The sequence below is a fragment of the Oncorhynchus gorbuscha genome, linkage group LG06 (genome assembly GCF_021184085.1).
Source record: "Oncorhynchus gorbuscha isolate QuinsamMale2020 ecotype Even-year linkage group LG06, OgorEven_v1.0, whole genome shotgun sequence".
Taxonomy (NCBI): Eukaryota; Metazoa; Chordata; class Actinopteri; order Salmoniformes; family Salmonidae; genus Oncorhynchus; species Oncorhynchus gorbuscha.
The window spans coordinates 11107937-11179085 of NC_060178.1; the positions used below are offsets into that span (position 1 = coordinate 11107937).

Consider the following 71149-nt stretch of genomic DNA (forward strand, 5'->3'; position numbering starts at 1 on the left):
GTTAAAATGGCAAGGAAATGCTTGGTCCAATAAGAACAGCTTATTTTCGTTTTGCTACGCTGTCCTCTAAAAAAAAAAAACAACAACCCAGATTTCAGTAACAACATGCTTCTCCAATGCTTTTCAAACAATTCCACCGCCGGATTGTGTTACAATTCCAATGTTAGCCTGGTCCAATGTTAGCCTGGTCCAATGTTAGCCTGGTCCAATGTTAGCCTGGTCCAATGTTAGCCAGGTTGGCAGATCTGAGGGCAGTGCTCTGGTGACAACTTCTAATATCACAACATTTTTTATTAACAATGATTTAGGATTACAATTGTAGTAATTGTTCATATTGTGAAAGCTAGGCAGATATGCAGCAGTTCTGACATATCGTACATTGTCATAGCTAACATTACTTGTCACTTAACGTACAAACAGAAAAGAAATCAATGCAAACTCACTTTTTTTACCTTAAATCTGGGTACAGTAAAAGTAGTTAGCACAGTGCAGTGTTGTTTAGAGTATCAGTGTCATCACAACACCAAACCCTACCAAGCTGATCACAATCAAGAGCACCTGAGCGCTTGGCTACCATGGCGCTCACCTACTGTAAGTCAGTCAAAGATTTTGCTTTCACACACACACACACACACACACACACACACACACACACACACACACACACACACACACACACACACACACACACACACCAGCCTTGAACAGTTAAAAGGTTACTAAGGTCTGCAACAACAGGCATGCAACAGGTTTAAAATATTAATGACAAATGAGAAAGATATTAAATAGATGGTTTCTTTAATAAAATATGTTTGAGAATGACATTCAATGGTGGGTTGAAATGATATTGCTGCTTGATACATACAGTACTTCATCAAGCACTGAGCAGAGTAGTTTAGCATGAGTTATTAGTAGGACGTAGTGTCTTACTAATAACCCCAGCATACAGACAAACCCCTTACAAGTTATTATCAGTCCAACATGGCTGTTGTGCTACATTCAAGTTGTCAACAATCACTACATGGTTACACTGAATGTAGACTACCACAAATGGATGAATTATGTCAGGGATAATCAACACGGTGCTCTATGCGGTCTATGGAAAACAATTAACGACGTGGAAGGTGTGTTTCACGACGCGCTACAAAGAGCGGCATTGACCTTCCACGGAGTCGCATAGAGAGAGCACCGTGTTGATTATCCCTTTTGTACCATGGCTAAAATGTCAAATGTTCCGCTAGATGCGTGTTCATTTTCCAGTAGAAATGTGTTTTATTAACATCCACTGAAGTTGCTAACAAGCTTACTAGAAAGCTACAGTAGTTGTCGTAGTAACCAAACAAACAGACTTGCTAGTTTAGCTAACCAAACCCATCAGTAAGTTACTAGCTTGCCATTATGAAAATCTAAATCAGCAATGCTAATAAGTTTTCCATTCGACTTTCGCTTTCAAAAGCAGCTCAAAACATGTAAGAATTAACTATAGCCTTTGAATTCTACCGTGCTGATATACTGTGCGTTATAGAGAAATAATGCACGCTCTAGAATGCTCTTCAAGCCAATCAGAAACAAGCATTCAACAATACCATGGTATATAGCATATAGGCATCCACCCAATAATATACAGGAGAGGATAAATGGTAGTAGACACATTGAGTATAGGACATGCTGTAGTTTAGGGTTAGGAGGTTAATTTTATTTATTTAACCTATATTTAGCCAGGTTAGTCTATTTTTTAAAAGAGACCTGGTTTAGTTGTTAAGCAGGAGTCCATTACGTATAATTTTATAGGGATTAGAGCTATAGGTATGCAGAGTTCAGCCAACTTGTCAGGCATTTTGGCTCCAAACGCCCCAATGATTACCAGAATAATGATCTTGAAACGTTTGGTGCCATTTAAATTTGACATCTCAAAGAGAGTTGGATGTGTACACATTACCTATGGCTCTGATGGGGATGGGACAGAGGTTGGTAGGAAGAGGTATATCTGGGTTGGGAGGGGGTTAGTCTATTGGGAGGGGGGGTTAGTCTATTGGGAGGGGGTCTATTGGGAGGGGGAGGGGGTTAGTCTATTGGGGGGGGGGTTAGTCTATGGGGGGTTAGGGGGGGGGGTTAGTCTATTGGGGGTTAGTCTAATGGGAGGGGGTTAGTCTATTGGGAGGGGGGGGGGGTTAGTCTATTGGGGGGGGTTAGTCTGTTGGGGGTGGGGGTTAGTCTATGGGGGTTAGTCTATTGGGGGGTTAGTCTATTGGGGGTTAGTCTAATGGGAGGGGGGTTAGTCTATTGGGGGGTAGTCTATTGGGGGTTAGTCTATTGGGGGGTTAGTCTGTTGGGGGGTTAGTCTACTGGGAGGGGGGTTAGTCTATTGGGAGGAGGGGTGGTTAGTCTACTGGGAGGGGGGTTAGTCTATTGGGAGGGGGTGGTTAGTCTACTGGGAGGGGGGGGGGTTAGTCTATTTCCTGACCGGCGGAGGGATCTTGATGTCCTGACCCTTCTCCAGCTTCTTCTCACATTCGATCAGGTAGTTGACGCCGTCCACCACCGTCTGCACTAGCTGGACCTGATCACAGAGAGCGACAGTGGGCGTGTTAGCGAGCGACTGCATTGCAGAGGCATGACAGATCTCACAACATCTAGGTAAGGGGTTTAGCATATCAGCTAAAGCACATCATATGATATTGGCCTAGCAAGCTGATGCCCGTTGGCACAGTCGTGGACGTGGCACGCAACCAAAGCCTGCGCGTGTTTGAGATCGACTGCATTGCGGCCAGCCAGTGGCCAAATCACTGATCTACGAATTATCTTACATCCCAAATAACTAGTCATTATGTGATCAAGTTTAGTGATCAGAATTCTAAGCCCTGCTCAAACGAATCCCCTCAATCATGTGGACTGAGCGATTGTGGAGGGTCAAAAGTTCTCTCTCTCTTGCTCTCCACGTTTTTTTTCTCGCACACTACGGTATTCGTTTCTTCACTCTCTCAAACTTGCCCTTCCATTCCTCACTGATTGGTCCTGGAGAGCTGCAGTGTATACAGGGCTTTCATTCCCAGTGCTGTAATACCTCATTCCTGATTCAACTGATCAACCACATCTTGACTAGCTGAATCATGTGTGTATGTGTGAAAGCACAGTGTTATTAGAGGATCTACCCCCCCCCCCCCTTCTTACCATGCATTCACCCATCATACATCCCATGTTAATAATCCCATCATTACAACCCATGTTAATAATCCCATCATTACAACCCATGTTAATAATCCCATCATACAACCCAGGCATGACAATACTGATGATGAGTCCCACCGTACAGAATAGTGACGTGTACTTGACTTATGTCTCCCATCCAGACACAGGAGAGGGTTAAACACAGGCATGACGGTCTCTCTCCTCAAGACATTCCTCAAGCCTTCCAGTGCAACCCATAGCCGCATCTCAATAGTCTAAAATGGATTCCTCTCTCATATCCTTTCATTCACTTGACTGATGGGTAAAGTGAATGGATTTGCTACACTCCCCCTACCATCTGTAATGGGTAATAACTTTGACTTGACTCAAGCCTTTGGCTCCTCCTACAAGGAGCGGAGGCTACTGAGGAATGTCCTCCATCTCGATCCCTTCTGGGAAAATTTTGCCCGGTCGTACCAGTTGTAATGACCAAGTGAATTTATTTTGCATGGCCTTGTAATGTAGCGTACGCCATTTTAAACAATTGAGATGCACCCAGTAGCTGTGTGGGATGACATTTCTCCTAGGTACAGATCTAGGAACAGTTTCCCCTCCTTCTAAACCCAACTGAAACCATTAGTAGTGGGGGGAAAAAAACATGAAACCAACCCAAGATCAGTGTCCAAACCTAACACCATGTATTCCCCATTACCTCTGACTGGCCCAGTCTGTCCAGGTTGGAGATGTCGAAGGTGCTTCCCACGGCTGCAGTGTCCACTCCCCCGGTTCCTCTCTTCTGCAGTCGCAGGTTGTCCAGGATCTTAGTGAAGCGAGGGTCCTGCAGGTTTACCAGACAGGAGTCACTTTTAGTAGACGCCCAAACAGAAAAACGGTTGGAAAATGGAGAGATACCATCTCATCGCTCGTTTACCCCTTTTTATATATTTTTCTGTTACGGTGTACCCTAACAAAGAGGAACATTCAGAAGACGATGGGTGGTGGATGACTGGCTCGTGGGGATCATATTGATCCCTGGTTTAAGGGTATAAGTCTCATTCAAGTCCTACCATGGAGGTCTGGAGTACTGCTGGTTTTCGGTTCAACCTGATCATTAATTGCACCCACCTGGTGTCTGAAATCTAAATCAGTCCCTGATTACAGGGGAAGAAGGGTGAAAAAAGAAGTGGAACTGGCTTCGAGGTCCAGATTTGAATTTAAGAGGTTTGTGTATTTAAGAATCTGTATTTGGAAAATCCAAAGATAGCCTGTGGGTTGGGGAACGACATGGGTGGCAGGTAGCCTAGCGGTTAAGAGCGTTGGGCTGGTAACCGAAAGGTCACTGGTTCGAATCTCCAAGCCGACGAGGTGAAAAATCTGTTGATGTGACCTTGAGCAACGCACTTGACCCTAATTAGTTAACCCATGTCAATGTAAAATGCTTGTTGGTGCTCTTGATTAGATGTTACCTTGCTGAGCTTGGGCAGGTTGACGTGTACTCCAGCACGGAGCCCAGTGCCCAGGTTGGAGGGGCACGTAAGGATGTAGCCCAGTCTCTCATTCCACATGAACTCCCAGCCTTTCTCCTGGATCAGCCTCTCCACCTGAACAAACCTTTCACTTTAGACTAGATGGAAAAATATTCAATGACATCTTTATTTGTCTTGCATACATACACCAGCAGCCACATAATGGTGTGTGTGTGAGTGCGCACCTCTTTCAGGCCTGTGCAGAAGCGGTCAAACACTCTCTTCATGTTGCCTCCCTTCTCCATAGAGATGACTCTGGTGTGATCCTCTTCATTGATCCAGATCAGGAAGGTCTTTGTGTTGTTATGCCTGGGTTTGGTACAAAGGAGTAGCGAGGGTTGAAAACACAAAACGTATCAATACTAATTTCAAACTAAATAAAAACTACACAAAACACACTCTTAATTATCAATACTTGTGTAGTGCTTCCTAATGCAATGGGATCCCAGCGCTCCCACCAGCGAACGTAGACTATTTTAGAGGAGCTGATCACGATCATTGATAATAAAGGCCTCTGAGGAAAATAATTTATTTAATAAATAGAAGGTTCTGCTTCTCCTTTCTGTCGGTAATCAGGTTTGATCCGGGTGGTCCAAAAAGGAGCTTAGAGCATTCCTCAAATTGAGTTAAACTATTTATACATGACAGAGAGATCATTTCTCCATCCTCTATTGCACCAGCTAGAGTTAAATGTCCAGGTTCCATACGTTATAACTTCATTGAGGCGATGGTGGCGGTAGACAGTATTGCCGCATACACAATAATCAAATTGCATTGTAATGGATACAGTATTTCCATATAAGCAAAAAGGTTCATGTAATGCAATGCATTATAGACAATGGCATATTTGCCCCATTGGCCTCCTGAAAACAATTAGAGACTTGAATGAAGTAATGGATAGGTCTGAAGCCAGGAGAGCAGAGAGAAGCATGAAAGGAGGAGAGAGCTGTCCGAACATTTTTAATTTAGAGCCCAGAGGATGAATTATAGAGGAGAGGCTGGCATGCTGTAGGGGGGTAGAGAATGGCTGGAGCAGGCCCTGGCAGGGTAGCGGTTGGCATCAGGCTATTTCTGGGCACCAACTGAAACTCAATGCGGAGAGGGCATTGTCTGCATCACTAATGTACATCTATGGCTCAGTCTACAGGAGAGCCTATGGCTCAGTCTACAGGAGAGCCTATGGCTCAGTCTACAGGAGAGTCTATGGCTCAGTCTACAGGAGAGTCTATGGCTCAGTCTACAGGAGAGTCTATGGCTCAGTCTACAGGAGAGTCTATGGCTCAGTCTACAGGAGAGTCTATGGCTCAGTCTACAGGAGAGTCTATGGCTCAGTCTACAGGAGAGTCTATGGCTCAGTCTACAGGAGAGTCTATGGCTCAGTCTACAGGAGAGTCTATGGCTCAGTCTACAGGAGAATCTATGGCTCAGTCTACAGGAGAGTCTATGGCTCAGTCTACAGGAGAATCTATGGCTCAGTCTACAGGAGAATCTATGGCTCAGTCTACAGGAGAGTCTATGGCTCAGTCTACAGGAGAGTCTATGGCTCAGTCTACAGGAGAGTCTATGGCTCAGTCTACAGGAGAGTCTATGGCTCAGTCTACAGGAGAGTCTATGGCTCAGTCTACAGGAGAGTCTATGGCTCAGTCTACAGGAGAGTCTATGGCTCAGTCTACAGGAGAGTCTATGGCTCAGTCTACAGGAGAATCTATGGCTCAGTCTACAGGAGATACAAGCTAGTGGACATTGCCACTTTGCAAGAAGGAAAATCTCCATAAAGAAGAGTCCTGATGATGTGTAGCACCAACTATATGCAAATAATAACTTAGAGACAATAATCAAAATCCCCTCTTACCCTTATGACCACTAAGGTTCTGTATCTATAACCAACAGGTGCTTACCAGATACCGCGTGCATCTGGCCAATCACGGGCCATCCCCGAACAGGTCAGCAGAGGGGACACGGGTTTATCGAACAGGAAGTGGTCCTGTGTCAACACAGTAGAGACAGGAAATGCTGTCTTAATGAAAGGGGAACAACATCAATGCCTAACAAAACATATCTGCTATTGTTTCCCTCCTGTCTTTTAGGTCTTCCAATGGATTGGCATCCTGACTCACGTCAATGAGCTGCTGCTGCTCCTGGTCTGTCATGTGGGTGAGGCTGTAATATGTCCCCGCCAGGTCTCCCTTCAGGCCAGCCAGGGCGTCCACCACCACCTTCTCCACCTCCCGGCGCTCTGCCCGGGTACATGCCGGGGGCAGGCTCAGTCCCCTGATGCTACGGCCCGTCCTGACCCGCGACGACAGCACATAGCGCTCGTCGAATTTGCCCGACTTGAGCTGACAGACGGAGGGAAACAGAAAAATAACAAATGGCGTAGCTATAGTAGTAAATTGTATGACAGTTAGGCCTAATATCATGAAACCAAAAAGGACATTTGTGAATGACCTATGCTCCCCAAAAAGCTAAATGGTTTAAGTCAAGGAAGTCATGACATGATTATTAATCCTACATTAGGTTCCTTTGATATGTGATTTGTATGGCATATACAGTAATTGACATTCATTGTAGCATGACATATCATCGCTGTTTGACGAAAACCTTGTGACATTTAAAAATGTTTTTATTTAAAGCAGTAACTTCCCTCAATGTACTCTGAACATTTAATTTAAGTTTCTAGTTTCAGAATGATATGTTTGTTAAAGAGAAAATATGGTCATTTGTTTTCGAATTCCTGAAAGGTTTCTATTTTGGAGACGAGAGGTTTTCATCAGACAGAAACAACATTCCTGTAATATAACGTAATGAATGATTAACGTTCCAATCTGCACAATCGATTTACTGCCTAACGATATAATGTTAGCTGGTATCACTGATTAGTATAGCGTCCAGTGAGTGAATCTGTCCACTTTCTAATGTTAAATATAGTATTATGCACCACCTAACATGGTCTGTGTGTGGTGTGACCAGATAGAGATAGTGACGTCAGAGAAAACTCAGCTTAAGGACAGCTCCACCATTCAGCCAGTTCTAGAAATCTCACTGATGAGGGTACATTGGCACCCTATTCTCTATATAGTGCACTAATTTTGACCAGACACAGCCCATACTGTTGTTTTCAGATGTATCTCTGTACCTTGCTGGAGTCCAAGTCAGTGGGATGGGTCATAGTCTGAGGGTCGTAGCCATTGTGCCTCTCCTTGATGACCGGGTCAAGGAGGTCTGCAAACACCTGAAACCCCCCGCATCAAAAATGTCATCATTATACAGTCTCTCATTTGGTTAGGATTTATAGAAAAGGAAAGGGTGATACCTAGTCAGTTGTATAGCTGAATGCATTCAACAGAAATGTGTCTTCCGTATTTAACCCAACCCGTCTGAATCAGAGAGGTGGGGCTGCCATAAATCAACATCCACGGCATTGGCACCCTGAGAGCAGCGGGTTAACTGCCTTACTCAGGGGCAGAACGACAGATTTTTAACTTGTCAGCTCGGGGATTCGATCCAGCAACCTTTCGGTTTCTGGCCCAATGCTCCTACCCACCAGGCTACCTGCCGCCACCTTGTAGACTACATTAAGAGAATCACTGCCACTTTACAAACGATTGGACAGGCTTACAGTATAGTACTGTAGTCTAGTATGATTTATACTATACCATTATGAGTTGGTGTAGTCTCATAGCAAGCAATGAAACTGATGACCAAAAGATGTGATCCCAAATGAAGGTCTCCTCTATTCTAAAACCAACACCCCTCTGGTGCAGTGGTAGTTGGTCTCAGTCTGAAATGGGACAGGGGGACTGGGTGTGCCTGTTCTCCATTGTCAGATTGAGTGGCTGGGATTGTAATATCACACGTGATCAATAGACCACTTGCTCTTCCTCATGTCAGAAAGTATCAAAACACAGAGAGTTCTCATTCATTCTTAATGTAGCTGACATAAATGTAGCCTATAGACTAAATGGGCTTTTTATGGCTTTAAGAAATGTCAAAACAAAGGGCATCTATTTTAAAAAAAGCAAACAATGAATATATACCGTTCATTCGGAAAGTATTCAGACCTTGATTTTTTCCACATTTTGCTACATTACTACCTTCTTCTAAAAATGAATTAAATTGTTATTTCCCCCTCATCAATCTACACACAATACCCATAATGACAAAGCAAAAACAGTTTTAATTCTATATATTTTTTAAACATAAAGCTCATTTGAGGATGAGGTCCAGAGGGGACATTGGATCCTCTCCTCCAATGTGCTTTGTAAGAGCAGTGAGGAACTGAGAAAATGGACAGCCTATGGCTTCACCCTGACGAAAACTATACATCTGTCATCTGCATTCAAGACTTCTAACTGCTGCCTGCTCTGACCTCGTAGGACTCCTCATCCCCTGCCACCATGCCCACAGTCTTGATGAAGGGGTGCCCGGGGTTGTCCACGCCAGTCTGGATGGCCTGGTCAAGAGTGTAGCCGTTGGGCGTGGCCTTGTCCACCAGCTTGGCATAGATGGCAGGTGTCAGGTGGCTGGCCATGCAGTTGTTGTGCTTGCGCAGGTCCGGATAGTCCGCACTGTCGGGATACATTAAATCATGCGGACAATAATTGCTAAATCATAGTCTTTGAGAACCACAAGGATAATAAAATAAATAAATAATATATAAAATATATATATAAATATATATTTAAAAAAAGCTGTATAGGAAACACCTGATTAATGACACCATTATGATAATTACTGCATAAGACTCGCTGCAATGTAGCTTAGGCTACTCAATAGCCAACAGCTACAGTGATTTCCATCCATCACTGTGTTCTAGCCTACCTGTGCTTTTCTTTTGACATACCAGTGCATGCGCGCTATGTTTAGCCTATACCTATCATAATGCGCGGTCATCACAGACACAGCAGTGCAACCATACATGCTACAATCTGATCGCAGCAGACGTCGAGCATTCGACGACTATGCTTTGGAAACGGAATATCCTATATTTCTTAATAGGCCTATGCGTTATGCAATCGGTTTGTCCAGTTTTGCATTTCGCCTCCAGCATCTTCTCTAATCGGTTTTGCGGTAGATTCTGCCTATCATAAAACCATAAAGCAGAGTTTTAGCCCAGCCCCCATGCAAGCCAAATAAGGAGAATCTAGATTCATTCTAGACCATTCCAACATGGTTCTGGAAAAAAAAACACCTGTCTATTTCACCAAATAATTAATTAGAGCTCATCAATGTAGTCTACATATTGTTGGCAAAACATTCCATCAGTAGACCATGCATTCAGAGAATTATATTATATTTATATTTCATCATTAGACATTTAAAAAAAACATGAGGCGGACTATAGCTTTAACATTTCATGAATAAAACAGGCCTAGGTCATTTATCATTTCCACAAAAAGTAACTAAGAAAGAACCTATTCGAAATAGCACATTCATTCAATGCTGCTGCTAAAATAGTCTCCAGTTTTGACAGTCAGAGAATTCAATGCATGTCAGCGTAGACTATTACTCATATATTATTGTATCTAAAACAACAGGTCTACAGAATGACAATATTTCGCCCTTGAAATGGCTGGACTGAATGTCCATATAGCGCAATAAAGGGCGTCGTGGGTTACCTGGCAGGGTACACTCTCCGTACTTGCGCTCCGGCGGTGACATGTTCACGGTTGAGCAGAAAGGCCGCTGTCAAAGACCCGGCTCCAACTAGTGACATAATGCCCACATTTCGTTTGCCGGACAAAATTCTGGCGAAGTTGTTTGCCATTGCTTTATTTCCACAGTTTCTGAGAGGTAGGGATGGATGAATGGAAGGGGAGCCTTGGTGATGCTACGAGTCTAAAAGGAAAGGAGGAAAATCAGAGAGGATAAGATGAGTGAGACTGGAGGAGGAGACCGACGCGTGGAGTGAATGCTGATTGATCCAAGTGAATGCAGCAAGACGAAGCGGCTAGACTAGGCTGTACAGCATTTGCTTTAGTCCGTGTGTATTTCACCCCTCCTTTCAGAACGCTCTCAATTCCCATACACGCCAGCCTCCTTAATCCAATGTTGGACAGTAGTTAGTCCTACTGGAATTAGTTATATATATATATATTTTTTTCCCCATTATATTGTTATTACAGATCGACAATTTAATTGTGTACATAAAACTATTGAATTGAGAAATATTAAATTAGAAATGTCATTTTGTCAAAATCAATTAGAACAAGTAGGCTCCCACACTATGTTCCCTCTAAACTGCGCACTAGCCCCGAGACTGCCGCGCACTAGCCCCGAGACTGCCGCGCACTAGCCCCGAGACTGCCGCGCACTAGCCCCGAGACTGCCGCGCACTAGCCCCGAGACTGCCGCGCACTAGCCCCGAGACTGCCGCGCACTAGCCCCGAGACTGCCGCGCACTAGCCCCGAGACTGCCGCGCACTAGCCCCGAGACTGCCGCGCACTAGCCCCGAGACTGCCGCGCACTAGCCCCGAGACTGCCGCGCACTAGCCCAGAGACTGCCGCGCACTAGCCCCGAGACTGCCGGGCACTAGCCCCGAGACTGCCGCGCACTAGCCCCGAGAGTGGTTTCTTGCAACACAACATTTTTTGTCACCTGGTCTGAAGGACTAGTGGATAAACAGGTTAATGTCCAGTCCTGCACGTTTCCCCCCCTAAAGTCTCTTGGAATGTAGTCTCATTGAACACCACACATTGACTTCTAGTGTTGGCTGAATGATAGAACAGCTATTTCCATTTTAAAATGTTATGGGATGCATTTTCTCCATTGTTTTTGATGGTAGGTCACTCTGTTAGGCATACATTGTGATACAATAGGCACAGTATCCTATTTGGCCACTGATATAACTAATTTAAAGCGAGTACAGCCTCAGCGTTGGAAGTTTGCGCTTTAACGTTTTAGAGGTAACAATGCTCACGGACAAACGTCCCATAACTAGACGCCCAAGTAACAACGCAACGCGTTATGGGTACGTGCAGTAAAGCTAACGGGTTAATCCTTAAAACCCAAATTAGAACAACTCGATGATACTCTTGGCATTTTCTTAATTGGTTTATCACATTATTTTATCAATAGGTTGGAATATGACAAACATTATGCTTTATTAACCCAAACCAACAAAACCTATAGAATGCTATTGGCGTTTGCGCAATTACACAGTAGTCTAGTAGGACCAGTCAGCATGCATCGCAGGAACCAGGAATTTAGAAAGACGCTCTGGCTTTATGCAGGCACCAAGGGCAACTATAGTGGCTAAATATATTGCTTTTGAGATACACAACGTTTAAAGATGCACACGTCCCTATTCAGCCATATGCTTAATTCAACTGAAAGGGCAAGGCAAGATTGTTGCAATACTGTATTCTGAGGGAGACTTTCAGGTAGGACTATTTAGCAGGGGATAATTCAGTAATCAAGACATGAAATGAGGAAATAGCAAATTTATACGTTATCTGATCAAAGTTCACAGGAGGAAATTATGCAAGAGAAGTTTCTTTATACAGGCATTTACATTGCAGGAGGAATGATTGCATAACATATGCATTACAATTTAGCAATCAGCAGTCTCTTATGTGGAATAATTTTGTAAAACAGCAGTCTACTACTGAATGACAAAACTGCAATAAATCATAAATTGTTAAATATAATAACATGGTATGGTAATTGAGTTAACATTCATTGCAAACCAATAATTAAAATGTGTAAAGCATTTATACATTGTAAGTTATGTGACACATTACAGATGTGAAATATATGTAGGATAGTCTCACCTTGTTTCAGTTACTGGATGGTACTGCCCATTGATGCATTTGGCAACCCCGGCAGACCTGTGAGGCGTGGTGGCTCCTTATCTCCCTTAGAGTCGATTGTGCCTTCACACATGACTAACGCCTACCAGTTAACCTGAGACACACACACACACACACACACACACACACATGACTAATGGGGTCTATACAGTCTACGAAAACAGAGCCGACCAAGGTCCGTTTGCGTCGCTCACTAGAGTTGGAAGATAAAGGGAGATGTACTTTACAGCTCTGACCTTTGAACAGGGTGATTTCAGAGTTAGACTATCAGGTGCCTTTTATCAAATATACCTGTTGATAAGGTAAGGACAAAAAAAACACACAAAAACACACCCCGACAGGTTTACTGCCCATCCACTGGGTCCAGTGATGGAGACGGAACTAAAATTGTTAGAAATAATAGGCCTAACTTGTATCTTGTTTGAAAAATTGTTACAGGTACAGAAATTAAAACTGGGAATGACAAAAAGTGGTTCAGAACATACAGTTGAAGTCGGAAATTTACATACACTTAGGTTGGAGTCATTAAAACTCGTTTTTCAGCCACTCCACAAATTTCTTGTTAACAAACTAGTTTTGGCAAGTCGGTTAGGACATCTACTTTCTGCATGACACAAGTCATTTTTCCAACAGTTGTTTACAGACAGATTATTTCACTTTCAGCAGAACTGAAAAAGCGTGTGCAAGCAAGGAGGCCTACAAACCTGACTCAGTTACACCAGCTCTGTTAAGAGGAATGGGCCAAAATTCACCCAATTTATTGTGGGAAGCTTGTGGAAGGCTAAAGTTTCCCAAGTTAAACAATTTAAAGGCAATGCTACCAAATACTAATTGAGTGTATATAAATGCATATAAACCCACTGGGAATGTGATGAAATAAATAAAAGCTGAAAGAAATCACTCTACCATTCTGACGTTTCACATTCTTAAAATAAAGTGATCCTAACTGACCTAAAACAGGACATTTTTACTTGGATTAAATGTCAGGAATGGTGAAAAACTGAGTTTAAATCTATTTGACTAAGGTGTATGTAAACTTTCGACTTCAACCAAATCCAGTTTGCACGATGACTTGCATGAGTACCCTTGCCGGAAAACTAATGACTAATTTTATTCCCCAGAGCTAACGCCTAGGCTTTAGATTATGGCCACATTGAGATTTGTGTCCGTAAAAATCTGTATTGAGCCAATAGTTATTCAATGGAAGTCATCGGTTGCTGGATGAATGACAACTAACATGATTGTTTATGCAAATACACACAATATGTCCACCTTTGTTAAGTATGCAATTAATCTGAAAACAAAGTAGATAATGATGGTCTATCCCCATGTCATTTTGATTTCATCCAAGTTCACGAGTCTCAGTGTGGCTTAACCTTCAACCAAATAGGCACAATCTTGAATAGTGTAAACAACCCAGACTTGATACCTGGTCAGTCACATACTGAACATTCAGTGATCAATGAACATTGGAGGGAGATTCTAATGATAAAGAATTTGACTTGTATATTTTTAATAAACACTAATAATCGTGGTTTTAGATTCACATTTGATTTAATTCAAATAACTTAAATATCTTATCATATATGGTTAACTATTTTATATTGTTTCGTGAAAAGGTATTTAAAATACTTTAAAATATAAAATTGACCACAAACAATCTTGAAATATTGATATTTAAAGATTAAACGATTACAAGTAATAGTCTACAAAAGTATGTGGACACCACTTCAAATGAGTGGATTTGGCTATTTCAGCCATACCTGTTGCTGACAGGTGTATAAAATCGAGTACACAGCCATGCGAACTCCATAGACAAACATTGGCAGTAGAGTGGAACGTACTGAAGAGCTCAGTGACTTTCAATGTGGCACCGTCATAGGATGCCACCTTTCCAACAGTACTGTTCGTCAAATTTCTGTCCTGCTCGAGCTTGGTAGGCCACACAAGCTCACCGAACGGGACCGCAGAGTTCTGAAGCACTTAGTAGGTAAAAATTGCCTGTCCTCGGTTGCAAACACTCACTACCGAGATCCAAACTGCCTCTGGAAGCAACGTCAGCACAAGGACTGTTCGTCGGGAGCTTCATGAAATGGGTTTCCATGGCCAAGCAGCTGCACACAAGCCTAAGATCACCATATGCAATGCTGGAGTGGTGTAAAGCTCGCCACCATTGGACTCTGGAGTAGTGGACACCTGGGTTCTCTGGAGTGATGAATCACGCGTTGCCATCTGGGAGTCCGATGGATGACTCTGGGTTTGACGGATGCCAGAAGAATGCTACTTGGAAGCAAGTCACCGCAGCAATGTTCCAACATCTAGTGAAAATCCATCCCAGAAGAGTGGAGGCTGTTATAGCAGCAAAGGGGGGACCATATTAATATGAATCCATATTAATGCCCTTGATTTTGGAATGAGACGAGCAGGTGTCCATTTCAGCCCAGTGATGGGTAACTTTACTAATCTAGGTATACAAATAATACAGGACAAATCATGTGTTTTAAAAAGAGTCAAATTAGGAATGTTAATTGCTTTATTTAAATGAGTTTAGCTTTTATTTACAAAATAATTTTCATATATAAACATATGTACATATCTTCCCTTATGAAAAATAGTATTGGTGAAAAAAGAAAGAAAAAGAAATCGACCGACAAACTAGCCAATAAATAAACATCATAAATCTCTTAAACGTTCATGATGTGACTTGATTGTAATATAGTTCAACTAACGCTTTTGATCCAAAGAGGGGAAACATTTGACCTTATGGAGTCACAAATATCCCAAGCAGGTACTCCAGTCACACACATTCCAAACCAAAGGAACCAGCCATCAACCCAGGGTTGGAGAAACATCCAAGTGTTCAAAGATGTTCTCTTTAGGGTTGTGGCAGAACTTTTTTCTTCTTCTGAGGCTTCATATGAAATAATCAACATTTGGGCCCCCTGTTTAAAGAATACCTTACAAAATTGCTGCTGGATTGAAAGAAGTCTGACAGGGTGACTGCTGGATCAGTCCAGGTTATTCCACGTGAGTTCAGGCCAGGCTAGTCCAGGCCAGGCTTGTCCAGGTCAATCCAATCCAGTCCAGGCAAGGTCAGTCCAGGTCAATCCAGTCCAGGTCAGTCAAGCAGTCTCTTCCTACTGTCAGTGTTTCTTGTGGTTGACCGCCTAGGGTGCTGGCTGAAGGGAGAGCGCTCCAAATCAAACTCCATCTTCTTCTGACAATGGGCTTCATCTAAAAAGACAATCAGATGTACATTTCTTTACACATCACTTTGCCTTTTCTGAACTAAATGGCATATTTTAAAATTCCTAGCTGAGATATTACAAACAAAACAGTGGTTGTAGAATAATAAACAAACATACAAGCAAATTAAGTCTGAGCATAATCTCACCTATAAAATGATGAGTTCTCTTGATGGAAGAACCTGCCTTCCCCTTGAATAACATGGGCGACTGAGTGAGAGCTAGAATCCCACTGGCAGACACTGGCTTCCTCACCTCAGAGCTCGGGGGTGTTACCACTGCTGAAGATAATCAATCAAACCAACAAACAAAAAATCAACTATTGCTAAATCAATAAACAGATGGAAAGTTCACCATTAGAGGAATCATATGAATAAAAATACAATTTTTTTTTTTTTTTTTTTTAAACTCACAGTGAACAGTTCCAGTGGCCAAGATGGAATCTTCATCTTTCAGAGGCTCGGCACCTTTAGCCTGCTGAACCTGGCTCTCCATCCAGTCCATGTCCTCCAGCTGGTCCAGAGGAGAGCCTGCTCTTTTACCAGGGGAGGGCCTGGTAACCTGGCTGGACGTGGGAGTCAGTAGTAGTGCGTCAGTGTCCTCCGTCTCCTTCAGTCTGTAGATACCCTCCAGCTCTGCCTCGTCCAATATCTCCAGCCCCTCTAGCAGGAGCTCCTCCTTCAGTGCCCGCTGCTTTCCACCCACCACCCCAGGCCGAGCCCTCTTCTTGCGGGGCCAGCTGTTGAGGCTCTCTGGGGTGGACCTCCCCATGCTCTGGGGGGACGGCGTCAGGGGGATGAGCTCAGCTGTGCCCAGGGGGGACATGGTCCCTGCAGGGTAGCGCGTGGGGGTGTAGGACTGGCAGATGTACGTCTGGAAGCCCCCTTTACCCGGAGTTCCCTTGGCAGGAGTGCTGTGGGTGCATAGCGATGGCGAGACGTGACCAGGGTCTCTGTGTTTGGAGCAGAGCGCAAGAGGGCTGTCCGTGTGGGGGAGGTTCATACGGTCAGTGGGAGTCTGAGACGCTGCAGCCCCATCTCCAGCATTGAAAGAGTCCATGCGCTTTAACTTAAGCTTGGGCAGCCCCGACGCTTGCATCTCCAGCTCCACTTTGTATGTTAGGGGGTTTGGGGTGACGAGCTCCTTCTTGCGACTTGTGGGGGTTCCTGAAGTCCTCAGGGTGGAAAACCGACATGGTTCAGTGGAGTACCCCCAACGGACTGCCGCCTCCCTCTGCTGGCGGTCAGGGGTCTGGCGGAAACCGTAGCTTCTCCCAGGTTTACTGGTTTCTAAGGGTATTGGCTGTTTGGTAGAGGCTTCGGTGAACTGGAAGACTTGGTCGGTCTTTGAGGGTTTCCTGGAGAAAGATATGTTCATCTTGAGGCCGTCAGTGATTTGGGTCATGACCACTTTGGCCTCGGAGATGTCGATGCTCTCGTCCTCGGAGGTGGTGCTGAACTGGGAAGAGTCAATCTGCTGGGAGCTGGCCTCCATCTCTCCCCCCAAGGCCTGGGAAGACAGCTCCCTCTCGTCTAGCGGCACATTTAGGCTGGACACGGTGTCACTGGTTTCCTTACTCGTAAGATCCGTGCTTGCTGCTACAACAGTTAAACTCCCATTGGACAGGGATATCAGATTCTGCCTGGTTTTGGCTTGCACACCCTGGCCAGAGCTAGTCTTGGTCAAACGTTTAGCTGAAGAGGCGTTGACAACTGTCGTTTTATTCAGTTGGGTTTTGACAGGAGTCTTTGGTGACGTTACGGACCGTGACAATCCTGAGGCCCTTTTCGTCAGTGTACGCATGCCTTGGTGCAGAGGCATGGAGAGAGATTCTTCAACACGGGTCCCTCCAAGGGTCCCTCCAGAGGGTGTGAGCATGCCGTGGGCAGGGCTCAGAGATTTCCTGGGGGTTGTGGGAGTGGGTGGGTGGTGAGGAGGTGGTGTGGAACCAGAAGAGGGGTGTTTCTGAGTACCATCAGGGAAGTCCTGCTCATCCTTAACAGGTGTGTTGAACTTTCCCATAAGCCGTTTGGAAGACCTCGGGCGTCCACTGTTCTCTGGCGTCACCTCAACGCCACCTGCGGCAGAATTTTCCGGAATCCTGGACAGAGATGCTCGGGGGGAAACTCTGTGCGATCTCTGTACTACTTTTTCTGGAGTTTTAGATATCGCCTGTTTGCTGCTAGGACTCTTGAGTGGACTGCAGAACTTGTCAGGTGTGTTCAACAGCCTTGGAGAACGTCGGGTGGAAAGGTGAGGCGACTCAGGCACCTTGAAGGGTGTATTAGTCTCCGCGACTCTAAGTTTCTGTGGAGATGGGGACCAGGTGACATGCTTCCTGGGCGTTCTGGAGCAGGGTGGGCTCTGGAGCAGGCTAGGGCCGATGGGAGACAGACACTCCAGTAATGTCTTGACCGGAGTCCTCAGGATACCCTTCAGAGGGCTCTCCTTTTGGGGCGTCTCCAGCACCAAGCTCCTCCTGGCTGGGGATCTGAAGGGGCTGCCCCTCAGGGCCATGCCACCCTGCCCGTGAGAGGGCCCTGCCATCTGGCTGTCTGTGACTGAGTAACTCTGGACCCTAGAGGACCTGAAGTTCTTAGGTGTTCTGGGGGTCTGAGGGCTTCTTGGTGTCTTGCTCCCTCTAGCAGACCTACGGTGTCTACCAGGCGACTTTGTGGGAGTATTCTTTGGACTCTGAAAAGCAAAACCAATAAAGTATTTCCAATAAGTATCGCAAATTAAAACTCAGCATTGCTATTCTTTGCTTTGGGAGAAGACAAATTGTGGAATACAGTGCATTTGGCAATTATTCAGACCCCTTCACTTTTTCCACATTGTTACGTTACAGCCTTACTCTAAAATTGATTCGAAAAATAAAAATCTACACATAATACCAAAGCAAAAACTGTTTTAATGAATGTATAAAAAATATGACATTTTACATAAGTATTAAGACCCTTCTTGGGTATGACGCTACCAGCGTGTATTTGGGGAGTTTCTCCCATTCTTCTCTGCAGATCCTCTCAAGCTCTGCATCTAAACCTGACATTGCTGCACAGCTATTTTCAGGTCTCTCCAGAGATTTTCAAAATCGGGTTCAAGTCCGGGCTATGGCTGGGCCACGCAAGGACATTCAGAGACTTGTCCCAAAGCCACTCATTCGTTGTCTTGGATGTGTGCTTTGGGTTGTTGTCCTGTCGGAAGGTGAACCATCGCCCCAGTCTGAGGTCCTCAGCGCTCTGGAGCAGGTTATCACCAAGGATCTCTCTGTATTTCGTTCCGTTCACCTTTCCCCTCGATACTGACTAGTCTCCCAGTCCCTGCAGCTGAAAAACATCCCCACAGCATGATTCTGCCACCACCATGCTTCACCGTAGGTATGGTATTGGCCAGGTGATGAGCGGTGCCAGGCATTGGCATTCCGACCAAATAGTTCAATCTTGGTTTCATCAGACCAGAGAATCTTATTTCTCAGTCAGAGTCCTTTAGGTGGCTTTTGGCAAACTCCAAGCGGGCTGCCGTGTGCCTTTTACTGAGGAGTGGCTTCCGTCTAGCTACTCTACCATAAAGGCCTGATTGGTAGAGTGCTGCAGAGATGGGAAAACCTTCCAGAAAGACAACCATCTCCACAGAGGAACTCTGGAGCTCTGTCAGAGCTCTCTGACCAAGGCCCTTCTCCTACGATTGCTCAGTTTGGCTGCACGGCCAGTTCTAGGAAGAGTTCTGGTGGTTCCAAACTGATTCTATTTGATGGAGTCCACTGTGTTCTTGGGGGCCTTTAATGTTTAGGTACCCTTCCACCAGATCTGTGCCTCAACACAATCTCAGAGCTCTACGAACTCCTTCAACCTCATGGCTTGGTTTTTGGCTCTGACATGCACTGTCAACTGTGGGACCTTATATAGACAGGTGTGTGCCCTTCCAAATCATAGAAGCATCTCAAGGATGACCAATGGAAACAGGATACACCTGAGCTCAATTTTGAGTCTCCTTATGTTCTTAAAATTGTATAACTGCCTTAATTTTGCCAGATCTCAGGCACAGTAGTTGCTGCCTTAAATACATACAAAATACATAGCAAAGGGTCTGAATACTTATGTAAATAAGGTATTTATGTTTTTTTTTTAATAAAAAGGTACAAAAATGTCTAATTTATTGGGGGGTGTATTGTGTGTAGATTGATGAGGAGGATTAAAAATATGTTTATATCCATTTTAGAATAAGGCTGTAACGTAACAAAATAAGGAAAAAGTGAAGGGGTCTGAATACATTCAGAATGCACTGCATGACAACTGAAGAGGTTCAACGAGATGAAGTAGTTACCTGGAAGACATCAGAGTTAGACAACTGCCTCCAGCTGGACCTGGACTGTGTGGCTTCAAACAGAAGACGTACTGGAGACCGTACTGACCGCAGGTTTACCTCACCTACAGAAATTGAATGATCAATGATGTCAATGTGTGTCAGCTGAAAGACTACAGAATAGTGAACGGTGGTAACTATATGGATACACCTGAAATAATGGTGTTTAGTCCACCTACCTATTTTGCTGTCACTGAGCGGGAGCTGAGAGGAGAGAGCTTTGTCCAGGTTGCGGGAACGAGGCTGTGAGCTTGAATAGAAACTGGAATGTCTCCTGGCAAACTTCTCCAATCTTGGACTCCTCCTCAAGTCTGTTATAAATATAATTCCTCATGTCTTTTATATTGTCATTTTAAAACTATTAAAACCACTGATTATTTATCAACTTATACAAATTGCATTGTTGATTTGGTTGATATTGGAAATGTTTATGAGCATCTCAGAAATGTGCACAGGACATTGAGTGTTTCAAATACACTCTTAGCAGCAGTCACTGACCTTCTAGAGGCTTCACTGGCGACTCTTCAACGATGCACTCGTCTGTCGGGACAGACCTCCTGACAAATCAAACAGACAGGACATTTCACTTCTCCACTATCGTCCCCACGATGTACTCCTACCAATTCAGTTACAGTAAGACTCAAGGCTCTCCAATGATGCAAGACTCCCCTTTTTCATATATGAATCAGAGTAAATGAATAACTCGTATTAACTAATATTAATTTGTCAATCAATACTAGTTAATCAACACTAGTATACTATTTAATTCATACTAGTTCATATTAAAAGTATTTTTCCCCCCTTGTAATCTCAATATCAAATAATTTATTGGTAACAAATAATTAGTTTACTGTGATTGTTTCAAATTAAAATGGTCAACAAGAAAAAAATGGCTATTTAGCAATTTCTCAAAACATAAATTTTACTAGAAGTGGTTTGAGTGGAGAGGGGAAAACTAGTTGGCAGAGTTTTGAAAATCTTTCTTATTGGTCCATTAACTCATTTATCGCCTGGTCTATGGGCCAAAACTCCATCCCAACAAAACAGGTAGTCATTTCAGGCAGTCTTTTCCAAAAGCTCTTACACTAAAAAGGCATTCTCATTTTTACAATATCAAATAATTATTCCAACCTCATTGTGTGGAAATACAAAAATATAAAACACAACCTGCAACAATTTCAAAAAGTTTATATAAGGAAAATCAGTCAATTAAAATACATTAATTTGGCCCTAATCTATGGATTTCACATGACAGGGGTAATACAAAAATGCATCTATTGGTTTTAGATACCTTTTTTTTTATAAAAAAAGGATCAGAAACCCAAGTCAGTATCTAGTTTGACACATTTTCCTCATGCAGTGTGACATCTTTCATAGAGAGTTGATCAGGCTGTTGATTGTGGCTTAAGGAATGTTGTCCCACTCCCTTTTCAAATGGCTGTAAGAAGTTGCTGGATATTTACGGGAACCGGAAAACACGCTGTCGTACACTTTGCTCCAGAGCATCCCAAACATGCTCAATGGGTGACATGTCTGGTAAGGATACAGGCCATGGAAGAACTTGGACATGTTTAGCTTCCAGGAATTGTGTACAGATCCTTACGACATGGGGCTGTGAATTATCATGCCGAAACATGTGATGGCTGCGGATGAACAGCAAGACCATGGGCCTCAGGATCTCGTCACGGTATCTCTGTGCATTCAAATTGGCATCGATAAAATGCTATTGTGTTTGTTGTCCGTAGCTTATGCCTGCCCATACCCTAACCTCACCGCCACCACTGGGAACTCTGTTCACAACATTGACATCAGCAAACTGCTCGCCCACACGACGCCATATACTCTGTCTGCCATCTGCCTGGTACAGTTGAACCCGGGATTCATCCATGAAGAGCACACTTCTCCAGTGTGCCAATGGCCATTGAAGGTGAGCATTTTCCCTTGACCTGACTTTCCCACTGTCAGTCAGGTCAAGACCCTGGTGAGGACGACGAGCACACAGATGAGCTTCCCTTGAACCATTCCTGACAGTTTGTGCAGAAATTGGTTGTGCAAACCCACAGTTTCATCAGCTGTCCAGGTGGCTGGTCTCAGACAATGCCGCAGGTGAAGAAGCCGGGTGTGGAAGTCCTGAGCTGGCGTGGTTACACGTGGTCTGTGGTTGGACGTACGGCTTATGGTAGAGAAATTAACATTTAAGTCTCTGACATCAGCTCTGGTGGACATTCCTGCAGTCAGCATGCCAATTGCACACTCCCTCAAAACTTTAGACATCTGTGGCATTGTGTTGTGCTGTTTTGTCACACATTTTAGAGTGGCCTGTTATTGTCCCCAGCACAAGGTGCACCTGTGTAGTGATCATGCTGTTTAATCAGCTTCTTGATATGCCACACCTGTCAGGTGGATGGATTATCTTGGCAAAGGAGAAATGCTCCCTAACAGGGACGTAAATACATTTGTGCACAAAATTTAAGAGAAATAAGCTTTATGTGCATATGGAACATTTCTGGGATCTTTTATTTCAGCTCATGAAACATGGGACCAACACCTTACATGTTGCCTTCATATTTTTAGTTTATATACATCTTGTATAATCAGGATTTTAAGAAAACATGTTGGACTCACCTGCCCATCTGTTGCCTGTGCAGCAGACGGTTGGACACCTGCTTATGAAGGGGCGTCTCCGTCACCTTTTTGGTCAGGAGGGAATGTCGATCTGAAAGGGCAGATATCCTCTGTCAGTCCCAGGTGCTAACAAAACCTTTTAAGTTGTGTTACTGAGCTCTTGGAACGCTGAACTATCATGGAACTCAGTGTCGTTACCACCACCTTCTGTTGCCTGGGAGCCTTTACGCTTCAGTCCATCCACGGCTGAGACAGACCGACTCCTGGGCATCTTGGCCTTCTTGGAAGGGGACATAGTCTCCTGGTTGAACAAGTTCCTCCGGACCTTTGTGACCTCTGTAGACCAAATGAAGTGGTATTAAAATTGGACAATTACAGCACAAGATGGCTGCCTGCCCTACAGGACACCTAGGGCGGGCCCAAGAAGATCATCAGGGACTTCAGCCACCTGAGCCACACCCTGTTCTCCCCGCTTCAATCACTCAAGACGTGGGCAGTACAGGAGCATCATGACAAGAACTGTCAGACTGGCCAATAGCTTCTACCCTCAGACCTTTAGGCTGCTGAATAGACACCACTGCTACCAGTTCCACCCCACCACCCTCTCAACAGTCATTTACCTTACCTGCTGATTCCCCTATGGACATTCTAAGATTTTCACTGTAACCTGCAATCACACCTGCAACCCTGTTCATGCAACTATTAGACACACTGAATCTGAGTGTAAGAGACAAGGAGTTTGTTGATCTAACAGAGTTGGAGGAAATGACCTTGTGCAGCATGCTTTGGGGGCGGTTCAGCGGCTGGTTTCTCCACAGCAACACAGAGCTTAGGCTTGGCCTGTTCATACGACACAGAGAGAGAGAGAGAGAGAGAGAGAGAGAGAGAGATCAACATTTGGGTGATTAGTAAGTTCATACTGTACATCCATCCAGACAGGACTAACAAAATATCCATATTTCAAAGACCCAGTGATTAAGGCCCTATTTTTATTGGACTTTACAGCTGTGGTAGAAAAAAATGAAATGTATCCCGTCTTAGCTCACCGCTCTATTGGTCTTCCTGGGCACCTCGATCTGTAGACTCTGGGATGCTTCAGTCATGCTGCGATGGCGAGTCAGCCTCCCACTCCTCAAACACAACACGGGGTAGTTAAAGAGGGTTATATAAAAGTGTACTAACAACAGGGGTTAGTTAAAGAGGGTTATATGAAAGTGTACTAACGGGTTAGTTAAGGAGGGTTATATGAGAATGTACTAATGGGTTAGTTAAAGAGGGTTATATGAAAGTGTACTAACAGTGGTTAGTTAAAGGGGTTAGTTAAAGAGGGTTATATGAAAGTGTACTAACAGTGGTTAGTTAAAGAGGGTTATATGAAAGTGTACTAACAACAGGGGTTAGTTAAAGAGGGTTATATGAAAGTGTACTAACAACAGGGGTTAGTTAAAGAGGGTTATATGAAAGTGTACTAATGGGTTAGTTAAAGAGGGTTATATGAAAGTGTACTAACAACAGGGGTTAGTTAAAGAGGGTTATATGAAAGTGTACTAATGGGTTAGTTAAGGAGGGTTATATGAAAGTGTACTAACAGGGGTTAGTTAGAGGGTTATATGAAAGCGTACTAACAACAGACAACATGGAACGGTCATTGTATCACATCCACACAGCTGCACCACAGCAGATAAAGCCTCCGGACCCAGGTAACTCACCTCCTCTTGCTGGCGGAGCGGTTGCGGAGCTCCTGTAGCCGCTCCCCGCAGTCGGAGGCCATGCTGAGGGCCGTGGAGAGGGGAGGAGAGGAGACGCTGTCCCTGGTCACGGACTCGTCGCTGAAGAAGTCCGAGGGCAACACGGCTGACAGGGCGGCGGGCAGCTGGGTTCCCAGGCTGTGGTATACGTCTGCTAGGACCCTAGGGATGGCCGTCAGGAACCTGACACCCATAACACCATTTATTCAAACTTTTTATAAACTGGGTGGTTCGAGCCCAGTAGTTAGTGTGTTGGATTAGTAACCGGAAGGTTGCAAGTTCAAACCCCCAAGCTGACAAGGTAGAAATCTGTCGTTCTGCCCCTGAACAGGCAGTTAACCCACTGTTCCTAGGCCGTCATTGAAAATAAGAATTTGTTCTTAACTGACTTGCCTAGGTAAATAAAGGAAAAATAAAATTAAAATTAAATGCTGATGGGCTGACAGCCAGGGTATATGAGACCGTATACCACAGGTATGACAAAACATGTATTTTTAATGCTCTAATTACATTATTGGTAACCAGTTTATAATAGCAATAAGGCACCTTGGGGGGTTTGTGGTATATGGCCAATATACCACGGCTAAGGGCTGTATCCAGGCACTCCTCGATGTGTCATGCTTAAGAAAAGCACTTAGCCGTAATATATTGGCCGTATACCACACCCCCCCAGGCCTTATTGCTTAACTTTATATAGAGCTATTTTTATTGTAACTTTATATAGAGCTATTTTCCTCATCTCCTTAATCTGGATTCAACCCCTAAAGTTGATTCCGATTTCACAGAGAAGAAACTCACACAGGAAGGACCTCATCTTGCAGGAACTTGGCCAGGTACACCGGGTCTTTGGTTAGAGAGATGATCCTAAACATGTCAGCCACCTGGGTAGAGGGAAGGAGAAATCAAAGCCTGTCAAATGACTATTTTGAAAGGATTCAGGTAGGAGGAAGTAATATGATGGGTTGTGGAGGTGGCTACGATTAGTCATTTCCTACCTCCTCCACTGTCTGCTCCACATCCGGTGTGTCGGCCTGCTGCTCAGAGGGGAGGAGTCGGCACATCTCCAACCTGAGAACCGCCTGCAGCTGGCACCTTAGAGAGACATAGTTGGTAATTGGTTGTGTTCAGTAGGGCAAACAGTAGTAAAACATTATGAAAACAAAAACGAGCGTTTCTTATTGGACCAGCCCAGGTAGTGTGTTTCAGTTGGTTTGGCACTTGATGAAAACAATCCTCTATTTAAAATCACACTTATCGGTGAAGACCATAAGTTGCTGTTCAATATAATAATAATATTTTGAAACCAGAGAGTACTTTGTTTAACAGTCACTACTTACTCTCTGAGTTTGCTATCGGCGTCAGGCGCGTTGCTGTAAAGCTGGCGGATGGACTTGCTGGACTTGAGCAGGTTCTGTTGGACGAACAGCCAGACCTGCCGGGCAGAGAGAAAGAGTGAATTCAGACGTATTCCGACGAACATAAGGAAGTGGAACCCTTGTATTAAGGTTGGCCGATATCCGCATCTACATATCATCGAACTTGTTCAATATCGAGATAAATCAGTTTTAGTGCATGTGTAACCTTTATTCAATTAGCCAATTAAGTTAAGAACAAATTCTTATTTACGACGAAGGCCTACCCCGGCGACGCAGGGCCAACTGTGCACCGCCCTATGGGACACCAAATCACGGCTCGGATGAGATACAGCCTGGATTCGAACAAGGGACTGTAGTGACACCTCTTTCACCGAGATGCAGTGCCTTAGACCGCTACGCCACTCGGTAGCCCCATGATATCCAATTTGTAAGTTGCTCTGGATAAGAGCGTCTGCTAAATGACTTAAATGTAAATGTAAATATACAATATCCTAATATTTTCCCAAACCTACCTTGCATTCACATTAGCCGTTTATCACGTCAAGTCAGGTATTACATCACATTAGCCGTTTATCACGTCAAGTCAGGTATTACATCACATTAGCCATTTATCATGTCAAGTCAGGTATTACATCACATTAGCTGTTTATCACGTCATGTCAGGTATTACATCACATTAGCCATTTATCACGTCAAGTCAGGTATTACATCACATTAGCCGTTTATCACGTCAAGTCAGGTATTACATCACATTAGCCGCTTATCACGTTCAGGTATTACATCACATTAGCCGTTTATCACGTCAAGTCAGGTATTACATCACATTAGCCGTTTATCACGTCAAGTCAGGTATTACATCACATTAGCCGTTTATCACGTCAAGTCAGGTATTACATCACATTAGCCGTTTATCACGTCAAGTCAGGTATTACATCACATTAGCCGTTTATCACGTCAAGTCAGGTATTACATCACATTAGCTTGTTTATCACGTCAAGTCAGAATTACATCACATTAGCCGATCCTTCAGGTATTTTCAATTAGCCGAACCTGTCCAGTCAGGTATTACATCACATTAGCCGTTTATCTCTTCAGGTATTACATCAGCCGTCTTATCACGGCAAGTCAGGTATTACATCACATTAGCCGTTTATCCACAGGTCATCACATTAGGTTAATCCGTCTCAGGTATTACATCACATTAGCTTAATCCCCAAGTCAGGTCTGTACATCTTTTATCACGTCAAGTCCATCACATTAGCTTGTTTACATCAAGGGAAGAAGAGATAGTAAGTGACCCTCAGGATTTTCAAACAGAACCTGTCCACTAGGTATTTTCTTCTCTTTCTCTTTCTTACCCACAGGTCTGGGTTGGGCCCCTTCTTACCCCAGGTCTGTCTTACCCCCAGGTCTGTCTTACCCCCAGGTCTGTCTTACCCCCAGGTCTGTCTTACCCCCAGGTCTGTCTTACCCCCAGGTCTGTCTTACCCCCAGGTCACTCTTACCCCCAGGTCTGTCTTACCCCCAGGTCACTCTTACCCCCAGGTCACTCTTACCCCCAGGTCACTCTTACCCCCAGGTCACTCTTACCCCCAGGTCACTCTTACCCCCAGGTCACTCTTACCCCCAGGTCACTCTTACCCCCAGGTCACTCTTACCCCCAGGTCACTCTTACCCCCAGGTCTGGGTTGGGCCTCAGGAACATCTTGATAGCAGAGATGAGGTGCTGGGCCTCAGTGAGGAGGGAGGAGTCTCTCTCAGCCACCGTCTTCTCATAGCTGGCCTTCAGGTGGGACAGCAGCTCGGCCTCGCTCTTGAAGTCTGACAGGAGAGCAGGCATGGAAGTTTGTGACAGTTATTAACTGGTGTGATGTTCAGAACATTCATTGAAGATAAACAGAAAGTACAGAGCTGGCATGATTCCCTATGCTACATAGAACACCAAGAACCAACTCTGTTCTATAAAAGTAAAATGTTTTATTTGAATACTTTGTAATATACCCATCTTCATTCCGCTGAGAATAGGCCTCATATCAATCATTTGACCATTAAAAGCTGAATCTGAACCATGCTGAGACTACGGGTTAGCCCTTCGGGAGCAGAACACTTAAGATATATCCCTGTTGTTGTGGTGGGGGCCAGACAGACCAGACACTTGCGTTGGGCCAGACAGACCAGACACTTGCGTTGGGCCAGACAGACCAGACACTTGCGTTGGGCCAGACAGACCAGACACTTGCGTTGGGCCAGACAGACCAGACACTTGCGTTGGGCCAGACAGACCAGACACTTGCGCTGGGCCAGACAGACCAGACACTTGCGCTGGGCCAGACAGACCAGACACTTGCGCTGGACCAGACAGACCAGACACTTACGTTGGGCGTGGGGTCCAGTCTTGGCCCGGTTTCCTGAGCGTCTTTTCCCCAGCCTCTCCTGTCCCCTGCAGCCCTCGGCCCCCACCTCAGTCTCTCCCGCCTGGCTTTTCTGGGCCTTGACATTTAGACGGGCCACGTTCAGCATCTGCAGTGAGCGGCTCATCGTCTTCATCTTCTGCCTCACTGGCGTGCGCTGGGCGCCCCCTGCAGGCGGCAGGAGAATAGACATACACTCAGCAGGGGAAGAACAACATGATAACAAGTGTCTCGTCATTGTAGGTTATGAGCTGCTACACCGATGGCGCATGACAGAAGAATCGAAAGCCATCTGTTCACACGAGACACTCACTGATTAGTACAATAATAAATAATATATGCCATTTAGCAGACGCTTTTATCCAAAGCGACTTACAGTCATGTGTGCATACATTCTACGTATGGGTGGTCCCGGGGATCGAACCCACTACCCTGGCGTTACAAGCGCCATGCTCTACCAACTGAGCTACAGAAGGACCACCCAGCTACAGAAGGACCACCCAAAATAATATAGAGACATTTCTAAAATACAAACAGAAGTAACTGACAATTGAGGGAGGGGGGGTCTTGAGAGATGAGTGGGGGGGGGGATATGCAGTCAGTAGGGTCTGAGGCGTTTCCTTACGTTTCTTCCCTGTCTTGTCACTGTGGGACTGGGAGGTCATTCTCTGGTAGAGTTCTGCCAGGCTGATGACCAAGTCCTGCTGAGGGCCCGACAGCTCCTCTTCCTGACCCTCGGTTTCACCCTCCGGCACCGCATGGAGCAGCCTGGACACACACGGACATGGACATAGTCAACAATAGGTTAAAGGTCATGATAAAGCAGTTCAGCTACATATTTTATATATGTGTAAGAAAGACACTAACCACCTGGAAATTGTTATTTGGCCCTAGATCTATGTATTTAAAAACTAGGCCACAGTGTTCTAATGACATATTTAATATTAAGAAATTGTGATGTTTCAAATACACATAATTACAGACATAACGTTAAAAAGAGCAAATCATACCGCATTGACTCCATTAAGTGGGAGCTGACTCCTGATTGGTCTGCGTGCGGGAACCAGCCCTCCACCAGCCCAGCGGTCAGAGGGCTGGACCAATGGCTGAGCTCCTGCTGTGCCCAGTCAGGAACCTGGTGCTCAACTCGAGGAGCTGTGGAGGAAGGACAGTCTGTTACGATAACACTGCACCAATAAACTAATAGAGTGAATCATTTTCTGGAGATCTGTCATTTAATTGAAAACTCAATTTGATATAAAAAGGTAAGAAAAGTCAAGACAATTAAAGTGACAGCAATGCCACAGAAGCAATGTGGAGCTCTCTCTCAGACCCTGCCCTCGCGGTGGCGAGTCGTCTCATACCCTACCGTCACCGTGAGTCATCTCAGACCCTACCGTAACTACGAGTTGATAGTCATCTCAGACCCTACCGTAACTACGAGTTGATAGTCATCTCAGACCCTACCGTAACTACGAGTTGATAGTCATCTCATACCCTACCGTAACTACGAGTTAATAGTCATCTCAAACCCTACCGTCACCGCGAGTCATCTCAGACCCTACCGTAACTACGAGTTGATAGTCATCTCAAACCCTACCGTCACCGCGAGTCATCTCAGACCCTACCGTAACTACGAGTTGCTAGTCATCTCAGACCCTACCGTAACTACGAGTTGATAGTCATCTCAGACCCTACCGTAACTACGAGTTGATAGTCATCTCAGACCCTACCGTAACTACGAGATGATAGTCATCTCAAACCCTACCGTAACTACGAGTTGATAGTCATCTCAAACCCTACCGTAACTACGAGTTGATAGTCATCTCAGACCCTACCGTAACTACGAGTTGATAGTCATCTCAAACCCTACCGTAACTACGAGTTGATAGTCATCTCAGACCCTACCGTAACTACGAGTTGATAGTCATCTCAAACCCTACCGTAACTACGAGTTGATAGTCATCTCAGACCCTACCGTAACTACGAGTTGATAGTCATCTCAAACCCTACCGTAACTACGAGTTGATAGTCATCTCAAACCCTACCGTAACTACGAGTTGATAGTCATCTCAGACCCTACCGTCACCGCGAGTCATCTCAGACCCTACCGTAACTACGAGTTGATAGTCATCTCAGACCCTACCGTAACTACGAGTTGATAGTCATCTCAGACCCTACCGTCACCGCGAGTCATTTCAGACCCTACCGTAACTACGAGTTGATAGTCATCTCAAACCCTACCGTAACTACGAGTTGATAGTCATCTCAAACCCTACCGTAACTACGAGTTGATAGTCATCTCAGACCCTACCGTCACCGCGAGTCATCTCAGACCCTACCGTAACTACGAGTTGATAGTCATCTCAGACCCTACTGTAACTACGAGTTGATAGTCATCTCAGACCCTACCGTCACCGCGAGTCATCTCAGACCCTACCGTCACTACGAGTTGATAGTCATCTCAGACCCTACAGTCACCGCGAGTCATCTCAGACCCTACCGTAACTACGAGTTGATAGTCATCTCAAACCCTACAGTCACCGCGAGTCATCTCAGACCCTACCGTAACTACGAGTTGATAGTCATCTCAAACCCTACCGTCACCGCGAGTCATCTCAGACCCTACCGTAACTACGAGTTGCTAGTCATCTCAGACCCTACCGTAACTACGAGTTGATAGTCATCTCAGACCCTACCGTAACTACGAGTTGATAGTCATCTCAGACCCTACCGTAACTACGAGTTGATAGTCATCTCAGACCCTACCGTAACTACGAGTTGATAGTCATCTCAGACCCTCCCGTAACTACAAGTCGATAGTCATCTCAGACTCTACAGTAACCGCGAGGTGTCTCAGACGCTACCGTAACTATTAATGGCCCCAGACTCTACTGTAACTATGAGTCGATAGTCATCTCAAACCCTACCGTAAACGCGAGTCGTCTCAGACCCTACCGTAAACGCGAGTCGTCTCAGACCCTACCGTAAACACGAGTCGTCTCAGACCCTACTGTAAACACGAGTCGTCTCAGACCCTACCGTAACTACGAGTCGATAGTCATCTCATACCCTACCATAACTACGAGTCGATAGTCATCTCAAACCCTACCCTGACAGTCGCCTCAGACCCTACAGTAATCGCGAGTCGTCTCAGACCCTACTGTAAACGCGAGTCGTCTCAGAACCTACCGTAAACACGAGTCGTCTCAGACCCTACCGTAAACGCGAGTCACTAGTCATCTCAGACCCTACTGTAACCACGAGTCGCAAGTCATCTCAGATATGTCGAGGCGTATAATAGACAGAGGACAGAGGAAACAGAGCCAATCATAACCTCCATCTCCCTCCATGATGTCATAGAACCCTCCCAGGACACTGCCGACTATCTCGGGCAGGTCTGAGGAGTTGTCCGCCGCTGCTGGTGCGATGGCATCCAAGGTCAGGGTGTGGTAGCCGGAAGCGACGCTGGGCCGAAGGACGGTGAGCAAAGCCGTGAGGGCTGAGAGGGGAGACAGGAAGGCCGAGCACGGCAAGTCTCCTCCGTCACTCACCTCTGCAAACTGTGGAGACAAACTATTTATCAGCCCCAAAAACATTGATCATTTTGACATTAGAGTAAAATAATAATTTTGATACTTCTTAGCCTGATCTGTTGGGAGCATCATGACCATTGTGGAGCGGACAACAGAGCGGACGGGACAACAGAGTGAAGTGGACAACAGAGTGGACAACACAGCGGAGTGGACAACAGAGTGAAGTGGACAACAGAGTGGAGTGGACCACACAGCGGACGGGACAACAGAGTGAAGTGGACAACAGAGTGGACAACACAGCGGAGTGGACAACAGAGTGAAGTGGACAGAGTGGACAACAGAGTGAAGTGAACAGTGTGGACAACAGTCAGATTTTTAGTTTCAGTTTAGATGAAACCCTCTCGTTTGAAATTGAACACAACACACTGACAACTAAACCAGGAAGACAACAGTACTTCTATGTCCGACACATTGTTGCCATATTGGGTGGTTTTATTCCCATTTGGAAAGTGTCAACAGAATCTGGCAACATTGGCACTACGGTATAGCTTTACCATGTGAATAGCCTGGGCAGAGAGCTCCCTTAGTAGCTGTTGGAGGACAGCTTGGCCCTCATCTGTGTGGTTGTTGATGGAACACTGCAGCACCCAGGACTCTGAGGACGCCTCTGTGAGGGAGTGGGCGTCCCAGCCCTGAAGGACCCCTTTCAGACACACCTCCACGGGGGCCGGGAGGAGCCTCTGTCCGAGGGCAACCGGCTCCAACATCACCCTGCAGCTCTGTGAAGCATCACCTGAGTACATGACAAACAGCACACAGGGGAAAACAAGCATGTTGATGTGAAACCAGATGGTTGTACTCTTATATCAATGATGAATACTATTCACTTCTACAAGATTTACAAGTGTGGCCTTTTATTGTGGTTTGGTTAACATGTGTAGGCATAATAGCTTTGTTATGTCATGAGAGTTATCCAGTGACAGAGGGAGATTTTCCAAATGACAGTTCACTTCCATGCATCACAAACCTTGCCCCCATCTCAGGACTCCCCCCAGGACAGGAAACGCTAGGCAGTAAAGTCGTTCTGAGGACAACAGGTATCCCATGCTAGAGTCGAGTGGAAAGGTCTCTCTCCCCAAAATGGCATCTGAAGGGGAGTCTACGGGGGACTGAACACTGGAGGGCTTGTGAGGACAGCTGAGGTTTAGCAGGGCGTCCATGGGGACGACTCTACCACCCATCTCCCTCAACACCTCAGAAAGCATATCTGAGCCCCAGTGCTCCTCACTTCTCATAACCTGGAATGAGAAAGACAGGTCAGCAAGTATTTTAACAGTTTCCCAATTACATTTGTCCAGTTATTTGAAAGCAACTGTCACTATTTACCTGGACGTATGAAGTGCTGTCCACCCAGTGAAGGACAACTTGACGTTGGACCAACATTTCATGGAGTCCCTTGGGTAGGATACGGTCAGACACATCTGTGTGACTGGCACCTACAGGGATTCCAGCGAGGGCCACATATTCTCCTAAATCTGCCCTGGAGTGAGGACAGCTTGACAAGAGGAATAACACATTTCTCCCCAGGCTCGACAATTCATCCTCTGGAGAAAGATGGCCTCCTTTACCTGCTCGACCTCTCCTGGGTCTCAATGTCAATTTGGTAGGAGAGGTGATATCTGGTCTGTCCCATTGGAAGTCCAACAAAGCTTCTTTCAATGCATTCTGTATGGAAGCAGCAGGGCTGGTGGGTTGATTCCTTGGCTGAGCCGAGATTGTCTTCACACTGGCATCGAACTTTAATTTAAACTCCACCTCGAAGTCTTCAAAAGTTTTGTCTCGTAGTTCTTTAAAATCAGAGCCCCTGGATATCAGGTTACCATTGCGTCCAGTTCTTGAATGACAGAATTTGTAACCCCATCGCACCTTCTCGAATCCATACTTATATCCGAAATGAAGCAGAATTCGGAGAATGCCCTGCTTCAGTGGATGGTTTTTGACATTGACGTGTCCTGATGGCCGACAATCCACATCAATGACAAAAACTAAGTTGTGCAAAGCCATAGCTGGAACGGGACACTTGCTCCATGTACACCAAGTAGATAGTAGTCACGTAGTTAGCAAATTTCTCAGCTGGTTGAACATGAACTGGCTAATGCTAACTTCAGATACAACAGTTGCTAACGTTAGCTAGCTTGCTAGCTTCTTGGCTCAAGCTAGCGAAACAAGCTTTGTTTACGATTTTTTGTTTGTTTACCATAAACCGGTTTAGGAATGAGCAGACGCCCGCAACAATATAGTTACGACGTGTTGAATTGCTAATTATTTAGACGCAAAATTGCCACAGGTTTGTTTTTTGTTTTTATCATATTAAAACGTATCTACCATTATAGTTTTAAAGATTCGCCATTTTACAGCTCCTTCTCTCCTCAAACTCTTCGCGCCCCCGACTCGAAGCCCCTCCCTCTTTGCTGTGATTGGTAACATTGCACTCGATCGGTTCTCATTCGCCCAATGTGAGTAGAATACTTGTCGATGATTTGCCACGACTGTCACAGTAATCTCCGATTGGATAACTATAACTCAATCATCTCTGTAAAATCTAAATACCCTATCAAAGTTCCGTAGTGTTTTTGAATGGGCTCCACGCTAATATCAAGTTCATGAAAATGAATTCATGAAAATAAATCAAATGAATTCATGAAAATATCATGTGAGTGCTTCAAATTCCTTGGTGTCCACATCAACAACAAACTAGATAGGTCCAAACACACCAGGACTGTCGAGAAGAGGGTACGACAAAGCCCATTCCCCATCAGGAAACTAAAAGGATTTGGCATGGGTGCTGAGATACTCAAAAGGTTCTACAGCTGCAACATCGAAAGCATCCTGACCGGTGTAGGCAATTGCTCGGCATCCGGGCAAAGCTGCCTGCCATCCAGGACCTCTACACCAGGCGGTGTCAGAGGAAGGTCCTAAAAATGGTGAAAGACCCCAGCCACCCCAGTCATAGAGTGTTCTCTACTACCGCATGGCAAGCGGTAACGGAGTGCCAAGTCTAGGACAAAAAGGCTTCTCAATAGTTTTTACCCCCAAGCCACAAGACTCCTGTACAGGTAACCAATGGGTTACCCGGACTATCTGCATTGTGTCCCACCACCCAACAACCCCTCTTTTTACGCTTCTGCTACTCTCTGTTCATCATATATGCATAGTCACTTTAACCATATCTACATGTACATACTACCTCAATAAGCCTAAATAAGCCAAACTAACAGGTGTCTGTATATAGCCTTGCTACTCTTTTTTCAAATGTCTTTTTACTGTTGTTTTTTTTCTTTACTTACCTACACACACACACACACATACCTTTTCTTTCCCGCACCATTGGTTAGAGCTTGTAAGTAACCATTTCACTGTAAGGTTTACACCTGGATTGGGATATGTTCTGCACTGCGTCAAACAACAACATTGACGAATACGCTGATTCGGTGAGCGAGTTTATTAGCAAGTGCATCAGCGTTGTCGTACCCACAACAACTATTAAAATGTTCCCAAACTAGAAACCGTGGATTGATGGCAGCATTCACGTGAAACTGAAAGCACGAACCACTGCTTTTAACCAGGGCAAGGTGACCGGAAACATGACCGAATACAAACAGTGTAGCTATTCCCTCCGCAAGGCAATCAAACAAGCTGAGAGTCAGTATAGAGACAAAGTAGAGTCGCAATTCAACGGCTCAGACACAATAGGTATGTGGCAGGGTCTACAGTCAATCACGGATTACAAAAAGAAAACCCTTGCAAGGCTGCAGGCCCAGATGGCATCCCCAGCTGCGTCCTCAGAGCATGCGCAGACGAGCTGGCTGCTGTGTTTACGGACATATTAAATCAATCCTTATCCCAGTCTGTTGTTCCCACATGCTTCAAGAGGGCCACCATTGTTCCTGTTCCCAAGAAAGCTAAGGTAACTGAGCTAAACGACTACCGCCCTGTAGCACTCACTTCCGTCATCATGAAGTGCTTTGGGAGACTAGTCAAGGACCATATCACCTCCACCCTACCTGACACCCAAGACCCACTCCAATTTGCTTACCGCCCCAATAGGTCCACAGACGACGCAATCGCAACAACACTGCACACTGCCCTAACCCATCTGGACAAGAAGAATACCTATGTGAGAATGCTGTTCATCGACTACAGCTCAGCATTTAACACCATAGTACACTCCAAACTCATCATCAAGACCCTGGGTCTCGACCCCGCCCTGTGCAACTGGGTCCTGGACTTCCTGACGGGCCGCTCCCAGGTGGTGAGGGTAGGTAACAACATCTCCACTCCGCTGATCCTCAACACTGGGGCCCCACAAGGGTGCGTTCTGAGCCTTCTCCTGTACTCCCTGTTCACCTACGACTGCGTGGCCATGCACGCCTCCAACTCAATCATCAAGTTTGCAGACGACACTACAGTGGTAGGCTTGATAACCAACAACGACGAGACGGCCTACAGGGAGGAGGTGAGGGCCCTCGGAGTGTGGTGTCAGGAAAATAACCTCACACTCAACGTCAACAAAACTAAGGAGATGATTGTGGACTTCAGGAAACAGCAGAGGGAGCACCACCCCTATCCACATTGACGGGAAAGTAGTGGTGAGGGTAGTAAGTTTTAAGTTCCTTGGCGTACACATCACAGACAAACTGAATTGGTCCACCCACACAGACAGCGTGGTGAAGAAGTAGCAGCAGCGCCTCTTCAACCTCAGGAGGCTGAAGAAATTCAGCTTGTCACCAAAAGCACTCACAAACTTCTACAGATGCACAATCGAGAGCATCCTGTCGGGCTGTATCACCGCCTGGTACGGCACCTGCTCCGCCCACAACCGTAAGGCTCTCCAGAGGGTAGTGAGGTCTGCACAACGCATCACCGGGGGCAAACTACCTGCCCTCCAGGACACCTACACCACCCAATGTCACAGGAAGGCCATAAAGATCATCAAGGACAACAACCACCCGAGCAGCTACCTGTTCACCCCGCTATCATCCAGAAGGCGAAGTCAGTACAGGTGCATCAAAGCTGGGACCGAGAGACTGAAAAACAGCTTCTATCTCAAGGCCATCAGACTGTTAAACAGCCACCACTAACATTGAGTGGCTGCTGCCAACATACTGACTCAACTCCTGCCACTGTAATAATGTAAAAATTGATGTAAAAATGTATCACTAGCCACTTTAAACAATGCCACTTAATAAAATGTTTACATACCCTACATTACTCATCTCATATGTATATACTGTACATCTATACCGTCTACTGCATCTTGCCATCTTTATGTAATACATGTATCACTAGCCACTTTAAACAATTCCACTTAATATAATGTTTACCTACCCTACATTACTCAACTCATGTGTATATACTGTACTCTATACCATCTACTGCATCTTGCCTATGCCGTTCTGTACCATCACCCATTCATATACTTTTATGTACATATTCTTCATCCCTTTACACTTGTGTGTATAAGGTAGTTGTTGTGGAACTGTTGGGTTAGATTACTCATTGGTTATTACTGCATTGTCGGAACTCGAAGCACAAGCATTTCGCTACACTCGCATTAACATCTGCTAACCATGTGTATGTGACAAATAAAATTTGATTTGGATTTGATTTGCTGTAAAATATTCTCTCATAAGGCTGCCGAGTGGGTGTGGTATATGGACAATATTCCATGGCTAAGGGCTGTTCTTAACCATGACGCAAAGCGGAGTGCCTGCATCCAGCTCTTTGCCGTGGTATATTGGCCATATACCACCACTGTATGCTGCAGCATAAATGATGTAATATGCCAGGGAGATATGTACATACAGTAGCTAAGAAAGTAATACTAGGTGTATGTTGTGTAGTCAGCTATTAGTAGCCCATATGCCTCACCCTAATAAGTTGGTCCCTTTCCCCCTCATAACTTAGCCTACTGTTCTGACTTGGTGGTGCAGATGTAGTCTATAGCCTGTTTTAGAGAAATGTCATCATCTAATATTGTAAGAGGTGTCATTGTCTGCTTATATGCCCCCTTTATTTATCCTATTGTTCTGACCTGGTGTAAAGGGAGAAGAATACTGAAAGAACAGCCCATCTTCTGAATTCTGTCACTGTACATTACAAAAGTACTGACAAAAAATTAGTTATATTGACTACGTCCGTCTTAGCTTGTTCATGAATGTATTAATCTAAATTACGGATTTCCTCTTATCTGCTCATCATTCCCTTATGCCATAGTTTGTACATCTCAATTGGTTATAAGCCTATTACTCATATAAGTCTATTTCATTACTCTTATTCATAATTTCAGGAAATGGTGGAATTATTTAATTATTTTGCTTAATTTGTGTGTTATATTAAGCTCATGTGCTTTTCTTGAGGAGGAAGGGGTACGATATAATGTTGTTGGGTCTGTAACCATGTAGGCCAAAGAAAGGTCTCTTCCCATTCTAATATTATTATTAGACATGTGATTCCAGTTGATATCGCGAGGGTTGTTTTGTTTACGCATTACGTATATTGTCTATAAAAGTGGATCTTCATGATTGTATTTTCCTTCCTTTTGAGACCACATGGGCCTAATAAAATACTTCAAATGGTAAGCTAACCACTGACTCTGGGTCTCAGTCTTTCTCCCTCTGTGTGGTGACTTAAAGAAGAGGAAAGTTAAGGCCACAACATCTTGCTGAATGTATCTGAATTTCTGTCGGTGTCCGTTATGTAAGTGTTGAACAAATAGGCCTACCTCATCGCAGCTTGTTTGTTTGCATTTGCTTATACTTATAATAGAACAACCATTATGAATTTACTGAACATAAATGTAATAATGTTTGTATATGGTTCAAGGGTCAAAACTCATGTCGAGGTTCATTATTATTGAAGGAGAATGCGGTTCTTCTCGACTCGCACAAACCACAAGGAGTCAGTAGAAACCACATTTAAGCAAGTCAGCCGTAATCAGCTATGGTTTTTAAAAAGGCAGTAAATGAGGCTGAAGGAACTGTTTCGCTGCCAGAGAAGGCTCTATTGATGTGTGGCAGGTGTAGCGGTGGTAAGGATCTACTCCATGGTGCTGAAAAGAAAGCTCTGCTGTTGGGATAGCTTTATGTAGACCCTAACAGTCTGTGAGCACCGTGTGTCACTGTTATAGGGCAATTAATGTATTCTTTAGTGTTGTGCATAAAAAAATAGAGTTTGCCAAAACAAGATTTACATGCTAAAATCGCCACTGAAGGGAAGGACGTGGATCAGAAAACCAGTAAGTATATGGTGTGACCACCATTTGCCTCATGCAAAGCGACATCTCCTTCGCTTAGGGGAGCTGTTGATTGTGGCCTATGGAATGTTGTCCTACTCCTCTTCAATGGCTGTGTGAAGTTGCCCGGATATTGGTGGGAACCGGAACACGCTGTCATACACATCGATCCAGAGCATCCCAAACATGCTCAATGGGTGGCATGTCTGGTAAGGATGCAGGCCATGGAAGAACTTGGGACATTTTTAGCTACCAGGTATTGTGTACAGATTCTTTCGACATGGGGCTGTGCATTATCATGCTGAAAACTTGAGGTGATGGTGGCGGATGAATGGCATGACAATGGGCCTCAAGATCTCATCATGGTATCTCTGCATTGAATTGCCATCGATGAAATGCAATTGTTTTCGTTGTACTAGGCTTATGCTTGTCCGTACCATAACCCCACCGCCACCACAGGGAACTCTGTTCACAATGTTGACATCAGCAAACTGTTTGCCCACATGACGCCATACATGCTGTCTGCCATCTGCCCGGTACAGTTGAACCCGGGATTCATCCGTGAAACGCACACTTCTCCAGCATGCCAGTGGTCATCGAAGGAGAGCATTTTCCCACTAAAGTCAGTTACGACGCAGAACTGCAGTCAGGCAAGACCCTGGTGAGAACGACGAGCACACAGATGAGCTTCTCGAAGACGGTTTCTGACAGTTTGTTCGGCTCTGCAAACCCACATTTTCATCAGCTGTCCGAGTGGCTGGTCTCAGACGATCCCACAGTTGAAGAAGCCAGATGTGGAGGTCCTGAGCTGGCGTGTTTGCACATTGTCTGCGGTTGTGAAGCCTGTTGGACATACTTTTCTATGGTAGAGAAATTAACATTAAATTATCTGGCAGCAGCTCTGGTGGACATTCCTGCAGTCAGCATGCCAATTGCACACTCCCTGAAAACTTGAGACATATGTGGCACTGTGTTGTGTGACATAACTGCACATTTTAGAGTTGCCTTTTATTGTCCCCAGCACAAGGTGCACCTGTGTAATGATCATGCTGTTTAATCAGCTTCTTGGATGCCACACCTGTCAGGTAGATGGATTATCTTGGCAAAGAAGAAATGATCAGTAACAGGGATGTAAACACATTTGTGCACAACATTGAGAAAAATAAGCCTTTTTGTGCATATGGAACTAGGATCTTTTATTTCAGCTCATGAAACATGAGACCAATACTTTACATATTGCGTTTATATTTTTGTTCAGCGTAATTTTACATTTACTATGTTATGCCTTGTCGGAGACCAGGCTGCGGGTCACAGGTCTACTGTTAAAGTCTGTGGAAGTCTTCACAAAGTGGACTTTATTAGAAACAATCATTTCTGGTAATCTGTTTTGAAATGCATCTCAGGGTGATGAGTTAGTGGCCAGACTGATGTTATTGACACATTGAATCAAATGTATACTTTCCAGAAAATATATTTTTCTATTACTTAAAGAGTATTACACATACATTTTCTCCTAAAGCAGCTCATTTCTGATGTTGCTTTAATTTTGTATGGAGTAATTTGCTCCTGATGAATAATTGATTGTCCCAGATCATCCTGTGCTTAAAGCCTATACGTTCAGCCTTAAAGCTTATGACTAAAATACGTTTTTCAATCAGAATTCTTTGCATCTCTTAGTTGTACACGTACCACAACAATCTCAGCAGGCAACTTAAGAAGTCCATTATCACGCAATACTTAAAAAATGCCCACTGTTACACTCGTACCTTGTTGTCTGTCCTGTGCAGTTGAGGCATTAGAAGTCGTGGGCGTGTTCCAGTGGATCAGTTTTTATGAAGTTGGTGCAAATTGGTTAGACATCTCTTCAACCAGTTAATTGTACACATTTATTTTGAAATGATAAAGAACAACTTTAATCAACAATAGCAGCTCAAGATTCACAACAGTGTTTAGTTTGTTAAAATAGAGACCTTGAAAATGTTTTCTGTTGAAAAATAAAAAAACTTAAATAAACAATAATTATTGATTATGTTGGCCTAGATCGGCGGCGCACAATTGGCACAGTGTTGTCCGGGTTAGGGTTTGGCCAGGGTAGGCCGTCATTGTAAATAAGAATGTGTTCTTAACCGACTTGCCTAGGTAAATAAAGGTTAAATATAAAAATAAAAAAAAAGCTCGCTCTCTGGTACAAACAATATATTTAGAAAAAATGTCCTTTGTCTGGGCTCTGTCCATTTTATTGCCAAAAACCATGTACAACAAACTACAACGTGTTTCAAACCTGATATAAAGTTTTACCACAGCACACACCATTAGAGCTTTGTTAACAGACATATGACAGTAGTTGTCATGTATCAGAAAAAAATCCTAAATTACATTTCTTAGAAATTAAAGAGATTTCACTGAAAAGTAAAGTTTGTCGTACGTTTTCAGACTTGAAAAGAAGAATGACAACATCCCAGTACCGAGTCAACTGTGTACTGGTAACCCATGTTATCGTTTGTGTATTGTGTATTATTATTTCTCTATATTGTTCGGAAGGTCCTGTAAGTAAGAATTTCACTGTTGTTTACGAAGCATGTGACAAATGAAATTAGATTTGAATCCCAAATGAATGGACATTTTTACATGTAACCTTTATTTAACTAGGCAAGTCAGTTTTAAGAACAAATTCTTACTTACAATGACAGCCAACCAGGGAACAGTGGGTTAACTGCCTTGTTCAGGGGCAGAATGACAGATTTTTACCTTGTCAGCTCAGAGATTTTTTTACATTTATTTTTAATTTAACTAGGCAAGTCAGTTTAGAACAAATTCTTATTTTCAATGATGGTCTAGGAACTGTGGGTTAACTGCCTGTTCAGGGACAGAACGACAGATTTGTACCTTGTCAGCTCGGGGTTTGAACTTGCAACCTTCCGGTTACTAGTCCAACGCTCTAACCACTAGGCTACCTGCTGAAAACCATCTAATTTCCTGATTCGATTTGGTTTCTTATCTTTTCCATTAATTTGGGGGTGAAGGCATATAACTAAATCTACACAACAGATGTGGGATGTGATTTATCTTCACAGACTTCTTCAGTTCTGAAAATGTCTAACTTGGACTTGAGAGTGTAATGTTTGTAAAAAGGGCATAATAAATAGTTTATTGGAATTTGATAACGTGATAGTGTTCCGTAAAAATGGCCATTGAACAGATTCCCAGATTTCAGACTGTAGGAAGAGCCGTGACCTGAGGGGTGTCCTCTTGATATAGTCTCTACCTTCCAACAACACATTTTACACAACGTGCATTGTTATGTGTTCTCAGTCATTGGCAATATTTATTCTGTGAGTTCGCAGATGTCTCTTCAGACTTGCTGCTAACTTCAAGTAAGTTCCACACAAATGACATTGAACTCCTTCCCCCGTATGAGTCCTCATATGCACTGTCAGGTTTCCCTTGAGGTTGAAGCATCTGCCACATTCGTTGCAGCAGTGTGGTTTCTCCTGTGTGTGAGTCATCATATGCTTTGTCAGGCTTCCCTTCTCGCCGAAGCACTTGCCACATTCTTTGCACTGAAACGGTTTCTCCCCAGTGTGAGTCCTCGTATGCTTTATCAAGTCTGACTCGCAGTAGAAAGCCTTGTCACATTCTTTGCACGGATGCGATTTTTCCCCAGTGTGATTTTGCCTATGCAGTTTCAGACGACCTTTTGTCGACAAGCATTTCCCACACAAATCACATTTAAAAATCAGCCCTGTGTGCAGATTAACCATGTGATTTTTCAGGCTTTCCTTGTGAAAGAAACGTTTGCCACATACCGTGCAGCGATGTGGTCTCTCCACTGTGTGAACCTTCATGTGTCGGGTCAGGTATCGGTTTAAGGCGAAACACTGGCCACACGTATCGCACATGTATGGTCTGTCTTCACTGTGCCGTAACTGCCGGTGCCTTTCCAGACCACTTGCTGTCGCAAAGTATCGTACGCACACATCACACTTCGGCTCCGTCAACTCACTGGTTTCTTTTCTTGGCCGTCCTCGTCGTCTCTTCGACCCCGACAGAGGTATTCTCTTCTCCACTCCATGCACTTTTCCGCCATTACTTTCATCATTGTCACTTTCCGGATTTACTTCCGAGGGGGGCTGATAGTCACTGGTTGATTCTGATTCTCTGTTGCCGTCAGATTCTTTTTGGTTCTCTACCGTTATGATGTTGAAAGAGTTCAAAGTAGACTCTTCGGTATCAGACTCCACTGGCCCCAGATAGGAGCTCCACCCCTGCTGCCCCGAGTTAACCTTCTCTTCAGAGACAGTGAGCCGCTGGAGGTCTGGAGGAAAGGAGAAAGGATGAAATTTGATGAAAACTTAAAACGCTGAAAAGAGACAAGAAATAGGGCTCTACCTCTATTTCCTGTCTTGTTGTGTCAGATGTAAGTGAAGTTACAGAAAACATTTATTTGAAAACCAGCTATAGGCTAAGGCTAACAAAGGCTGAGTACTGACGCTAACTGAGTACGGTGGCAATCCAACAGTTGGCTTTTGCTTGTGAATTTTTTATTCATTGGACTGAACACACATGATGCATCCCAGTAAATAGCCCAGGTATTATCAACTGCACACACCTTACCAAATAAATCAGACTTTTAAACAAAGATACAGGTGACATTCTTCGGCAAGACGGAGCTGCTCTTCCTCCCGGGGAAGGACTGCCCGGATCTCGCCATCACGGTAAACACATTCTTCATATACAGTCTGAAACTAATGACTGGGTAAATTCATATGAATTCAATCGCTTTTTGACAGTGTACCTTTTGATTTAAACAACAAAAACTTTCCATACATGTTTGTCCATTGTGTCCTCCTCCCAGAGAAGAAGTGGCAAAACATTCTCAGGAGATCAAACATCCGGTGCCTCAAAGTCCTGACCATCATTTTGCATTAAACCCCACCATCCACCATGTGTTCAACCTTCCCAAGTTCTCTCACATCCATGTCTTCTTCACTGGTGCTTGCCTAAAAGATACAAAGATAAATAAGGGCAGGCGGCCTCCTTCCACTGAACTCAGTTGCCGCTCTGGCTCCCCAATGGTGGAACAAACTCCCTCACGAAGGAAGCGGAGTCAATCACCACCTTCCGGAGACACCTGAAACCCCACCTCTTTAAGGAATACCTAGGATTAAAGTCACCAAAATATTTAGATGACTATTGTAAAGTGGTTGTTCACTGGATGTCATAAGTGACTTTAAAACAAATGTTAAATGAGTTTAATGGCTGTGATAAAAACAGAGAAATGGCTGTGATAAGATGGATCCCCAACATTGTAGTTACTTCACAATACTAACCAAATTGACCAACCTGGTCTCAAAACATTTCATATGATTCTGTATGTAAATTAGAGAAACAGCATGTTTATATGGTTACAGATGGCCACTTAAGACAAAAACAAACAAAAAGTGTTTGGTCGGGGTGGATCTGTGGGCATACAATGCGAACGTCTAGCAACTCAAAGATTGTCCGTTCAAATCTCATCACAGACAATTTAGCATTTTTGCTACTTTTCAACTACTTATTCGTGAAGTATTCAGTATTCTTCCCTTTTCCCCACATTTTGTTAAATTACAGCATTGTTCTAAAATGGATTAAACACATTTTTTTAATCCTCATCAATGAAGACACAATACCCTATAATGACAAAAATATTTTTTTTTATAGAGACCTTGGTGATTGTATGAGTGTAATCAGATTGAAAACATTAGTTAATGTTGACATTGAACAGATTATATAGCCTACTAAGCAGATGTGTAACAAATTAAACACAATTTGTTAGCATAGATCTATGAATAGATCTATTAACCTTTATATGTTCTGTTGACTATTATTTTTTATTTAACCTTTATTTAACCAGGCAAGCCAGTTAAGAACAAGTTCTTATTTTCAATGACGGCCTGGGAACAGTGGGTTAACTGCCTGTTCAGGGGCAGAACGACAGGAACCTTGTCAGCTCGGGGGTTTGAACTCGCAACCTTCCGGTTACTAGTCCAACGCTCTAACCACTAGGCTACGCTGCCGCCCCTCCTGTTTGATGAAAAACAAACAGGAGTCCCATACCTGGAATAAATCAAATTTACTTTCACCCCTGAATATACAGTTGAATCACGTTTTTGATTGCACTGAGCCTTTAACCATTTTAAACGTCAATTCAATAGGGCAATGTCAGTTGGACGTGCCAAGGATCTTAGATTAATTTTAGTCAGTAGCTAGATAACTATGTGACTAAGTGATGTATTACGCAAAGCCTCTTAAATCAAATGACACAAATTAGGCTACAATGTAAAATGAATGTCAAATAGAGAGACGTAGTCACAAACCTGCTAATCTATGCAACTTTATCTCTGGTTTGAAAACCAAATCCAGCAGTCTTCGTAGACGTGCATTCGCACGTTCCAAACGGGATATTTCTTCCTGATACTCTGCGATCGTTTTTTTAACTACTACAGATATCTCCAAAGGAACTGCTGTTAATTTGTCGTTGAGAAACACATTGAGCTGCTGAAGTTGAGACATTTTGGGGAGCAAAGGGATTAGTGGGAGAATGTATAATTATTTGCTATTCAAGTGTCACTATAACTACGGGTTTGAGAAACAGGAAATTACGTTTTCTTATTTGCATTTGTTTGGCGGATCGCAACAAACTGGAAAGTTGCACACACCGCCGCTTACTGTACTGGAGTGTGAGTCCGGTCACGGTCTACCTACACAACTATATTATGTTACCAAAACCTGTATAAATCCATACAAACCTCACCCCCCTACCCCATCCAACCTGTCTGACCCATCAAACAAACCCTCCCTACCTAAATCACACAGTTCACAATATAATAAACATGGCCAACAGTTTCCTCTACCATCACCAGTGTTTCATTTGAGCCGGATCCTGTACACATCTCCGTATTAGAATATTTAGTTCCGGAACCTATTTGGCCGGATCCGGTACTTCTCGTGGCATGGAAAATAATTGGCACTTTTTTGCAACGTAAATATTATAATTAAAGCGATTAAAGTTCATTATAGTGGCCTCTTCGTTAATTGTTCCCCCGAACTGATATTCTAAAAGTTGAGTCGGCCCGGCGCGCCTGCTCTCACACAGAACTAGAATGAGATTCGCTTTCAATTATCTCTCGTCCTCTCTCTGCTCTGACAGACATGAGTCTGCAACTCTAATCTCTCCAGCGTTGCACCTTTCGGTTACTGGCTCAACGCTCTTATCCACTAGGCTACCTGTCGCCGATTGCATGGCTGTGTGCTTGATTTTATACACCTGTCAGCAACGAGTGTGGCTGAAACACTAATTTGAAGGTCTGTCCACATATTTGTCTATGTATAGTATATAATATTTTGTTTTCTATCCATGGAATTAGTCCACTGTGCCACCAGGATGGAGTTGGAGTTTCATGTTTTTTACGCATATAAAGCTATTTATTTTAGTCTATTCAAACAGACCCCATTTCAGAGGAAACAAACACTCAGGTATGGTCAATTAGTGGGCGTGGCCAACACACCTGAAAACACCTAACAAGATTGAGGACAGAGAAAGTTTTGTTGATACTGAGAACGTAATTGATGTGTGTTTTTAAATAATATTCTTAAAAGTAAAGTTTTCTTAACGTTATCGGGAAATATGCAATTTCTTATTTTCAAATATTTGAATACAAACTGATGTTCCAATGTCAGTTTAGGTTTGTGTGACGCCGATAAAAATATATGGTATCAGATTTTAGGTATAGAACATGTTTGGGAGTCCTCGAACGATTTCCATTGGGAATTGTTTATGCCTGTTGCCGCCAGCAGGGGGCGTAGAAGGAACACCAAGTGTGATACTTTACAAAATTGTATTTTTAACAGTAAAAGACGATTGCTCCAAAGGGTGTTATTGAACAAAACTTTCCATACAATTTTGCCCATGTTAGAAGTGGTCAGAAAGTAACTTTTTGGACCTGAATGTCAAAACATTTAGGAGGCAGAGGTGCTCAAAATTGACTCATTTTGCATACCCGACCCTAACATGAGACATCCATGTCTTCATCACTTCAATTTGAAAACGTTTACAAAAAGGGTTGCCAAACTATTTGATAATTTCTTGAAAAAAAAAACAGTTTTCATAACAAGTATGTCGTTTTTAACCTTTATTATATTGTCTAAAAACGTGTGGAATCAGATGTTTTTTTCCATTTTTCCACATGTTGTAGCTTTGGCCCTATTTTACATAATCTGAGGTGTTACTGTTGAGCCCTCCATTGGATGAGACACAGCGTGCTCTTGAATACAGGGTGGATGTCATGTTCTGGCTGGTAAATGTATTGAAAGGGGAATAAAATGGACATTTCACATTTCAAATGGTAGCATAAAGATGGTTGGTCCACACATCAGAGAGTGTTGACTTGAATGGGAAAATCAGTTGTTTTAAATTATACTATCAATATCCAATAGTAAACCATAATGTAATTGCTGAAATATACTTAAGTATTAAAAGTGAAAGTATAAACATTTACAAGACAGCAACATGTTCTTGTTTTTAAAACGTAAGGATAGCCAGGGGTAGACTCCAACACTCAGAGATTATTTACAAAAGATGCATTTGTGTTTAGGGAGTCTGCCAGGCCAGAGTTCTCTTGATAAGTGCGAGAATTTGATCATTTTCCTGTCCTGCTAAGCATTCCAAAGTACTTTTGGTTGGCAGGGATAATGTTTGGAGTAAAAAGTGCAATATTTTTTTTTTTTTAGGAATGCAGTAAAGTAAAAGTTGTCAAAAATATAAATAGTAAATCGAACAGACAACCCAAAAAACGACTTCAGTACTTTACACCACTGATTAAACCCGATCAAACGGGATTTCTAAAAAACAGGTACTCGTCGGATAATGTCAGATGACCGTTTGATGTTATCAACCATGTAAAGGAGCACAAGACTGCTTCTATACTGTTGATGCTGATGCTGAGAAGGCGTTCGACAGAGTGGAATGGAATTTCCTATTCTCTGTTTTGCAAAAATGTAATATGGATGCTAATTTCAACAAATGGGTCAAAGTGATTTATTACCAGTCCCAGAGTTATGGTCTCCAACCAAAGGTTTAAGTTCCCAAGAATTTCCCCAGAGTAGAGGAACCCGGCAAGGCTGTCCTCTGTCTCCTCTTCTCTTCTCAATGGCGGAGTCCATACGTTCTAATGTGACTAGAGGTCCTGTTATTGCAGATCAGGAACATAAACAGATGATATTATTATTGCATGTTGTCAATCCATTCCACATATTGTTGATAGTATTGTATGTTGTCAGAAGTTGTAGAATGAATAACCACATCTATAAATATCAGAGGAATAATTGCTAAAATGTAGTGTACATTATCAAGACAATGTGAATCTGCCTTTATCCCTCTTCAAAGGATGTGGGAAAATGATTTAGGCATGGAATTTGATGAGGAGGTATGGCTTGAGATCTGTAATACGATGCACTATGCACTTACTAGTTTAATTTGTTTCAGGAAACTAACTACAAATTCATGTTCAAGTTTTATTTGACTCCTGTTAAATTAAATCGTATGTTCCCAGACACCTCACCAAATTTGGCCAAAATGTTGGACCGAAAAAGGAACCTTTTTACACCTATGTTGGCAATGCAATATGCTAATATAATATAGAATTGGTACAATCTTTGGTTGCAGATAACTATTTCATACTTTGCAAAGAAATGCCTTCTTGTTTGTTGGAAAAATTAAAACCATCCCACTTTTCAATTGTGGTAAAAACAAGTTGCAGATTTTGTTCCATTAGAGAAATTGACAATGAACAGTATTGTGGTCCCACAATCCTGAAAATATGGTCTCCTTTACCGTCCTTTATTGGAAAACATTTTTAAAAGGTGTTTGGGAATCCTTGGTGGTAGGTAGCCTAGCGGTTAAGGGTGTTGGGCCAGTAACCAACCGAAAGGTCTCTGGTTTAAGCCGATGAGCAGACCAGGTGAAAAATCTGTCGATGTGCCCTTGAGCAAGGCACTTAACCATATTTGCTCTGGATAAGAGTGTCTGCTAAATGACTAAAATGTATTATGACATTATATCTGCTGCTATTTGTCACCAAATTATGATGCTAACTGTACATTATAATGCTAACTGTACATTATGATGCTAACTGTACAGTATAATGCTAACTGTACATTATGATGCTAACTGTACAGTATAATGCTAACTGTATATTATGATGCCAACTGTACAGTATAATGCTAACTGTACATTATAATGCTAACTGTACATTATGATGCTAACTGTACATTATAATGCTAACTGTACATTATAATGCTAACTGTACATTATGATGCTAACTGTACATTATGATGCTAACTGTACAGTATAATGCTAACTGTACATTATAATGCTAACTGTACATTATGATGCTAACGGTACATTATGATGCTAACTGTACATTATAATGCTAATTGTACATTATGATGCTAACTGTACAGTATAATGCTAACTGTACATTAACTGCATTTGCTGCTGATAATTGTACCTGCTGCTATTTAGTATTTTAATTTGTTAATTTATATATAATGTATGTACATTTTATATGATTTAAATTGTAAAAAATGTTATCTTTATAATTGTCATGGGGAAAAAAAACATAAAAGATAAAATAAAATAAAATTGAACGACCCCAAATCAAATAATGAGGTGGAAAATATCCATCAATGTAATGACTAAGTCTACATGAGGCTCATGCTGTTGGCTTATCAAAACATCTGATTGGCATCAGTGCTAGTTGTAGAATATGTCTTAAATGGTACCCTGTTCTGTATAGACAACTGAGATCTCAGCTTTCCTTTGGGTTACCAAGTGGTGCAGCGGTCTAAGACACAACATCTCAGTACCTGGTTCAAATCCAGGCTCCATCACACCTGGCTGTTATTGGGAGTCCAGTAAGATGTTGGCTGGGGTATGCTGTCATTGTAAATAAGAATTTGTTCTTAACTGACTTAAATAAACAAATGAGGCAACAGCACCTTTTATTTTAGTGTATTTTCATAGATATCTGTTTTACTGTTTAGAAATTAAAGCCCTTTATTTACCTGCCATTTGAAGATCAAGCTTGTGACTTTATAAAACTTTTGGGATATATGTAACACCTTAACACCGTCTGGTGTTCAACCTTCCCATGTTCTCTCACGTCACCCCGCTCCTCCGTTCTCTCCACTGGCTTCCAGTTGAAGCTCGCATCCGCTACAAGACCATGGTGCTTGCCTACGGAGCTGTGAGGGGAACGGCACCTCAGTACCTCCAGGCTCTGATCAGGCCCTACACCCAAACAAGGGCACTGCGTTCATCCACCTCTGGCCTGCTCGCCTCCCTACCACTGAGGAAGTACAGCTCCCGCTCAGCCCAGTCAAAACTGTTCGCTGCTCTGGCCCCCCAATGGTGGAACAAACTCCCTCACGACGCCAGGACAGCGGAGTCAATCACCACCTTCCGGAGACACCTGAAACCCCACCTCTTTAAGGAATACCTAGGATAGGATAAGTAATCCCTCTCACCCCCCCCCTTTTAAGATTTAGATGCACTATTGTGTAACTCTGTGTTGTCTGTTCACACTGCTATGCTTTTATCTTGGCCAGGTCGCAGTTGCAAATGAGAACTTGTTCTCAACTAGCCTACCTGGTTAAATAAAGGTGAAATAAAAAAATAAAAATAAATAAATAAAAATTGTAAAGTGACTGTTCCACTGGATGTCATAAGGTGAATGCACCAATTTGTAAGTCGCTCTGGATAAGAGCGTCTGCTAAATTACTTAAATGTAAATGTAAATGTTATTTTGGTTGTGTTTCAGATTACTTTGAATGAATTCAGAGGTCATTTAAACGTTGTTTCATGCAGAAAAAAAGATAAAACACATGAAATATCTTGCTGCATGTTATAAACACAGATCTGAAATGCTTGGTATTGTCATTTTTTCAGCATCAGACTCATTTTGCGCTACTGGAATTCGTAATAATTTACGTCAATTGACAGTTGATAGTAGGATCGGATGATTAGGCTTCAGGCTGCTCATGATCGAAAAAAAAAACAGAAGTGTTTTAATATAGATGTTGGAAAAATACCTCCCTGCACTTTCTCATTGAAAAAAATCTGCATATTTGGACTAGCGCGCGGAGGGTTGTGCGCGTGCCATCTCTGTGCCCGTGCGTCCTCAATTTGCAGCGGGCAGCCACGAGCCTCGTTACTGTCACTCAGCCCGAATGCCCATCCGTTTTATTTTTTCTTTCACCCTTGCCCCACTTGTTAGATACTATGCACGTTGACAGCAAACATCCTCGCCATGTGATTTATCTAATCAGACCTAAAACATGCAAGGAAATGTTATCGGGTGAAATTATGAAGCGAGTGGACAGAAATACTGTTTCTCTCTATCCAATCAGAGCAGCAGTATCTAAGTACTTCTCTCTTTACAGACAGGCAAACTAGCCAGTTGAGTTATTTAGACCACGTAGAACCTTGCACATGACTGATTGACATGAGAAAGATACTTGATGGCTCCTGAAAATGTTATTTTTCTTCCGATCTCAGATAATTACAAAAAAGTAATTGGATTATAATCGTATCCTGAAATGTCCCTCAGATACTCGTTTTGTCCCGAACAGGATTTACAAACCGGCATGCTGACAGCTCGGACTGAGGTGTAGTACTTTTCTCGGTGTAGCCAGTAAAATGCAAGGTTAACTTCCAGCAAAACATTAGGAAATGTAGATGTCTTCATTCTTTCTTCGATAAATATTAGAAATATGGCCACCATGCATCGTTTTTTTTTTAAATTATGCATGCTAGCAAAGCCACTACACAACACTAAACAATACATTAATTGCACTATATTGGTGACAATCGATGCCCACAAATTGTTAGGGCCTACATAAAGCTGTCACGACAGCACCATGGCATGAATCCTTACCACGGCAACACCTGGCTATCAGCAGAGCCTTGTCTGGCAGAGAAACAATTAATTCAGCCTAATTTACTACCTTTAAAAAAAACATAGCTGATATGGTTGACTTGCTTAAACAAATGTGGTTTCTAATTACAATTGAGATGTACAAACTATGGCATAATGGGACGACAGACAGATAAGAGGCAATCTGTAATTTCAATGAAGACATTAATGAGGGAGCTAAGACGGATGTAGTTAATATAACTATTTGTTTAGCCCATTTGAAATTTACAGCAACAGAATTCAGAACATGGGCTGTTCTTACCGTATTCTCCCTGTACACCAAGTCAGAACCGTAGTATAAATAAAGGGGGGCATATAAGCAGACAATGAAAGCTTTTACAATATTAGATGATTACATTTCTCTAAAACAGGCTATAGGCTACATGTGCACCACCAGGTCAGAACAGTAGTCTAAGTTATGAGGGGGAAAGGGACCGACTTTGAGGAGGCACATGGGTTACTAATAGTTTATTACACAACATACACTTAGTATTACTTTCTTAGCTACAGTATACATATCTCCCTGGCATATTACATTTTATCCAGCAGCATACAATACATGTTTGGACTCACCTTGTTGTGATGTGCTCACCACAGGAAGGTGGAGCGGTGGTCCTTGTGAGAAAATTTTGTCATCTAATTTGTCATCAAAGTCTGGCATTCTATGGATTTATGGTTCTTTCAAGACTACTGAGAACTCTGAAAAAAAAACAAGTTGAATCAGGACGTCAGTGATCTTCAGGTCGGAGCTCTGGAAAGAGGCCTACGTTCCCTCTTAGAAAAGAGACCCTTAAACCCAGACTTGGACCACAATGAATAGCAGGCTAGTGATTGCTATGCAACGTTTGCAGGTAGCCACTGATTCCTTCCAAACCACTCATTGTTGAATTTGCGATTTCATCTTGTTGTGTAATGTTTATGTCCAATGGCCGATACGATTTATCTACATTTATCTACATGGTTGACTTGATTCATAACGATGACTGTTTGTCTAGCTTGCTAGCTACGATTTTGAGTCCAATCAAAGCTACTGTAGATATAACGTGATTTGACGTCATTTTATATGTGGCCAATGACATTGAGCCTTCTTGGATGGGCACTTCTAATGCAACTCTATGGCAGCACCCAAGGGACTTGAACTTTCGAGCTCTCCTCGTAGATTAGAGAACATTACCAACCCCTATGCTCCATATTTTCCCCTGGCTGCCCCACCACCACAGAAAGCACTGAGCTAGGCTGAAACACCTGCATTTTGGAGTGGCCTTACTTAAGAAAGCAAAAAAGAGACCATGTGTGTATGCGGCTTTATCAACTCAATTATTATTATTTTTTACATTGTTTGCAAACAATACAGTATGTGATACGTGCTAATGCCCAAATAACATGCAAAACAGACAACAGCTAAACATGTGGGGCTCCCCATCTCCCCGGAATGACGGGTCATTGATATTTTAGTATTTAGGCAAAAATATGAATTACTACAGTATTTACGCAACCAACTGTTTTTCTAACAACATTGTGCAGGTTCATTCCATTTTAATTCAGTCAATTCAGAGAAAGAAAAAATCAATTCAAGAATTTAAAATCTGAACAGGATCATCAGCTCACAATCTGTTCACAATGTGTATTTCGATCGTCTACACACCTACAAACATGGGCACAATCAGGATGTGGGCACCATCAGGACAAAGGACACATGCTAGCACAAGGTATAAACGGGGCTAGAGATTCCTATCTCAATGAGACTCACCTTCGGACACATCCAAAATAAGCATGACTCAAGCAGGAGTTCTGCGAGAGCCTTTGTCGTTTACTGCCTTCTTGGCACGACTCCTATCCCCGCCAGCCTCTCTCCCTGAGACTCCATCTGATCTCGATCTGAAACTGACCTCTTTATGTAAGAGAACAGACTGTTACATAAGTAAATATCAGAACAACCGATGATTCCACAATGCTGCACGGAACAAAAATGTTTTTTTTTTTTTTTATGAGTCAGAACACAAACACATCAAATAAACAGGAGACTTAACTGTTCATGGAGACGACCTGGGGTGAGAGAAAATGTTAATTATACTCGTGTATATCAATATCCGAGCGGCCAAAATCCATCAGCACAGTGAGGGCCACCATCTGTGAAACATTAACAAAGAGGGAACTGAACATGTTGTTGTGCCGGAACGGTTCCTCCTGGCCAAAATGTCAGAGAGAGTTAGCATCAGGGTCATTGAAGCTGTGTTGTGTATCCGACTGGGAGGGAGGTGTTGCCAACAGCCAAGTGTGGGGGAATGAAAATGAAAGATGCAGTTCATTTTGCTGACGTTTTTTCGTACATCACATTTTCATCACTCTATCTCTCCCATCTCCACGGCAACAGTATAAAAAATAGGTTGTGGGAGACGGAGGGCGAGAAATGGAGAGATGAACTAGAGTGGCCAATCACCACGACACGAGAAATGAGAAATACATCTCTCTTTCCTTCTCTCTCCTCTCTCCCCTGCTCCCTTCCTCCAGTCCTGTCCTCTGATCCATGACACAAATGTTTGTAGACTTGAATCAGCTGGTAAAATAAGAAAAAAACGATTTGAGATTTGTCAACTAGTGAAGTGCATGGTAAACACAGGGTCTAGTGTGTGTGTTTTTTGTTGTTGTTGAGTGAATGACATTGGCCATTTTATGTGCATGCAGTTGTCATCACTCAGAGATGGCTGGAGAACAGGAAGTGGTTTGTGTTCGGACTTCTGGATCTGTTGACGTCGTGACACTAGCAGGGTTCACAACCAATTCACACAGCTTTGGTATGGGTTGGAAAATAACATGCATGTGTATAGACGTGTCTGCACACATAATCACACACACATGAATCAAGTGCGCGGACACGCACGCAAGCGCACACACACGCACGCACGCACGCACGCACGCACGCACACACACACACACACACACACACACGCACACACACACACGCACACAGTGTTATCCCAAGATTTAGCTCTACTGTGATTATTGTTCGTCGCTGCACCTGCACCATACACGTCAACAAAGTCATCTAGCTGCTTCTCTTTCTGTAGTTACACTTGAAACCAGAGGCCTACTTTTTGTATATGTGCGCCAACCATCAAGCAGGTGCATGCCTAACACAGTCTAGCATTGTGTGCTTAGTAATGTACTGGTGAAATGGCCACTGATGAACCTGCTAGGCCTATCATTTGTCACTTGTCAATCAGCAGCTGAGAGTCTTCTAGAGGTCTCCAAGGGTCAGCTGTGTAGGTGCCACCTCCCCTAAAAAAAGAAGAGGGATGTTCCCCAATGCTCGAAGGGAGGCCTAAGTGACAGAAATATTGTCCCAGAACTCATTGCATATCTCATCCTATAATGATATAATATATTTGATTAACATATCATCATTCAGATAACGTTCAAGCCAAAATTTGACGTAAAGAATAAGCAACTAAAGTTCTATCGTGTTTGCATGTGAGCAAAAAGAGAAAACAACAGGATATATTTGCAAATATTTATTAAAGTAAAACATAACAAATATAGATGTAAAACAAAAGTATAAATGATATTTATCTTAGAAATCAAGAGTGACTTTAAGAAGTCAAAAGAGGCAACGAACAAAATAAAAGGTATAGTTTTGGCGTGTTATAAACAAAATAAGAGAATACATATTTTCACGTCTGGAAAGCGCTTTTTTGTTCCTATCTTCAAGGTGAAGGATGAGAGGCGTTTGCTATCTGTGCAGCTTCACACAGAAGTAAGAGCTGTGCCAAAAGCGTTTCAAAGTATCTCCTAACTTTTGTTACCATTGAATCACTTTCAGTGGTCGGTCGATGCTTTCAGAGTTTAGTCAGTCAAATCTTCAAATGAGCATTTTGTTGTTGTTTCTGTTGTCATGACTACACTTCAATCTGCTTGAAACAGAATATAATAGGTACAAAAAAAAACAAGGCCTCCTGTCCTGAAGTCCTCAGCAGTAGAAAAGGAATCTATCTGAAGAGGTGTATTCAACACTGTGTCAAAGCTAATGTGCTAACCCTAGCTTCTCTGAGAAGCGTTAGCAATATAATCCAGCCAGTGATATATATTACTAGGTAGAGTTCTTTACAAAAAAAATGCTTCAAATGCATACCATAGCCACATACACTGAGTGTACAAAACATGAATAACCCTTCCCTTCCTTGCTCTCAGAACATCCTCAATTAGTCAGGGCATGGTCTCTACTGACTTGCCTAGTAAATAAAGGATGGCCCAGTTGTGTCAAGTCGGCAGGATGTCCTTTGGGTGGTGGACCATTCTTGACAGACACGGGAAATTGTTGAGCGTGAAAATCTCAGCAGTGTTTCAGTTCTTGACACAAACCGGTGCGCCTGGCACCTACTACCATACCCCATTCAATGGACCTTCAATGTTTTGTCTTGCCCGTTCACCCTCTGAATGGCACACATACACAATCCATATCTCAATTGTCTCAAGGCTTAAAAATCCTTCTTTAACCCGTCTCCTCCCTTCAACTACACTGATTGAAGTGGATTTAGCAAGTGACATCAATAAGGAATCATAGTTTTCACCTAGATTCACCTAGTCAGTCTATGTCATGGAAAGAGCAGGTGTTCTTAATGTTTTGTATACTCAGTGTATGCTAATATATATGCTAATATACAGTATATTTGTATGTAGAAACATATATTTTCAAGGAGAATGGCCTCTATATTCACAGGAGCAGCTTGGAGATCAGTCGAGCTCAGTTCATTGGGCCCCTGTGTGCAGCAAAAAATTGTAGGGAAAAGGGGGCGTGTCAGTGCCAGGAAGGCGGCGTACACATTCTATTTCTCCTCAGGCTCCGCCCCTCACTGGGCAGTGTCAGAGTCACTGGAGTCCAGGCTTTGCTGTGGGGGCGTGGCTGTGCGGCGGCCGGTCGTTGGGCAGTAGAGCGCCTGTGTGCTCCGGCGAAGGTTCTCCAGGGACTGCAGGAAAGACCGGCGCGCCCTCTCCTCCTCCAGGGGCGAGGCGCCCTCCTCCTCCACCTCAGCGATCTCGGCGAAGGTGACGGGCTGGGTCTTGAAGCGGGCCTCACGGGGCCGACGGGGGCGGCTCTTGCCACGGGCGGGCCCCTTGGGGACGGGGAGCTGCTGGGGGAACTCCTCCATGGTCGAGGAGAGCAGGTGGGCAGGCAGCACGTGGTGGAATCCCTGGGTCTCCAAGGGCATCGGCCGGACAACAGCCATGTGGTGGAAGCCCTGGTTCTCCATGGGCATCGGACGGACAACAGCCATATGGTGGAAGCCCTGGTTCTCCATGGGCATCGGACGGACAACAGCCATGTGTGGAGCACTGAGTGTGAAAGCACGTGTGAAAAGCGGTTGTTTTTTCGCGTCCCAAAGTTCTTCTCTCTCTTTATTTGGTGCCTCCTCTTCTGTCAGAGGCTCTTTCTCTGATAGTGAAGCAGAGTTCTCTCACAAACACATCAAACTCTCATATAATCTTCCAAAGTCGCGGATGATGAAACTCAGTGTCTGTACCAAAGAGCTGCTCTGTCAAGCCTTGGCTTCTGTTTTCCAATTCTCCAGTATTTGAATCCTAGTAGAGCCCGTGTGAGTGGAGATCCAATATATCTGTCCACACAGTTCTTCCTTCTTGGTTCTCTATAGCTCTGCTACTGACACAGACAGCTCCGGCAATGGCTTTTATAGCTCTGTCTCGCTACCCAGTCAACTTCACTGCCCCTCCCTCGTTCTCTCTCTGTGCCATCAACCCCCCCCCCTCTTAGTCACGGTTCCGGCTTCCATATCAGTCGCCCAGAGTCAGTCTCCCTAAATAAACAGAAACGGAGTGAGAGAGGAGCAAGAGAGAGAAGTGTGTTTGGTAGAGATGGGGAATGGTGGAGAGAGGGAACGAATGTAAAGGGAAAGACTGAAACAAACAAAAAGATTTAGAGGGATCCTAGATGTGTATGGGTTAGATAATACAAATGGTTGTGGGGGGAAACCATATAGCTAGTCAGCTGTGCTTGCAGTGTACATATGCATGGTTACACGCAAAGATAAACATTAAGGCATTAAGGTATACAATCCCCACATATACACATACAGTGGGGCAAAAAAGTATTTAGTCAGCCACCAATTGTGCAAGTTCTCCCACTTAAAAAGATGAGAGAGGCCTGTAATTGTCAACATAGGTACACTTCTACTATGACAGACAAAATGAGAAAATCACACTGTAGGATTTTTAATTAATTTATTTGCAAATTATGGTGGAAAATAAGTGTTTGGTCAATAACAAAAGTTTATCTCAATAGTTTGTTATATAACCTTTGTTGGCAATGACAGAGGTCAAACGTTTTCTGTAAGTCTTCACAAGGTTTTCACACACTGTTGCTGGTATTTTGGACCATTCCTCCATGCAGATCTCCTCTAGAGCAGTGATGTTTTGGGGCTGTTGCTGGGCAACACAGACTTTCAACTCCCTCCAAAGATTTTCTATGGGGACTTGAAATGCTTCTTACGAAGCCAGTCCTTCGTTGCCCGGGCGGTGTGTTTGGGATCATTGTCATGCTGAAAGAACCAGCCACGTTTCATCTTCAATGCCCTTGCTGATGGAAGGAGGTTTTCACTCAAAATCTCACGATACATGGCCCCATTCATTCTTTCCTTTACACAGATCAGTCGTCCTGGTCCCGTTGCAGAAAAACAGCCCCAAAGCATGAGGTTTCCACCCCCATGCTTCACAGTAGGTATGGTGTTCTTTGGATGCAACTCAGCATTCTTTGTCCTCCAAACACGATGTGTTGAGTTTTTACCAAAAGTTATATTTTGGTTTCATCTGACATTTTCCCAATCTTCTTCTGGATCATCCAAATGCTCTCTAGCAAACTTCAGCCTGGACATGTACTGGCTTAAGCATGGGGACACGTCTGGCACTGCAAGATTTGAGTCCCTGGCGGCGTAGTGTGTTACTGATGGTAGGCGTTTGTTACTTTGGTCCCAGCTCTCTGCAGGTCAGTCACTAGGTCCCCCCTGTGTGGTTCTGGGATTTTTGCTCACTGTTCTTGTGATCATTTTGACCCCACGGGTTGAGATCTTGCGTGGAGCCCCAGATCGAGGGAGATTATCAGTGGTCTTGTATGTCTTCCATTTCCTAATAATTTCTCCCACAGTTGATTTCTTCAAACCAAGCTGCTTACCTATTGCAGATTCAGTCTTCCCAGCCTGGTGCAGGTCTACAATGTTTCTGGTGTCCTTTGACAGCTCTTTGGTCTTGGCCATAGTGGAGTTTGGAGTGTGACTGTATGAGGTTGTGGACAGGTGTCTTTTATACTGATAACAAGTTCAAACAGGTGCAATTAATACAGGTAACGAGTGGAGGACAGAGGAGCCTCTTAAAGAAGAAGTACAGGTCTGTGAGAGCCAGAAATCTTGCTTGTTTGTAGGTGACCAAATCCTTATTTTCCACCATAATTTGTAAATAAATGTCACGACTAGTCAAGGTGGGTGGAATCAGGCGCAGAGAGCAAATAATGAATAAAGGTTTATTCTCCGGTGAACAACAATAAACACGGACAACCCAAAATACAAACAAATATCCAAAACAGGAATAAACAGACAAACCGGAGAAATAAAACACAAAAACACCGACAGCCGAAACGAAATGTCAAAAACAAACAATCCCGCACAAAACAAGGGCGGGACAACCTACATTATATACAGATACTAATTAACTAACACACAGGTGAAAACAATCAGACAAAACCAACAGATAACCGAAAAGGGATCGGTAGTGGCTAATAGGACGGTGACGACGACGACGACCGCCGAGCACAGCCTGAACGGGCAGGAGAGCCAACCTCGGCGGAAGTCGTGACAATAAATTCATAAAAAATCCTACAATGTGATTTTCTGGATTTTTTTTCTCATTTTGTCTGTCATAGTTGAAGTGTACCTATGATGAAAATTACTGGCCTCTCTCATCTTTTTAAGTAGGAGAACTTGCACAATTGGTGGCTGACTAAATACTTTTTTGCCCCACTGTATGTAGGTACATACACATAGGGACACGCATGCAGAGAAACGATGAAGCACATGCAGGAGAATACCAAGGGGTTTAGAGCATTATGTGTAGGAACAGAGTGGTGCAGCCGTCTAAGGCACTGCATAGACTCTGGTTCGATTCCAGGCTGTATCACAGTGGTCTAAGGCACTGCATCTCAGTGCTAGAGGACTCACTATAGACCCTGGCTGTATCACAACCAGCCGTGATTAGGAGTTTTATAGGGGCGGTGCACAATTGGCCCAGCATCGTCCGGGTTAGGGTTTGGCCGGGGTAGGCCGTCATTGTAAATAAGTTAAATAATAAATAAATTTGTTCTTAACTGACTTACCTCCTTAAATAAATAAAATACTATTATCCATCATAATTATCCATCATGATCCTACACTCTTAGAAATAAAGTTAAAGTTAAATAATAAATAAATTTGTTCTTAACTGACTTACCTCCTTAAATAAATAAAATACATGTAATTACCCATCATGATCCTACACTCTTAGAAATAAAATACTGTGGCAAATAAGGCTTCTCTATAGGGCATCAGCTTTAGCTATATTCCTTACTTCACCTGCATTTCTGTTTTGTATAGCTTGAACTGTCCATGGGTGTCTGCGTACTACTGTATATCTGCTTGTGTGGTTGACACAGCTTGGTTACATGTATATGCTCAACAATGTTCCATGAATCTAGGAGAACCACTTGAATAACCCCTTTTGCTTCAAGGTACAAAAAAAAGGTTCCAAAAGGGTTCTGCGGTTCTGCGGTGAATGCACACACACAGTATATGGATGTATGGGATCTGTACTCTTCTCTATATGCGCTAACTGGAAATGTCACCGTTGGCATGGCGACACATAACCAAACACCGGGAGTCCCCCAGGGAAAATCCCAGTGAGGTCTATATTATAGCTGTCGTCAACGCCTTCACCATCATTACTGTAATGCATAGCGGTAATGACAACAACATCAAAAAATGATCCCATGTGGCTGTGGATTGAGGCGGGTCATCTCCGAGGCACGTTTGTCAGTGCTCAGACCACATTGACCCTAAAGGGCGGTAGGATGTCACCCTCGGGTTACGGCAATGACGGCAGGCTCTAAAACAGATTTAAATTCATCGTGCATTTTTAGGATGATACCTGAGGAGAATTAGAAGGAGACTAGCTCACTGTTTACCAATACTCTTCACTTGCACGCATTTGGGCACAAACAGACACAGACACAGACACAGACACAGACACAGACAGTCACAGACACAGTCACAGACACACACAGACACAGACACACACACACAGTCACACACACAGATAGTCACAGACACAGTCACAGACAGTCACAGTCACAGACACAGACACAGACACAGACACAGACACAGACACAGACACAGACACAGACACAGACACAACACAGACACACACACACACACACACATGGGGTGTAAGAAGATGTAAAGTTGTAAATACACCCTACAGCCATCAGCTCTATTTTAACTCAGTATGAAGGTCATCTCCTCCAGTCACAAGTTGCCATTTAGGTGACCTCACGTTCATAAGACATTCTTGTCTGGTGGTAAGACCGTGTGTGTGTGTGTGTGTGTGTGTGTGTGTGTGTGTGTGTGTGTGTGTGTGTGTGTGTGTGTGTGTGTGTGTGTGTGTGTGTGTGTGTGTGTGTGTGTGTGTGTGTGTGTGTGTGTGTGTGTGTGTGTGTGTGTGTGTGTGTGTGTGTGTGTGTGTGTGTGTGTGTGTGTGTGTGTGTGTGTGTGTGTGTGTATGTGTGTGTGTGTGTGTGTGTATGTGTGTGTGTGTATGTGTGTGTGTGTGTGTGTGTGTGTGTGTGTGTGTGTGTGTGTGTGTGTGTGTGTGTGTGTGTGTGTGTGTGTGTGTGTGTGTGTGTGTGTGTGTGTGTGTGTGTGTGTGTGTGTGTGTGTGTGTGTGTGTGTGTGTGTGTGTGTGTGTGTATGTGTATGTGTGTGTGTGTGTATGTGTATGTGTGTGTGTGTGTGTGTGTGTGTGTGTGTGTCTGTGTGTGTGTGTGTGTGTGTGTGTGTGTATGTGTGTCTGTGTGTCTGTGTGTGTGTGTGTGTGTGTGTGTGTGTGTGTGTGTGTGTGTGTGTGTGTGTGTGTGTGTGTGTGTGTGTGTGTGTGTGTGTGTGTGTGTGTGTGTGCACAAATGCATATGATTTACTGGTTCTGTATCCACCCATGCTTCTTGACGAATGAGCAGTGTTGCACCGTGTTGGCCCAGAGACCTTTGTGGGGCAAAGAGTTGTTTTTCCTATTATGATCAGGCACACAATGCTTCTACTGTACATGGGGTTTGGACCGGCGCTGTAAAGACCAGGAGAAGAACCAAGAGGACTTCTTTCTGCTCCAATCTGTCTTAAACCCAAGTCTGGTTGAGTAGTTACGCAACTTCATTATTAACAATGAGGCGGACGGGCGGAAAACGAATGTCCATAGTTTTAATTAATGGGTAGGCTTGCCTTTCACTTTCCACTGAATGTGTAAAGTGATGCCGGAGCGTCGGAGTCCAAGGGGTCTATGGGGGGGGAGTAGTATTACACAGCTCAATAGAAGAGATGCTCGGAGTCCAAGGGGTCTATGGGGGAGTAGTATTACACAGCTCAATAGAAGAGATGCTCGGAGTCCAAGGGGTCTATGGGGGCTCAATAGAGTAGTATTACACAGCTCAATAGAAGAGATGCTCGGAGTCCAAGGGGTCTATGGGGGGAGTAGTATTACACAGCTCAATAGAAGAGATGCTCGGAGTCCAAGGGGTCTATGGGGGAGTAGTATTACACAGCTCAATAGAAGAGATGCTCGAGTCCAAGGGGTCTATGGGGGGAGTAGTATTACACAGCTCAATAGAAGAGATGCTCGGAGTCCAAGGGGTCTATGGGGGAGTAGTATTACACAGCTCAATAGAAGAGATGCTCGGAGTCCAAATAGAAGAGGGGGGGGGAGTAGTATTACACAGCTCAATAGAAGAGATGCTCGGAGTCCAAGGGGTCTATGGGGGAGTAGTATTACACAGCTCAATAGAAGAGATGCTCGGAGTCCAAGGGGTCTATGGGGGGGAGTAGTAGTATTACACAGCTCAATAGAAGAGATGCTCGGAGTCCAAGGGGTCTATGGGGGGAGTAGTATTACACAGCTCAATAGAAGAGATGCTCGGAGTCCAAGGGGTCTATGGGGGGAGTAGTATTACACAGCTCAATAGAAGAGATGCTCGGAGTCCAAGGGGTCTATGGGGGGAGTAGTATTACACAGCTCAATAGAAGAGATGCTCGGAGTCCAAGGGGTCTATGGGGGGGAGTAGTATTACACAGCTCAATAGAAGAGATGCTCGGAGTCCAAGGGGTCTATGGGGGGGAGTAGTATTACACAGCTCAATAGAAGAGATGCTCGGAGTCCAAGGGGTCTATGGGGGAGTAGTATTACACAGCTCAATAGAAGAGATGCTCGGAGTCCAAGGGGTCTATGGGGGAGTAGTATTACACAGCTCAATAGAAGAGATGCTCGGAGTCCAAGGGGTCTATGGGGGGGAGTAGTATTACACAGCTCAATAGAAGAGATGCTCGGAGTCCAAGGGGCTGCAGGGAAGGAACGGATTGTTTTTCCGTTGTTATATATCACGCGAAGGCCAGAGGACAGAGGAGGCTCGTCAATCTGTTACTATGTGTGTCATAGTAACAAGGACCTATACACTGAGAGGACAACACATTAGGAACACCAGCTCTTTCCAATGACATAGACTGACCAGGTGAATCCAGGTGAAAGCTATGATCCCTTATTGATGTCACTTGTTAAGGCCACTTCAATCAGTGTAGATGAAGGGAAGGTGACATGTTGAAGAATGATGTTTAAGCCTTGAGATAATTGAGACATGGATTGTGTATGTGTGCCATTCAGAGGGTGAAAAGGGCAAGTCCAAACATTGAAGTGCCTTTGAACGTGGTATGGTAGTAGGTGCCAGGCGCGCAGGTTTGTGTCAAGAACTGCAACGCTGCTGGGATTTTCACGCTCAACAGTTTCCCGTGTGTATCAAGAATGGTCCACCACCCAAAGGACATCCTGCCAACTTTCAACACCTTGTAGAGTCCACGCTCCGATGAATTGAGGCTGTTCTGAGGGCAAAAGGTGATACAACTCAATATTAGGAAGGTGGTCCTAATGTTTTGTATACTGGGTGTACGTACTGTGTTCATGCGCGCACGCCCTTTTCCCTTTCACAGGTTCAGACGTAGACTACGATCCAGGCTACCTACTGTGTGTTTGTGTGTTTGTGTGAGAAGGAAAAGTCATGACCAGCCAAGTCTGCTCAGTAAAGGTCAGAGGTGAGGGGAACACAGGCCACATTCCTGACCCAGCCGCTTTCCTCCCTCTACCCGGCATATTGACACCACCCGTCACCGTGGTAACCGTACAAATGTCAGGACACTAAGAAGGGGAGGGGAAGGTACCACAGTTGAGTACTGTGAAAAATAATCCGAATACCCGTACTAGCGTACTACATATTTAACCATATACTCAGTCCAGCGTTTGATCTAGTAGAATTCACTCACCTTTTCCGACTCTGATAACCAGCTAAATTTTACACGCCATATCTAAAATGGAGTATCGGAGCAATCGGAGTAATTCACATACTATAAAATGTTTTTTAATGTTTTTTTAATACTATTTATTACGCTAGTCTGAGTATTTGGACACGGACAGTGTGTTGTGTGTACATACAGTTTGTTGTGTGCATACAGTGTGTTGTGTACATACAGTGTGTTTTGTGCATACAGTGTGTTGTGTGCATACAGTGTGTTGTGTGTACATACAGTGTGTTGTGTGTACATACAGTGTGTTGTGTGTACATACAGTGTGTTGTGTGCATACAGTGTGTTGTGTACATACAGTGTGTTGTGTGCATACAGTGTGTTGTGTGCATACAGTGTGTTGTGTGCATACAGTGTGTTGTGTGTACATACAGTGTGTTGTGTGTACATACAGTGTGTTGTGTGTACATACAGTGTGTTGTGTGTACATACAGTGTGTTGTGTGTACATACAGTGTGTTGTGTGTACATACAGTGTGTTGTGTGTACATACAGTGTGTTGTGTGTACATACCGTGTGTTTTGTGCATACAGTGTGTTGTGTGTACATACAGTGTGTTGTGTGTACATACAGTGTGTTGTGTGTACATACAGTGTGTTGTGTGTACATACAGTGTGTTGTGTGTACATACAGTGTGTTGTGTGTACATACAGTGTGTTGTGTGTACATACAGTGTGTTGTGTGTACATACAGTGTGTTGTGTGTACATACAGTGTGTTGTGTGTACATACAGTGTGTTGTGTGTACATACCGTGTGTTTTGTGCATACCGTGTGTTTTGTGCATACAGTGTGTTTTGTGCATACAGTGTGTTGTGTGCATACAGTGTGTTGTGTGTGCATACAGTGTGTTGTGTGCATACAGTGTGTTGTGTGTGCATACAGTGTGTTGTGTGCATACAGTGTGTTGTGTGTGCATACAGTGTGTTGTGTGTGCATACAGTGTGTTGTGTGTCCTCTATCTGGAGTGTATACATATAAAGGATGTGTGTATAATGTGCATGAAGCCTCACATCTTAATGTTTTCACATCTCCATATAGAAGGCCAGTAAAGAGGTAGGATGATTTTCTTACCTTTATTCAACTATTGCAAGTTAGTTAAGAACAAATTCAAATTTACAATGACGGCCTACCCCGGCCAAATCCTAACGACGCTGGGCCAATTGTGCGCCGCCCTATGGGTCTCCCAATCACGGCCGGTTGTGATACAGCCTGGATTCAAACCAGGGTGTCTGTAGTGATGCCTCTTGCACTGAGATGCACTGCCTTAGACCGCTGTGCCACTCGGGAGCCTCGAGCAGGAAGTGAGGGGGAAGGGGGGAATAAATATAGCCCCTCTAGGGAGTTAGATATCCCTCAGAGATCAGACTCACCCTGGAAAATACAACACAACAAAATCAATGGTGGACATTGAACTCTGAAAGGGTCATATGTACACTATGTTCAGTGACCATATGAGTCCCAATGTACTGGTGTTTAAAATAACACTTTTGAAAGTGTTAAAGACTGAACTCTTTTTCTTTGTATTGTCTTTTACCAGATCTAATGTGTTAACATTAATTTCATGAATAACATACCTTAATTTCACATTTCCACAAACTTCAAAGTGTTTCCTTTCAAATAGTATCAATAATGTGCATATCCTTGCTTCAGGTCCTGAACCACAGGCAGTTAGATTTGGGTATGTCATTTTAGGCGAAAATTTAAAACACTTTATTTAGAGTTACCTGGACTCACTCTGCTTAGTGCTGATGCTGTTACACTTTCTCATTGTACCAAATGAATACACGGAGTGTTACAGTAAATCATTTTGGGGTGTTGTTTTAACACTGTATGTTGTAAAGCCTCATTTGCATATTTCCCAAGGTGCCTTTTCTTTTCGAGTGAAGTGTAGAGTTACCACCCATGACTGTATTTGTAGAGTTACCACCCATTACTGTATTTGTAGAGTTACCACCCATGAATGTATTTGTAGAGTTACCACCCGTTCCTATATTTGTGGAGTTACCACCCAGGACTGTATTTGTAGAGCTACCACCCATGACTGTATTTGTAGTTACCACCCATTCCTGTATTTGTGGAGTTACCATCCATGAATGTATTTCGAGAGTGTACCACCCATGAATGTATTTGGAGAGTTTACCACCCAGGACTGTGTTTGTAGAGAGTACCACCCATGACTATATTTGTAGGTATCACCCACGACTGTATTTGTAGGCACCACCCATTACTGTATTTGTAGGTACCACCTATGACTATATTTGTAGGTACCACCCATTACTGTATTTGTAGGTACCACCCATTACTGTATTTGTAGGTACCACCCACGACTGGATTTGTAGGTACCACCCACGACTGTATTTGTAGGTACCACCCATGACTGTATTTGTAGGTACCACCCACGACTGTATTTGTAGGTACCACCCATGACTGTATTTGTAGGTACCACCCACGACTTCATTTGTAGGTACCACCCATGACTGTATTTGTAGGTACCACCCATGACTGTATTTGTAGGTACCACCCATGACTGTATTTGTAGGTACCACCCATGACTGTATTTGTAGGTACCACCCATGACTATATTTGTAGGTACCACCCATGACTATATTTGTAGGTACCACCCATGACAGTGTTTGTTAGTGACAGAGACATGGTTATTGAACGATTTCCTTTTAAAGGCTTGTGGTTTTCACCAAGTGAGTACCTAGGCAAATGCCATCATTACAATTAAACTCTATACATATAGTATACAATACATATAGTATATCCTAAGGCATTACTTTGATGGCCTAGGTTTAGCCTAACACAGTGGTGTTAGGAAACTCCTGGTTTACAGGCCACATCAGGCCTGCATGTCACATTATACTGGCTTGCAAAATTATGTGTAATTCCTATTGGAATCCAGTTAGGAGTTAGGATATCCAACAGTTGGAATTTTCATTAATCTGCAACCTGCATTCAGAATGACTGTCAGGGTTAGGTAAATTGATAAGTAGACTGCCTCAAAACCATTTAAACTTGAACAGCAACTAACTGACTGATTGGATTAGTTTAGAAAAAATGATGTTATTTATCTTTGTGTAGCATAAGATTAATCAGTCAATCAATGTACATGCAAAAACAAATCAACCTGCAATATAGCATGCTGGGAAATATGGTAATAATGGATATGGTTTTGATGGGACTGTTTTGCTCTCCAAAGTGTAAAACAATAACTCTGGTTATTAACTCCATAACCGGGGGTTATTTTACACCACTGAGTGTTAATTTCACTGTTACAGAGTGAATCTAATTCCTGAATCAACAGTAGAAATGTTACACTGGAAAATCAACGCTAGCCAATTTACTGCACATGATCAACAAGATTATTTATAGATAAAGGCTTCTGGCCGGGAAGACATTCCCACGCTGGGTCAACAACCTTCAGATAACGTTCTATTAACATACTCAGATGCACATTCTAAAAGCCAATTTATTCTTGATCTGTCATCTGCGGCTATAACTTCGCTTTTAGCCTCTGATCCTCTTAAAAGACTGTGACTCATTGGTAAAATAGGAATACATAAATCTAACATCAATCTGTTCATCATATATGCATAGTCACTTTAACCATATCTACATGTACATACTACCTCAATCAGCCCGACTATCTGGTGTCTGTATGTAGGCTCACTACTGTTATAGCCTCGCTACTGTTATAGCCTCTCTACTGTTATAGCCGCTCTACTGTTATAGCCTCGCTACTGTTATAGCCTCTCTACTGTTATAGCCTCGCTACTGTTATAGCCTCGCTACTGTTATAGCCTCTCTACTGTTATAGCCTCGCTACTGTTATAGCCTCTCTACTGTTATAGCCTCGCTACTGTTATAGCCTCGCTACTGTTATAGCCTCGCTACTGTTATAGCCTCGCTACTGTTATAGCCTCGCTACTGTTATAGCCTCTCTACTGTTATAGCCTCGCTACTGTTATAGCCTCGCTACTGTTATAGCCTCGCTACTGTTATAGCCTCTCTACTGTTATAGCCTCGCTACTGTTATAGCCTCGCTACTGTTATAGCCTCTCTACTGTTATAGCCTGTTATAGCCTCGCTACTGTTATAGCCTCTCTACTGTTATAGCCTCTCTACTGTTATAGCCTCGCTACTGTTATAGCCTCTCTACTGTTATAGCCTCGCTACTGTTATAGCCTCGCTACTGTTATAGCCTCGCTACTGTTATAGCCTCTCTACTGTTATAGCCTCTCTACTGTTATAGCCTCGCTACTGTTATAGCCTCACTACTGTTATAGCCTCTCTACTGTTATAGCCTCGCTACTGTTATAGCCTCTCTACTGTTATAGCCTCTCTACTGTTATAGCCTCGCTACTGTTATAGCCTCTCTACTGTTATAGCCTCTACTGCTACTGTTATAGCCTCTCTACTGTTATAGCCTCGCTACTGTTATAGCCTCGCTACTGTTATAGCCTCGCTACTGTTATAGCCTCACTACTGTTATAGCCTCTCTACTGTTATAGCCTCGCTACTGTTATAGCCTCACTACTGTTATAGCCTCTCTACTGTTATAGCCTCTCTACTGTTATAGCCTCGCTACTGTTATAGCCTCGCTACTGTTATAGCCTCTCTACTGTTATAGCCTCTCTACTGTTATAGCCTCGCTACTGTTATAGCCTCGCTACTGTTATAGCCTCTCTACTGTTATAGCCTCTCTACTGTTATAGCCTCTCTACTGTTATAGCCTCGCTACTGTTATAGCCTCTCTACTGTTATAGCCTCGCTACTGTTATAGCCTCTCTACTGTTATAGCCTCGCTACTGTTATAGCCTCGCTACTGTTATAGCCTCTCTACTGTTATAGCCTCTCTACTGTTATAGCCTCGCTACTGTTATAGCCTCTCTACTGTTATAGCCTCTCTAGCCTCTCTACTGTTATAGCCTCTCTACTGTTATAGCCTCTCTACTGTTATAGCCTCTCTACTGTTATAGCCTCTCTAGCCTCTCTACTGTTATAGCCTCTCTACTGTTATAGCCTCTCTACTGTTATAGCCTCTCTACTGTTATAGCCTCGCTACTGTTATAGCCTCTCTACTGTTATAGCCTCTCTACTGTTATAGCCTCGCTACTGTTATAGCCTCTCTACTGTTATAGCCTCTCTACTGTTATAGCCTCGCTACTGTTATAGCCTCTCTACTGTTATAGCCTCGCTACTGTTATAGCCTCGCTACTGTTATAGCCTCTCTACTGTTATAGCCTCTCTACTGTTATAGCCTCTCTACTGTTATAGCCTCGCTACTGTTATAGCCTCTCTACTGTTATAGCCTCGCTACTGTTATTTTTCACTGATGTTTTCATTTCTTTACTTATCTATTGTTCACATAATACCTTTTTTTGCACTATTGGTTAGAGCCTGTAAGTAAGCATTTCACTGTAAAGTCTACAACACCTGTTGTATTCAGCATTTCATTGTAAGGTCTACAACACCTGTTGTATTCAGCATTTCATTGTAAGGTCTACAACACCTGTTGTATTCAGCATTTCATTGTAAGGTCTACAACACCTGTTGTATTCAGCATTTCATTGTAAGGTCTACAACACCTGTTGTATTCAGCATTTCATTGTAAGGTCTACAACACCTGTTGTATTCAGCATTTCACTGTAAGGTCTACTACACCTGTTGTATTCGGCATTTCACTGTAAGGTCTACTACACCTGTTGTATTCGGCATTTCACTGTAAGGTCTACAACACCTGTTGTATTCGGGATTTCACTGTGAGGTCTACAACACCTGTTGTATTCGGGATTTCACTGTAAGGTCTACAACACCTGTTGTATTCGGGATTTCACTGTGAGGTCTACTACACCTGTTGTATTCGGCATTACGTGATAAACAAACTGTGATTTGATTTGAACATGATTTCTCTGTGGGTTGGCAAATTCAGGTAAAAAAAAAAGAAAAAGAGGATTACATGCTTATTCCGAGAATCTTTTTCTCCTGGGAATTTTTTGAACTTTACCGGTATTTTGCAACACTATTTCATTGACATGAAATGTAAATTATATATTTATTTTTAAGTGACACCACATGATATTTACACTGCAATTTTTTTACAGTCATGAACACACAGACAGATACTGTGAGGTCGACAAAATCTCACACAGGAAAGAGAATAATTTGCATACCGAGAAGAGGACATTTGCTAAATGGTGTGTGAACTGAACAGGCAATTGGGTCATTCCACGAAATGAGTGCCTTTTGCGTTCCTTTGATATTTTCAGTAGAAGTTGTGCACCAATGTTGCATTTTAAAAGCATGTTATATAAAATGAAGTGTGCTTTAATATAAACCACACGGAGAATTCAATCAAATCTGAATAAAGGCTTGTTAAAGTTCC

The 71149-nt window shown here is 43.4% G+C and overlaps 4 protein-coding genes across 10 annotated transcripts; all 4 read right to left on the minus strand.

The window, feature by feature from the left end:
* Positions 1 to 2398: 2398 nt before the first annotated feature.
* Positions 2399 to 12625, minus strand: LOC124037521 (creatine kinase U-type, mitochondrial-like). Of its 2 annotated transcripts, XM_046352310.1 has the most exons (10): positions 12469 to 12625; positions 10313 to 10532; positions 9064 to 9262; positions 7831 to 7926; positions 6812 to 7033; positions 6593 to 6678; positions 4880 to 5003; positions 4635 to 4769; positions 3881 to 4006; positions 2399 to 2560 (listed from the first exon to the last, which is right to left on the minus strand). In XM_046352310.1, the coding sequence occupies exons 2-10, from the start codon at positions 10459 to 10461 to the stop codon at positions 2453 to 2455; spliced, it is 1245 nt and encodes a 414-aa protein (XP_046208266.1). In that variant the 5' UTR covers positions 10462 to 10532; positions 12469 to 12625; the 3' UTR covers positions 2399 to 2452. The 2 variants fall into 2 exon arrangements, with proteins under 2 accessions (XP_046208266.1, XP_046208267.1); XM_046352311.1 differs by lacking the exon at positions 12469 to 12625 and having other exon boundaries at positions 10313 to 10684.
* Positions 12626 to 15026: 2401 nt separating this feature from the next.
* Positions 15027 to 34261, minus strand: ticrr (TopBP1-interacting, checkpoint, and replication regulator). 5 transcript variants are annotated; one of them, XM_046352314.1, is made up of 22 exons: positions 33197 to 34261; positions 32838 to 33108; positions 32365 to 32603; positions 31612 to 31837; positions 29285 to 29429; positions 28900 to 29042; positions 28239 to 28442; positions 27539 to 27684; positions 25825 to 25919; positions 25483 to 25579; positions 25286 to 25368; positions 24449 to 24670; positions 23786 to 23867; positions 23510 to 23579; positions 22938 to 23075; positions 22740 to 22830; positions 20613 to 20671; positions 20294 to 20425; positions 20076 to 20179; positions 16166 to 18446; positions 15902 to 16033; positions 15027 to 15741 (listed from the first exon to the last, which is right to left on the minus strand). In XM_046352314.1, the coding sequence occupies exons 1-22, from the start codon at positions 33872 to 33874 to the stop codon at positions 15626 to 15628; spliced, it is 5754 nt and encodes a 1917-aa protein (XP_046208270.1). In that variant the 5' UTR covers positions 33875 to 34261; the 3' UTR covers positions 15027 to 15625. The 5 variants fall into 5 exon arrangements, with proteins under 5 accessions (XP_046208270.1, XP_046208273.1, XP_046208269.1 ...); XM_046352317.1 differs by having other exon boundaries at positions 22944 to 23075; positions 23786 to 23870; XM_046352313.1 differs by having other exon boundaries at positions 22941 to 23075; positions 23786 to 23870.
* A 7679-nt stretch (positions 34262 to 41940) lies between these two features.
* On the minus strand, positions 41941 to 54249 carry LOC124037524 (zinc finger protein 37-like). 2 transcript variants are annotated; one of them, XM_046352318.1, is made up of 5 exons: positions 54148 to 54249; positions 53868 to 54008; positions 52691 to 52816; positions 48188 to 48328; positions 41941 to 43419 (listed from the first exon to the last, which is right to left on the minus strand). In XM_046352318.1, the coding sequence occupies exons 3-5, from the start codon at positions 52776 to 52778 to the stop codon at positions 42413 to 42415; spliced, it is 1236 nt and encodes a 411-aa protein (XP_046208274.1). In that variant the 5' UTR covers positions 52779 to 52816; positions 53868 to 54008; positions 54148 to 54249; the 3' UTR covers positions 41941 to 42412. The 2 variants fall into 2 exon arrangements, with proteins under 2 accessions (XP_046208274.1, XP_046208275.1); XM_046352319.1 differs by having other exon boundaries at positions 45461 to 48328.
* A 2411-nt stretch (positions 54250 to 56660) lies between these two features.
* LOC124037004 (uncharacterized protein C11orf96 homolog) lies at positions 56661 to 57770 on the minus strand. Its single transcript, XM_046351623.1, has one exon. The coding sequence runs from the start codon at positions 57436 to 57438 to the stop codon at positions 56965 to 56967; it is 474 nt and encodes a 157-aa protein (XP_046207579.1). The 5' UTR covers positions 57439 to 57770; the 3' UTR covers positions 56661 to 56964.
* Between the last annotated feature and the right edge of the window lie 13379 nt (positions 57771 to 71149).

What these genes read in the sequence shown, in the direction of transcription:
- LOC124037524 (XM_046352318.1), bottom strand. Translation starts at nt 52,778, where the DNA reads ATGCCAGACTTTGATGACAAATTAGATGACAAAATTTTCTCACAAGGA. An exon ending in GGTGAGCACATCACAACAAG is followed by an intron (nt 48,329 to 52,690) that starts GTGAGTCCAAAC and finishes CTGCAATAACAG; the next exon opens with GACCTCTAGTCACATTAGAA. An exon ending in AGACCATAACTCTGGGACTG is followed by an intron (nt 43,420 to 48,187) that starts GTAATAAATCAC and finishes CCTTTCCTCCAG; the next exon opens with ACCTCCAGCGGCTCACTGTC.
- LOC124037521 (XM_046352310.1), bottom strand. Translation starts at nt 10,461, where the DNA reads ATGGCAAACAACTTCGCCAGAATTTTGTCCGGCAAACGAAATGTGGGC. An exon ending in CCAGATGCACGCGGTATCTG is followed by an intron (nt 5,004 to 6,592) that starts GTAAGCACCTGT and finishes TACCAAACCCAG; the next exon opens with GCATAACAACACAAAGACCT. An exon ending in ACCTGCCCAAGCTCAGCAAG is followed by an intron (nt 4,007 to 4,634) that starts GTAACATCTAAT and finishes GTAAACCTGCAG; the next exon opens with GACCCTCGCTTCACTAAGAT.
- LOC124037004 (XM_046351623.1), bottom strand. Translation starts at nt 57,438, where the DNA reads ATGGCTGTTGTCCGTCCGATGCCCATGGAGAACCAGGGCTTCCACCAT.
- ticrr (XM_046352312.1), bottom strand. Translation starts at nt 33,874, where the DNA reads ATGGCTTTGCACAACTTAGTTTTTGTCATTGATGTGGATTGTCGGCCA. An exon ending in TGACAAGACAGGGAAGAAAC is followed by an intron (nt 28,443 to 28,899) that starts GTAAGGAAACGC and finishes TGCCGCCTGCAG; the next exon opens with GGGGCGCCCAGCGCACGCCA. An exon ending in CGCTCCGCCAGCAAGAGGAG is followed by an intron (nt 23,871 to 24,448) that starts GTGAGTTACCTG and finishes GTTGTGTTTGAG; the next exon opens with GAGTGGGAGGCTGACTCGCC.